Raw genomic sequence first — 72,089 nt, forward strand, 5'->3', positions numbered from 1 at the left:
ACAAGATGTTTAGATCTAAATTATCCAAGAAACCACAAAACGATAAGCAATCAATCCAAGAGAAAGTTTTTGAACCGATTACCTCAATTATCAAGATAAAGAGTAAAAAGAAAAGAAAAAAAACTCATTTATAAACTCATGATTCGAATCGCTTCACAGAATAACTCGGTCAAGACTACTTGCATAACTCTAGCACGTAAATCTAAACACAAGAAATGCAAAAGAACAAGTTCATGGGTAAAGAAGCATACTATTCAACTTTCATTCTAATATCCAAAATCTTTGTACCATACTAATAACATGACTGACTATTTAAACACGTACCCTACAATCTTATTATCCACCAAGAAGTTTTTGTGGCATAATTAAGACACATTATTCGTTCATTCTCCCATTCTTCAAGAGGATTCGTCATCGAATTCAATTGATTTCCTTGTAATGCAAACTTAAAATTATTTTCATTCCGTGGTTTTAATCTTGTCGAGGTCTTCCCTTTTATCTTTAGGTCATGCATGGATGTAAAAGTGAAATGGGAGTGCCACTTCCTTTGCAGCCCATTGGTCTTATTTTTTTCCATGAGTTAGATATTGGCATTAGTTGAAATTAATTATTCAAACTTGCTTTATAATAAGCATTTTAATTTTCTGCAAGAATTCAATCGAAAAGGTAGATACACTTAGTTTGAGTGCTCCCCTTAGAAAGAAAATTCTTTTACTTCCAAGTTTCTGTATATGTACCTTTTGTATACAAAACATTGTTCTCCTAAAAAACTAGAATCATCTTTCTTTTTAGTCTCTCTATCCGCGTCAAATATTTTTTTTTATTTTTCATTTTCTTCACTTTTTTGTCTCTAATGGCCATTGAGCAACATATACTTTGTATACTGTGTTTGCTGGCCTACCTAGAACCTAAAGCTTTGATACGAAATGACCCAATGTTATAAAACTTTTAGAATTCAATCAAACAACATCGTTAAAAAATAAGATATTTAGATCTTAATTATCTAATAACCCAAAAACAATAAGAAAGCTAAGTCAAGAGAACAAATGAATTTATGCTCTTGATGAGAGTTGAACTCAAGACCTCTCGCTTACAAAACAAGTGCTCTAACCAACTAAGCTACTAGAACCACTTCAAAAAACTACGTATCGAAGCCTAAAATAATGTGTAAACAACTAATTGCCCACAATTGTGGGGAGCAAGGTCTATTGGAAACATACTAGAGGGCAATAATACTCTTGTTGAGAGTTGAACTCAAGACCTCCCGCTTACTAAAGCGGTGCTCTAACCAACTGAGCTACAAGAGCTACTTGAAACTAAAAACATATTAATTCTTGAATTGCCAAAACAAATAAACACCCAAGCAACTAGGGAAGAGAACAGAAAAGACTACTACACACTGTACATAGAATTGTATCATAAAATACAAACCAAAGAGACATATTTATAGGAATGAGAAAAATAAGCAAAATACTAATTTGTCTTTATAATGTAAACCCAAATCAAATAAAATTGTATTATAAAATAGATATGTTGTGAAACTCTTGGAATTCAATCTAATATTATCCAAGAAACCCCAAAACGATAAGGATAAAGAGAAAAGAAAAAACTCGTTTATAAACTCATGATCCACCAAGAAGTTTTTGTGGCATAATTAAGACACCTTATTTCGTTCATTCTCCCCTCTATCATCATTTGAAATACATATTATGTATCCTACCTAGAACCTAAAGCTTTGATAAAATTTTAGAATTCAGTCTAACAACATTGAATTTATTTATGCTCTTGTTGAGAGTTGAACTCAAGATCTCTCGCTTACGAAACAAGTGCTCTAGCTAACTGAGTTACGAGTGCCACTTGAAAAAAATACGTATCGAAGACTAAAACGACAACCAAACAAATACTCGAACACTAAATCTTAGGTTTTTTATTCCATGTTAACTTTATGAAAGGAAAAAAGAAAAACGACTAGGATATACATTGTATGTAAAATTGTATTATGAAATACATACCTAAGAGACCTATTTTGTTACACCCCGAATTTTGAGGCATCGAAAGATCGAGAGTGACTCAAATACACTATGCAATGCATGAAAATGAAAGAACAACTAACAGAAAAAACAGTTACAAAAAAATTTGTGCGAGTTTAAAACTTTACAAGCAATGTGATAAACTCGAAGCAAGAATCAAAATGTATATTTACATATGCCTAGTTCATGTAACGAGTGAACAAGATTGGGGGAACATTGAAGAGTTCGTTCCCTTCCATTGGTATAGAGCCTGTTGATTTTTATTTTGAATTAAAAGTAGTATAGTGGGTATTTGATTTCTCATATATAAGATATATGTAATATTGTTTTGTAAAATTTATTGTTTTTGGCATATCAGTGTGGCATTAGATTTACCGATTTGTTAGACAAATGTATACGGTTAGGTTCATTGTAAATTGAAAAGTGACAGCGGCGGCCATGACGACGTTCATCCATTCGCGGTACAATTTAGAGTTTTGAAAGCCTAATTTTACTACATTTGGAATTGTTCCAAAAAATTTTTTTAAAAAAATCTACCTTAAGAATTATTCTAAAAGTAAAATATGTATATTTAGAATTGTTCCAATAGGAAAAGTTCTCTATTTGGAATTGTTCCAACCAGGAAATAATCCTAATTTTTTTTACATATGGAATAGTTCCATACGAGAGAAAGATCTCAAACCCTAATTTTATTACATATGGAATAGTTACATATCGGTGTTGGGTTTTATGTCCTAAAACTCATAGTTTGTAAAAAAAAACATATTATATTTTCAATAAAGCTATTATTGTTGTTTATTCAATAAAGATTGTTATTGAATAAAGTGAACTTTACGATCATTAATCTAAATCCAATAAACAAAGAACACTCTGGCTATAGTATGATTACTTGAACTATATGTAGAGACATAAGAGTGGATCAAGTTCAAGTATATAGTCAAAATAATCTATAGTATAAGGATAAGGTTGAGTACCTTATTCTGGGGACACTATGGATGCGACCCACTTTTGTATATGATATAAATAATGTGATCACTAAATTGTACATATGGAGACATGTGAGTGGGGGCGTCCTATGCAATGAGTATTGCATAAGATCAGACCATGAAGAAAACCACTCTCACTTTATAATGTCGTTTACTGTTGAGACTGATTTTCTTTTCATTCGATAAAATAGGTAACTCGGTTTTAATCCTCAGCTAACCATAAACTCCTGTTTATTCGGAATTATCCTTAGATTTGCATGGGTGAGAGTGGCTCTAGTTCGCCGACTCAATAGGCCTCCCATTTCAGGGGTAAGATTGGGTGAATGGCTAAGGACGTGGGGTGCAAGATGGAATTCACTCCTACCCACTTTCAGGGATAGAAGAGAGGTAGTTCCCTTAAGCACTGACTCCAAGTCTTGAACAAGGGGCCCCACCCTCTCATTGGCCTGAGAGGGATTTGGTTTACTTGTTGGACCACAAACCAATTGTTCATTAGAGGATCAGTGAGACATAAGGAACAAGAAGTAACTTTAGGGGTAAAACGGTAAATTGACCTAGCTCTAGTTATGAACAACCTGTGAAGGATCGACTTACTAATCATGGTTATATCAAATGGACAGAAATATATCTATAGTGAGGGGAGTGCAACTACTAGTCTATAGTGGAGTGTCCTAGTAGTTAACGAGTGTCGGTTAACATGGTTAATGAGTTTAACCGGTTAATCTTGGATCGTTGGAGCCCATGATCTATAGGTCCATTAGGTCCCTCTGCTAGCTCATATCGGACTATACCATAGAACAGTGTGACGAGTGAGTTCGAAGTGTTCGAATTCAAATTAGGGAATATACGCTACATATATACGATATATTTAACCGCATTTTTGTTTTATTTATGAATTAAACAAAAAGAGAGAATCTGAGATATTTAAATAAGATTTAAATATCTTAATCAAATTATGTGTCGGAATTGATTGGGATTGGCATTTGAATTAATATTAAATATTAATTAAATAGTTTAATTAATCATTTAATGTTACTTTAATTTGAAATTAATTATTCAAATTAATTGTTGAATTAAAATGAAGAAATGTAAAATGTTGACTTCATTTAATGGAAAAATCCATGTTAGTGGAATTTTGAGGTGTCAAAATTTTGTTAACTCAAACATGCATGCTTGCCACATAATCCCAAACATTTGAGTGGAATTTTGAGTGTCAAAATTTGGTGATCTCAAATTTTGCATGAACATGCAAACATGACTCTTTAAATAGAGTGATCATGGTACATGGAAGGTCTTCTTCTTCTTGGTGAAAAACCTTAAGAAAAACCTCTCACAAACACTCTCTTCATATATACAAAATCCCTCCCAAGTTTAGTCACTCACCGGATTCCACAATCCCGTTCTAAGGCCGTAGGATAGTGGAGAAGACACTAGTGGTGGTTCAAAACCTGTTCCTGAGGAAAAAGAAATTTGAACTACAAAAGGTTAGTATTCAAACTCATTAAGTTTTAATACTTATGAACATGGTAGTTATTTACTATAATTTATGTTCTAAAAGTGCCTAAGATCCAAATTGCTTCCGCATGTGTTATATTAACACCATCAATCGACAAAATCTCGAACCCTAATTTTATTAGATTTGGAATTGGTTACCATAGGAAAGATCTTAAAATCTAGTTTTATTAAATTTGGAATTGTTCCAAACATAAAAGATCTTGAACATCAAGATATGTCTTCCATCTAAATTATTGTAATTTAATTCATTTTCAATTTCTAGGATATGCCAGATATGCCGGTCAATTTTGATTTTTTTTTTTTTAAATTTAATTATGCATATGTTCTATGTTTTAAATTGATTGAATAAATGCATCTGGTATGTCATTTAGTTTAAAATCCCATTATAGGTTAAGCATAATCATGCATTTTAATTGTTTTTTTAAATATAAATATTATATTTGAAATTTTTTTATTAGGTTGTTTTCTTATAGAAATAAGATGATTTCTTAATTAGGATGTATTTTCTTTATGCATTCGAGTATAATTGTTATGCTTGGAAATTAAATTAGGATATTTATTTCTTAAATTGAATGCATGATATTTACCTAATATGATTATGATTTGTTCTAATATGATTAGAATTTTGAGTAATCTATTAAATTTAATTTTAAAGGGTTTAAAATGCTAGATTTTTAAGATTATTCAAGAAGGGAATTAGTTTTCAAGTTTGTGATCCTCGGGAGGGGTTCAAGTTGTTTTTAATTATTAATGTAATAATTTAGTTAATTGTTTGTTTTAAAATGCCAAAACCAATCCACTCTAGCGTGTTTAATTAATTATGCATTATGAATGTATGGTTTAATTAAATAGAAAATGTATGTGCATAAAGTATGTCATATAGATTTAAAATCCCACCATAGGCTAAGCATGTTTCATGCATTCCAAGTATGTTATAAGTGTTATAATGTATAGTATGCATGTTTAGGGTTCCATGAGTAATAGATATAAATTGTTATATTATTGCATGGAATGGATGATTATATAATTGTTATATAAAGCATGTTAGATGCATGTTATAGGTTATTTTCAACGTCATAAAACGAGATAGACGTTAAATCTATAATAAAGATAAGTGCATGCTCACTTAGGGTTAAGAACCGAGCACGATCAATTTTAAAAGTTAAAATAGGTCGATGTCTTACAAAATTGTGGTTACGAGAAAGCTCACCTGGCACGATCTTGTCTAAGGCTGGAGGTACTTAAGTTGACGGTTTACGGAACACCTACTACCTAGAGATCGGACCAGTACTTGAGCTTAGTTAGCCCAATTTTATGAGCATGCTTGAGTGATGTAAGTTTTGGAAAAATCACCTAGACTTAGGTTATATTTAATTAGCCGGAATATACTTAAGTAATGAGTATACCCAACTGTCTAAAATACTTAGTGGGAGGAAAAAGGTGTATAAGATACATTGTTTTCCTTTTTACGCTCTCTGAAAAATTCACACCGTGAGATTCATGCTCGGCCTCGTGTCGCCCTGGGAGCGTTCTCCATTCGAAAGGTATTTGCATGAGTCAATAACAAGGTGAATAGAGAAAGTATTTATAGTAAGTGGGAGAAGGAAGTATATCAACACGTCCTATGGTCTCCACCACTAGGTTGCACCGTGAGATTCCCATGTTCCGCCTGCATGTTGCCCTAGAGCAACTACCCATTCGGAGGGTCGTAACATGGGAGTCGAAACAACGCAAACTCCAGAAATGGATAGGATTTCTTAGATCCGTTCCCAACTTTGGCTTTTTCATTCGATAGCATTGTTGAGACCGATCTTTGAGGTCTGAAAATGGCGGGTCACACTTACGAAGAATTACTAAGAGTTAGTATATTCTTGACCAAAATAATGATAACTAAAAACACTGTAGGAACAAGAGTTATTCTGGGACTAGTGTTTAAGTCAAGAATGTCTTGGTTTAGTGAATGAGTGATTGACTGCCCCTCGGTAGCAGTTGCTCTAACTCACTAAAGTATCGTTGCAAATTAATAATTTTTGGGTACATTACATTTGCTAAAATTGATTGGATTCAACAGGATTAAGTCAAATCACTAATAGAATTTTCTTTATATCACAGCATCACAAACTCAATAGTACAATTACTCGCTTCTGAGAAATTAAACGGCGACAATTACGCAACTTGGAAATCAAACCTAAACACAATACTGATAATTGATGATTTAAGGTTTGTTTTAACTTAGGAGTGTCCTCCAAACCCCAGCTCAAATGCAAACCGAACAGTTCAGGATGCGTATGACAGATGGATAAAGGCAAATGACAAAGCCCGAGTGTACATTCTAGCCAGCATATCTGATGTTTTGGCTAAGAAACACGATGTTATGGGTACTGCTAAAGAGATTATGGAATCTCTAAAAGGGATGTTTGGACAATCGTCCTTCTCCCTTAGACATGAAGCCATAAAATACATTTACAACTGCCGTATAAAAGTAGGGACCTCAATTAGAGAACATGTCCTGGACATGATGGTCCATTTCAATGTGGTAGAAGAAAATGAAGCTATCTTTGATGAGAAGATTCAAGTCAGTTTTATCATGATGTCTCTTCCGAAGGGCTTCTTCAAGTTCTGCACCAATGTGGTAATGAACAAAATAGAATATAACTTGACTGCTCTTCTCAATGAGCTACAGACTTATCAGTCCCTCTTAACGAACAAGGAACAAATAGGAGAAGCAAATGTTGTTATCTCAAAGAAATTACTACGAGGATCGTCCTCCAAAAATAAGTCTGGACCTTCAACTTCTAAAAGTGTTTTGATGAAGAAGAAGGGTAAAGGGAAAAATAAGATTCCTACTAACCGCAAACACAAGATTCAAAAAGAAGATAAAGGAAAATGTTTCCATTGCAACGAAAATGGGCACTGGAAGAGAAATTGCCCAAAATACCTTGCAGAGAAGAAAGTCGAAAAGACACAACAAGGTAAATATGATTTACTCGTTGTAGAAATATTTTTAGTAGAGTTTGACAACTCAACTTGGATACTAGATTCAGGGGCGACTAATCATATTTGTTCTTTTTACCAGGAAACTAGCTCCTGGAGAATGCTTGCGGACGGCGTGATAACACTTAGGGTTGGAACAGGAGAGGTTGTCTCAGCAAGATCAGTAGAAAATTTAAAGTTGTTTTTTTTGGAGATAGATTCATTATATTAGATAATGTACTTTTTGTTCCTGAAATAAAAAGAAATCTAATATCTATCTCTTGTTTATTAGAGCAATTGTATAAAGTATCTTTTGAAATCAATGAAGTGTTCATTTGCAAAAGAGGTATTCATATTTGTTCTGCAAAACTAGAAAACAAGTTATATATGTTAAAACCGAGCGAAAAAAAAGCTATTTTAAATACCGAGATGTTTAAAACAGCTGAAACTCAAAATAAACGACAAAAGATTTCTCCTAATACCTATCTTTGGCACTTAAGACTAGGCCACATTAATCTCAATAGGATTGAGAGATTGGTTAAAAGAGAACTTCTAAATGAGTTAGAAGACAACTCTTTACCTCCATGTGAGTCTTGTCTTGAGGGTAAAATGACTAAACGATCGTTTTCCGAAAAAGGTTATAGAGCCAAAGAAACCTTAGAACTCGTGCATACAGATTTCTGTGGTCCAATGAATTTCAAAGCACGAGGAGGGTATGAATATTTCATCAATTTTATTGATGATTATTCAAGGTATGGCTATCTTTACCTAATGCGTCACAAGTTCGAAGCTCTTGAAAATTTTAGAGAGTATAAGACTAAGGTTGAGAATCTATTAGGTAAAACTATTAAAACACTTCGATCAGATCGAGAAGGAGAGTACATGGACTTAAGATTTCAGAACTATATGATAGAACATGGAATAAGATCTCAACTCTCAGCCCCTGGTATGCCTCAACAAAATGTTGTATCAGAAAGGAGAAATAGAACTCTGTTAGACATGGTTCGGTCTATGATGAGTTTCGCTCAATTACCCGATCCGTTTTGGGGATATGCAGTGGAGACTTCTACATACATTTTGAACATGGTTCCTACTAAGAGTGTTTCAAAAACACCTTATGAGTTATGGAAAGGGCGTAAAGGTAGTTTACGTCACTTCAGAATTTGGGGATGTCCAGCACATGTGTTGTTGCAAAACCCCAAGAAATTAGAACGTCATTCAAAATTATGTCTATTCGTAGGATACCCCAAAGAGACGAAAGGTGGTTTGTTTTATGACCCTCAAGAAAATAGAGTGTTCGTATCAACAAATGCTACATTCTTAGAGGAAGACTGTAACGACCCGAAAAAAAAAAAAGAAAATAATAATAATAAGTAAATAATAATTATAAAAAAAAAAAAAAAAAAGTTATCGACCCTCTCTCCACCTTCCCCAAATATTTCCCCAACACCTCCAACTGCAAAATGATCTGCAAAAGAAAGAAACAAGACAGAAACAAAAAAATGGTAGATTTTGGGAAGGAGAAAAATGGGAGAAAGAAACAAAAGAAAGATAGAAGATTTTGGGAGAGAAAAATTGGATCGAATGGCTTCACTCCAAGGAGATTTGATAGGAAGGAAAAGAGAGAAAACTTATGGGTAAGTTAGATCTCCTCTTCTCTTATTTTTGCACGAAATAGAAAAGTTATTTTACATCTCTTTTTTCAATTATTTAGATTTTTGGATATCTTGTCGAAAATCAAAATTGATTGAAAAATGGTTTTGTCAATTGCGTGGATCATCATTTTTAGGAAAGAGAAGAAAATCATAATTGATTGATGCATGGAAAGAGAAGAAAATCATAATTGATTGATTGAAAAATGGTTTTGTCAATAAGAATGGATTGTAATTGACTTATTTGATTGGATAGTCATTTGAAAAAGAGAAGAAAACATAATAGATTGAAAATGGCTTCGGTTAATAACAGTAGTTTGTAGGAAAGAGAAGAAAACAGAATAGATTGAAAATATTTTTCTGTTAATTAGAGAGTGGAAAGAGAGGAGAACAGAACTGATTGAAATTTGTTTTATAATTGCATAATCATTTATAGGAAGAAAAAAAAAATACAGAGAGAAGAGAACAAAAGGTACAACATAAGAGAAGGAAAATGGAAGATGTGAAAAATTATTATTGTTTGCATCCAAAGAATATAATATTATAACAAACCATAGTTGGATTGAATGATTCAAAGAAGCATGAAATAATATTGACATATTTTCAATTTGAGTTTTAGAAAATTTAGAAACAATGAAAACTTGGAATTCGATTTTTACTGAGACCGTTTTAGAGCTGTATTTCACATTGTTAGTTGGATTATTAATTAAAATGTGAAATACTAACAAAATGTGACGAACGGTGGGATATGAAGCGAGCTCCAGCAACCTTTGGAGCAGCTCTCGAGGAACGGGTGCTTACGTTAATTAAATTAGGGAATACTTCGGCTGAGGCCAACCAGGTAAGTGGCCTTACTATAGGATAGGCTAAAAATTGTATGAGTTACGATGATGTATGAACTATGTCGTACGATGCGGTAGATGAGTTATGATAATGTATGATGTATGACTTTGATGATGTATGAGTTATGATGATGTGTGGGTTATGATACCTGATGATGTGCTCAGTATATATATATTTTGATGAATGTCGTACTTGATATGTTTGATGCACTTTGTGGCAATATGATGAGTATGATGATTGCGTGACGTTTACCTTAATATGATGACGTTTTCCATATTGAGCATGCTATATGATGATGAGTGCCATATTGCATCATGTCGTTAGATCGACATAGGACACAACCCTAAGAGCGTGAAAATGATATTAATATAAATATCCACGAATATGTGTTACCTAGAGTAACAAAGAGATGAGACTAGAGGGTTGTGTCAGAAGAGACATTATGATGGATTTAGAGGGACCTCATGCATATTGTATGTTCATAAGCATAGGGCTACTTCCCCTAGAGATGATGAGTGCGGACGCGAACCGTATGATGAGCGCGTATGCGCACAGGTGCAAAAGCACACAGATGAGGGCGTTCATGAGGTGCATGACACTATGGGGTTCCGCTGACCTCCGGACGTCGCTACAGATTAGCTTGACCAGAGGGTCCAGGGGGTGTGCGAGCGCCCTAGGGATTCACACTCGTACGTGTGAGTCGTGTGTAGGGAAGTACTACACATCCAATTTGTCCAAGACTGGAGGCCACCCCTAAGATGATTAGAGATAGGTCCCTAAATCATGATTGCATGTGTTTGCATTTGCATGGCCCCTATAGTGGGGCCACTTACTGAGTATTCTTTGAAATACTCAGGCCGTGTGCCACATCATTTTTCAGGTAAAGGCAAGGCGCACTTGTACGGAGGACGGCGGCATCGCGAGCAGAGACTGTGGCACGTGCATAGGGTAGATTCATATTTAAATTTCTAGTCTTAAGTTAGAATAGGTTGTTTTGCATTTCATTGTTTTAAATTATTTTGTATTTATTTTTGTTTTCTCTAAATTTCAGTTTTCCAGAGAAGAAGTTGTTTTAAACGTTTTTTTTTGAAGTTAACGTTATCAACTATGTTCATGTAAGAGTTATATTTCTGCATTATAGATGAGCATGAGACGTTAGTAGCGACTCTGAGTATGTGGAAATTTAGGGTCGTTACAAAGACCACGTAAGAAATCATCAACCTTGCAGCAAACTAGTATTAAGTGAGATTTCTAAAGAAGCTACTGATAAAACAACAAGAGTTGTTGATTAAGCTGGTCCTTCAACAAGAGTTGTTGATGGAGCTGACACTTCTGGTCAATCACATTCTTCAAGAGTTGAGAATGCCTCGACGTAGTGGGAGGGTTATAACTCAACCCGATCGTTACTTGGGTTTGGTAGAAACTCAAGTCATCATACTTGATGTTGGCGTTGAGGATCCATTGACCTATAAACAGGCAATGAATGATGAAGATAGAGATCAGTGGATTAAAGCCATGAATCTTGAAATGGAGTCAATGTACTTCAATTCAGTCTGGGAACTTGTAGATCAACTAGATGGAGTAAAACCTATTGGTTGCAAATGATTCTATAAGAGGAAACGAGACCAAACCAATAAAGATTGTTTTTGAATAAAGTGAACTTTACTATCATTAATCTAAATCCAATAAACTAAGAACACTCTGGCTATAGTATGAATACTTGAACTATATGTAGAGACATAAGAGTGGATCAAGCATATAAAATTACAAGATCTAAAATGATGGGTTACATTTACGAATAGATCATTAAGGTTGTTAATGATGTTCTCGATTGAACTAATGGTAATTAAATATTATAGGAATAAGAGTTATTCTGATATAATGTTTGGTTGAGATTGTATCAGTTTAGTGAAGGAACACTTGACCTACCCTACAGCTGCACTTGTTCTAAATCACTAAAGTACCATAGCATTAGAAATGATTTATAGGGTTCATTTTATAAAATTGTTTGTTCTCATGCTCAAATTGAATGGATAGTTGATGGTTTGTAATTAAATAATATTTTATATTTGAACTTTGTAATTAAATAATATTTTATATATTTCAAATATAATGTTCAAGATCTCTCCATTGTTAATTTTCACTACTGTGTTGAGAAAATTTTAATACTTGAAAAAATAATATTAGCACTATGACGGAAGTGTATTTTTTTTTTTTTTTTTTTTTTTTTGTCTTTATTTTGAAATGTTCTCAAGACCTATTGTGAATCGAATTATTCGAAGAGCACATGATTGATGAATCAAAGGTGATGAGAAAGCTTTGTTCATATCTTCTAGTTAATATGTTGGATGTCATGACTAAAAGATAAGAAAAAGACAAAAAACATATGAGATGATTAAGTCCATAGAAGTTAAATTTTATTTAAATAATCTCCAAATTAAGTATTATAAAAATCAAGAAAAATTTTATGACTGAAGCTATTGATAGGAAATAGTTCCTAGCTTATAGTGAAAGAAATTTTCCAAATTACTCTATGGAAAAAAAACTAAATGAAAGTAAATTTGATTTACTAGATTTTTTGTGGAGACTAGATGACACCCCTTATAGCTGATATAAGATCTACTACCAAGATTTGTTTTTCATTACACTTGATATGTAATTCTTGAAAAATACTTGATGATGTAGATGTTAGAATTTAGTGCAACTTCTTTCTAGTTTGAATTAGTTATGGAATATAGGTAATCATTTAATATTTGAAGAATATATTAGTTAGGGAATATATATTAGATATTTTAAATTTGAAGAGTAGTATATTTTATTTTATTCTCTAGATTTAGTTAGTTTATATTTTCTTTTTCTAGTTTTAATTAGTTATGGAATATATGTAATCATTTAATATTAGGGTTTAGGGTTTAAGGTTTAGTTGATAGTACGAGAAGGACATCTGTCAATAGTCCGAGAATATTGTGTACTAAAATTAGTTGATAGAAGGTGGAATTTATTTCCAACTCTCAACATAATACAATTTTGTAAAATTGTGATGTAAGAGGAGAAAACAATACTATATTAGATATAGTCACGTATTAAAAAAAAATTATACACTATTATTGAACTCTTGTTAGGATTTGCAATCGAGATTGCACAGTGAACATGATTGCCTTCAAAATTGTCTATGAGACAATTTTTGGAATTACGGAAATGTAGTAAACTTAGTTTACAACACTTCAATAATTGTAATCAAGCATATATGCTAAGACAAATATGTTCAAAATTATGTCTAACTGTAGGCTACTCCTAAAGAGAAACAAAATAGTCCTTTATTTAATTCTAAATAGAAAAACATATTGGTAGGACAAATGTAATTTTCTAAAGAAGTTCATAGAAGGACATACACTTATAATAAGGTGAGATAGTGTTAATTAAATAGTTCCAAGTGGAGCCCTTAATAGTTAACCAAAGTTGTTAATAATTTAATTTCGCTTGAGAGTCAAGTGGATCCTAGTCATTAATTCAATAAGTCTCATTGTAGTGGGGAAATTATGAGATGATTCAATCCTACTAAAATTCAAATTGTCATGTTAGATGACCAATTTAAGGACTTATTACCCTCAAAATAGTTATGAGGGATGATGACGAAGGATAAATATTTTAAAGTCATAAAATCCAGAGATTTGTAGATATTCTTGATGAGGTTAAACTCATACGATATGAATTGACCTACAAAAGAAAAATTATGTATAGATAAGAAGATATAGATCTTCAAAACAGGATTCATGACAAAGAGTTGAACTTAATAGGAGAAAGTAGCTAGAAGTAGACTTTCTCTCCTGTTGTAATTCTAGAGTCTATTATTATTCTCTAATTCATTTTTGTATATATGAGATATGTTAAATAAATATTTAGAATTCTTTTTGTCAAAAGAAATCTAAGAGGATACATCTGCACATAAATATTTATTATTATATGGATTTATTATTAAAATTCAAAAGCAAAATATTTGCTCAAGGAGTAAAAATTGATTTTTGAAATGAATTTAATCTATAATAGAAGGTTTGATAACCTATAACTTTAAATAAATTTTAATGAGCTTATGAAAACAAGAAAATTACTAATTGATGAGTGGATTTTTTCAATTTTTTTTAGGCTGGAGACATATTACTCCTTATGAATTGATGTGATCTTTCACTCTAACATAAATAGATTTGGAATAATTTTGTATCTCCTAAAAATAGAGATTTAAAGATAAATGTCAATATTGTCTCATATATATTATGTTGACAAAATTGTCAAATATTTGATGCAAGACTTCAAAGAATGATAATGATCATTGAAATATAAAGTAAGAGGAAGAGTATCGTAAGTAACCTCAAATGTTGAGAGTATAATTAATTATCTTTCCTGAGTGGGAGATAATTAATGCATAGATGAGAATTAACCTTAAATATGTAGTTAAATTAAAGTTTTCTCAAAGTATCCATGGATAATGAGAATTTTTTTATTTTGTGTATGGAGTTAAAGATTTGATCTTTAAGTGATACACTAGTTACATAAATTTAGAAAATTTAGGTTAAGATCAATTTTACCTTAGATTGTGAAGTATGGTATACGGAACATTTTTTACTTTTAAAGCAACAAAATGACTGGTATGACTATAATAATTTCTTAAACATTTGAAAGGTGTTTCACATGTGATTTAGTTTGTCACTTTCATTGTGATGATAGTGATACAAAGACTAAAATGAAGGAAATTTAAAAGATCAATCTATAAAAAATGATATTGAGAGAGAAAGCATCGTGGTTGTGACCAAAATGACTTTTAATGATAATTATTTTGTTTTATATAAAATGACTCTCTAGGCTAAAGTGTTTGAGAGTCATCTAGAATGTCTAGGATTACTAGACATGTCTCATCTTCTCTAGGGCAAGTGAGAGAAGGTGTTGGGTATAGAGCAAGTGGGAGATTGTTGAGATTTATGCCCTAAAGCCTCGTAATTAATTATTTACTTTTTAACTATAATTTTTATTATTTTATTTGTAATTTAATTGTTATCCATGGTATGAAAATCAAGGTTATTAATGTAATCTCGAACAATATGTGGTTGACATACCAGAGAATCGTGTTCAAGTAATAACCTAAAGAGTCTATAGTATATGGATAAAGTTGGGTGCATACAAGAGAATCGTGTTCAAGTAATAACCTAAAGAGTCTATAGTATATGGATAAAGTTGGGTGCTTTATCCTGGTATCACTATTGATACGGCTCACTTTGTACACGTTACAAATGATTTTATCCAAATCGTTCATGTGGAGATATGTAAGTGGGGGTATCATATACAATGAGTTTGTATAAGACAGAACCAAAAAATATTTAAAATTTCTTTATAAATCCGTTAATTGAGAAGATTAATATTTCACATAATGATCATATGCGACTTGATCTTAATCCTGAGTGAGTTATGAACTTCTGCCTGTGAGAGCTTGTCCTTTAATTTACATGGGTGAGAATGACTCTTTTAGCCGATTCAATATACCTACCATTTTAGGGACATACCTGTAAAGATCGGGCTGACTCGATGACTCTAAAAAGACGGGTAAATTTTTCAACAAAATAAAACAACCAAAACTTAAAACATATCAAACAAAAATAAAGTTTATACAAAGTATTTTAAAACACAACATAACAGTTAAAACACAAGTTAAGGGACGACACAAAAGGGTAGAAGGACGATGGGTGAGGTTTGTCTATGGCACCAGCTCCAGAGTCCGCTCCCGACCTTGACCAGCTTCTTATTTCCTGAAAAAATGGAGAATAAAGAATGAGTACAAGACTCAGTAAGCAGCCTACTTGTAGGCTCTTAATCGTGTCCTTGATATGCTAGGGTACCACACTTTTTGTTTTTCTTGTTCTTATTCTTGTTCTTGTTGTAAGTTCTTGTTATGTTTCTTAATTCGTTCTCCAAGACACTCCCCTTATGATTTACGGTACTAGACATAAACTTGTCAACCTGTGTTTGAGGCTTCATACATTCCAAGCGACACAGTCTTAATACCTACGCTCAAGGCTTCTTACGTTCCAAGCAACGTAGTCTAAGTCATACACATGACGTACCATGGGAGGTCTTAGGAGATTCTTAATTCATGGCTAGGGTAACTTACTCTCTTCTTGCTCCATTGTGGCCATAGGTTCTCCCCATGATATACCATAAAGGTCACGTGATCGATACATGCATGAACATGGCATAGACCATAAAGGTCACGTGATCGATGCATGCATGAACATGGCATAGACCATAAAGGTCGCATAATATAACATAGACCATATAGGTCTCGTGATCGGTGCATACATGAACATGGCATCCTGCAAATCATAACATGGCGTAGGGCATCTCATCTAGGTGAGGGGAATGAGGCCAAACGTGACATCCTGCAAAGCAAACATGGTGCAGGGCATCCCACCTAGAGGAGGAAAAAAGCCTCCTTAGAAAGCACCGCATGGTGGGAGTTATGGGCCACAATTAGACATGCTTAGAGTAATACCTAGCATTCTTGAATTTTGAGTATTGTGGACTTTGGTCCCTTATGTTTGAGTGGTACCTAACATTCTTCTTGTCTTGGTGGTTGTATAACTTGTTCTTGGTTCTTAATCTTATAAGTTTCTAAGATTCTTATTTTCTTTAGGCGAAGTCGTTATATACATTCGTGATCATATGAACCCATCGTAATAACTAGCATGAATTATTTTAGAAGGTCATAAGTTCATAATGGGCTCCTTAGAGGATTCTAGAAGGGTCTTGAATCTTGACATGTTTTCTTTAGGCGTTTCTTTAAGTTCCATCTTGGCTTATATTCCAAACTTGCTCCAACCAACTTGAAATCTTGAGCTTATTCTCATGTCATATAAAATAAACCTTATAGGACATGGTTGGTGATTTGGAGCATATTTAGACCTTGAGCTAGGATATGACTTCTTGTTTCGTTTTCAGGAACTAATCGTTAGAGGTTGTCATGTCATATATCGTGTTTTAGTCCTGAAAACACTTTCAAAGTAACCCTTAGTTTTCTCCCCATGAGTGCATAGGTGACATTATCACAAACGTGGCATCCTGCTAGCATATCGTGTTGCAGAGCATCTCATTTAGGTGAGGAAAATAATAAGTCCATCATGACAACCTACTCGTAGTACATATAGCAGGGCATCTCACCTAAAGAGGAATAGGAATCTCGTGGTACACTTCGTGATGGGAGATAATGGTTACTCCGAGCATGGATCCTAGCAACTTGTTAAGCATACCATCTACATTAACCTAGGTGTTTCCTTGTACTCTTGGGGATCCTAGGTTTATGCATAACGTCTTGGGTCAAGGTTGGAACCTAAAGGTTCTTCTTAGGAATAGTCCAACGGAACCTTGTACACTTAGAATCTTATTAGCAACCAAGGATACCTATGGGGGAATCTCTTATTTCATGGGTACCTCGTTAGTCATCCTAGGAGGTAAAGTAATGTGGATCGTGATGTACATTTTTTCCAATATCTTGGTTTCGCTATCTAACGTTTCCCAATGATTCCCAAACTTCATTACCTTATACAACATCATGAGATAAAGATTCATACAACATTTCATAATGTTGGGAGGTCATTTAGGACTTAACCCGTAGGTAGTCTTCCTTATGGGCATTATGGTCATTTTACCCCTAAGTCTTGGTTTTGGTACTTAACGAGTTCCAGTGACTTTCAAACTTCACCACCTCATCAATCATCATACAATAAGATCTACTGTAGAGTTTCATAGTATTTGGAGGTCATCTAGCTCATGAACCGTAGGTAGAGATCCTTAAGGGCATTATGGTCATTTTGCCCCGTTTCTTGGTTTACCTATTTATACTTATCCATTGACCACTAAATTTCACATATAACCTAAACATGCTATAATATGCTCATCATTAAAGTTTCATAGGCATCCGGGCTCATTTAGTGGGTTACTTTAATGTTCCTTAACTTACGGTTCTTTAAGTTTTTTTTTCATAGATCCTTGTGTAATACTTGGTTTATGGTTCATATGAAAATCCAAGCGATTCCTACAAGTATTTCTTAAGAAAAGTCCAAGGTGGCTACGTACCTCATCGTTGATGTTCAGGACCTCCGTTCTTGAGCTTCCGGTATTTGAATTACTTCACTTTTTCTTCTATAGACTCCTTATTGTGTCTAGTTTCTAGAACCATAAGGTTTATTATGAGAACTAGCCTAGAAGGGGGTTAAAATTGAAAAACACCGAGGGAAGACCAAATTTTGGGCTTACTTGGCCGGTTCAACTGAACCGGCCACGTCATCGTCTTCTTCCTCTGGAAAGGAAGAAGACGCGCGTCCTTTGCGCCGCCGTCTGGAAGTGGCCTTCCACAGCCCCCATCTCTTCGTTTATCCCCTCGATTTCTTCATGAAACTTAACGATGATATTACAAGGAAGAGCTTGGGATTGATTTCATACCTTTTCGTGGATTATAGCCTAAGATATTAGCCTATTACAAGGAAGAGCTTGAGATTGATTTCATACATTTTCTTGGATCATAGCCTAAGATATTAGCCTCCAAAGTTCGTCCAAAATCATTTTCCTCGCCAGAGCTAAAATAGGGGATTTCTTATCGGGTAGCCGATTCTAGGGGTTTTCAAGGCCCGATTTCTTCATGGAACCTCTTAAATATCCTTTCATCAAGCTATAGGAATTGATTTGGAGGAATGTCTTTGAGTGTGGAACCTTAATTTTCAGAAATCGTTATCGGTATGCAACTCACTCGAAACGCCGGATTTCCGATATCATGGGTATCTTGTTCTACGACGTTTCAGCTCTCAATTCCTTCATATAACTTGTGGGTAATCTTGTTTGGAAACTATTGGAATAAGTTTAAGGAGGAATGGTGGAGAATTGCTCTCAAATTTGGAAGAAACCCGAGAGTAGGAGACCCACAAACTAAACTCTCATAACTCTCGAATGGGTGCTCGACCTTGCTCGAGTCTTATTCCATATTGTTTCCCATACTCCAGACTTTATAGGCGAGCTTAAACCGACATTGAAAGCTCCAGAATCGTCGTGAATTGGCAGTTAGATTTTCTGGAAAATCCGCCAGAAATATCTACTCCAGTCAGAGCCTCACCGACTTTGGTTTTGCATAATAGCCGTTTGATGTGATGATCTGTCCATCTTCTAGATCATATCCAAATTTGGGGAAGATCCAACGGCTGGGATTTGAGTTTCGTGAGATATTTCTCAGATGGTCACTGTAGATGCTCTGTTTCTGATCAGAGGGCCATTTTCGTAATTATACATTCTTCCAGGGGTATTTGGGTCATTTCCCGCCTTCCGAATATTTTAATATTATATTTCCTGAAAAATCCATAATTTTTCTAAAAATCCTTTATCTCATGTTGGTCATTTTTTCTTGAGCATCTCTAAATTCTTTCTAGATAAGCAACTAAAAATCCGGGAAGGTCCTTAATAATTAGTAAAATGACCTTTTTGCCCTTTTCACTTACTTTTACTTTCCAATCCTTTTTCCATAGGTCTTAAACACCTTAACATTACTTGTTAGGGTATAAAAATGACTTGCTTGAGATCATCATCCTTCCTTAATCCTTTAATTCCTCCCCTTTTGATCATTTGGGTCTTACATGGGCGGCTTATTCTTGTTAGATCTAATTCCTTTCATTTTTGGGTGTTACAATACCATACTTTGAGACAAGTGATTTTGTTGCTTTATTATAGTCATACAAGTCATTTTAAGCGTATGCCTACCATAATATGCCTACGATTTTAAGCGTGTTTAGTTTCGAACAATATTATGTTTGGCGTCCTCTTGAAATTTTCTTAACAAACATGTGGGTAAAGACAAAATATGCTAAAAACAACTCAATTTGATTCCTATTTTCAATTTGTATTAAATACATAAAAAGTTCCAAATCTAAAAGGAAATATCATTGTCTCTCACTAGTTTTCAAACGATATACATAAAAAAAGAAAAGAAAGCAAAGGCTTCATGAGTACGATCAAATCAAGTTTCTTGGCCGCTACAATTTTGATGTTACTATTGTTAGCTCCTACCGTCGATGCTCAATCTAGTGCCGATGTTGTTTTTTCTTTGAAAAGATATGGTAACATAGTGTCTGGTACTGACATCATGAAGGTAAATATATAATATGAACATCAATATTATCACTAGTTGAGCTGATCAATTGTTTGCTATAAGTTTTTGTTAGTTGTGAAATGTCGGCTTTAGCAAATGCATGGAGGGATGCATGCACGTCCAATCGTTCTAGTGCAATTTTTATTCCAGGAGGGATATTTAGAGTAAAGCAAGGGAAGTTTGAAGGACCTTGTAATAGCCCAATTGACTTTCAACTTCGAGGAACATTGCAGGCACTAAAAAGTCTTCCCGGAGATAATTGGATCACTTTTACACGTGTTGATAGATTGACATTATCAGGTGAAGGAGTTTTTGATGGCCAAGGAAAGGCAGCTTGGAAAAGGAACAATTGCCACAAATGCATAAATTGTGCCCAACTCCCGGTTGTAAGTAATATTCCTTTAGCTTTCCTTCTCAATCTCATGCATCTTGTTGTTTTTGAAAGAGCCTCTTACATGTCTTGACATTTACGATTTGGTCAATGTTCTTCATTTTCTAGAGGATAATCTTTAAACAATCCACGAAAAAAGTAAATTTTTTTTGAGTTTTCAATTTTATTGGGTTCTATTCAAATTTTTAGCATCATTACCGACTCTCACAAAATATTATTTGATTATACAAAATGTTTAGAGTTTGAGGTTCAACTTCATCACCAATTCAACCGTTAAGAGAATAACATCACTTGATAGCAAGAACTTCTATATCAATGTCATCGGCTGCAACAACCTCACATTCCATAATATCAATATAATGGCACCAGAAAACAATCCCAACACTGATGGAATACACATCGGTCGATCAAATAAGATCACAATCACAAAGTCCAAAATTGCAATTGGAGATGATTGCATTTCTCTTGGAGATTGAAGCAAACTAATTGAAGTCACCAATGTGACGTGCGGACCAGGACATGGAATAAACATCGGAAGTCTTGGAAGATACACTAACGAAGAACCTGTTGAAGGTGTCATCGTAAAGAACTGCACGTTAAATAACACCACTAATGGTGTTAGGATCAAAACGTGGCCAGCTTCTGCGGCTAGCGGCACCGCCACCAATATGCACTTTTTGGACATTATAATGGTCAATGTTAGCAACCCTATTCTAATAGACCAAGAGTATTGTCCGTGGAATCAGTGCAATCGGTAGGTATGGATCGCATTCTCAAACCTTTGATTCATTTTTTCATTATAAGTTCACAAATAAACCATTTGTTGTCTCATTTTAATTTTCAGATTCCTTACAAAATTAAGATGAGTATAGTGAGCTTCAAGAACATTAGAGGAAGTTCTGCAACTCCGCTGGCAATCAAACTTATTTGCAGCCGTCACTTACTATGTGACGATGTAAAAGTAAGCAACATTGACCTCACTTACAATGGAATAAAAGGTCCTATTTCCTCCCAATGCACGAATGTGAAACCTATCATTTCATTAAGACAGAACCCCAAGATATGCTCCTCTCTTATGTTGTCCCATGAATTGTTCATTGCCATACAACTTCAAAATAATAGACAGCCTTAATTAAAAAAGTAGACTGCCTCTATCCATTTGACTCTCATTCTTTTGAGTTTCTTTTGTTGTACTTTTCGAAATAAATAAGATGGTCGAATGTTTGAAGGAGACTTTGTGTCGTGAACAACCTAATGTTTTTAGTACCTCGACCTTATATAATAAACTGGTTCCAGTCTTATTTTTCGTTCTAGATTTGAATTTGAAATAAGACAATGTAACTGTAACAACCATTATTAAAAAAAACTAATCCATAACTCAAGGAAAGAATCTTTAACCAACAAAAATATCTAACTCCTCTTTCCGTTTACCCTAAACAAATTAATTACCATTAAAAATCTTTTAGACAGAATCGATAAGTTAGATCGAATCTCCTAACTATATCCGTCCCATATGGCACACATCCATCATTATCGTTAAAGAAGAATTGACATTAGAGGTGACTAATCTAGCAAGTCGTGTCCTTAAATCTATCTTTTTCGTCAATCATGTAATTTTCGTTGCAACTTTTGGATATGACTTCAAAAAATTTAGGTTTCAGATTAGAAAATTAAGTGACAAGTATTAATATGTATTTTAGGAATTTACATTTAATATTGAATTATCTACCTATTTATCCCGACCAAGTTTAGTTTTAGGAAAAATGTCGATAGTCCTAGAAAAATTAAATATCAAAAGTAGCTAAATGTTCTAGGAGTTTAATGCACAGGAACTCATCAAAATTGGCCCAAATCCGTGCTAAATAAGGCCAACAAACAACATAAATCACAAAAGAGAGAAAATAAAAACAAAACTTGGTCTCGATCCATGATGCTATGTTTTGTGTTTTCAAGTCTTAAGATATTTGTTGTTCGTGAGTTTAGCTGGGTCGAGTTGAGATATCTTTGAGGCCTAAGTAAGTTAATTGGATCATAAATTTATTCAACTCAAACAACCCTTATTACATAATTAAATCTTTTGATTTTTATGTTTAGAATAATATCTTAAAAAAAAAAAAAAAAAGGGAACTAAGCCATTTGAAAATGGCAAATGGTACCCATGCTAGATTTGGACCACGATTTCGAATTTGGATTCAGCAACTAGCAACTGATACCCTTGACGTTCCCCTGCATCTACCATGACATACCTACATTACCAACTTATCTTGAATTGCTTATAAGAGTGAAAACTATCCACACAAACCAACACAATTTTTTGTAGCATGTTTTTTCCTTACTCACATGCCTCCTAAGATGTAATCTCATGCCTAAAATTTGGACCAGGATTTGGAATCCAAATTTGGCATCTGATGGCCCCCACAATTCCTTGCATCTTTAATGATATGGTCACATTAGTTACTTGTTTTAAATTGTTCCTAGGAGTGAAAACTATCTCTAAAAATCACGTTGCCTACTTTTGGTGGTTCAATCATAAGACTCAAAAGTTAAGCGTGTTTAGTTTCAAACAATATTATGTTTGGCTACCTCTTGAAATTGTCTTAACAAACATGTGGGTAAAGCAAAATATGCTAAAAACAACTCATGTTGATCCGTAAGAATAATTTTCCTTCTTAGAAACACTTCATGAGGAGTAAATAATATGGTCATATTGCAAAAGATGTCGAAAAATGCTGGAGCCATTGGGTGTCAAATTCATACTAAAAAATTTGGTTCAAATCCTGTTCATGGGACATTACACTAATCGGTTTAAGGGGTTCTTGTTTTGTTTTGTTTTTTTTTTTTTTTTTTTTTTTTTTTTGAGATGTAATCCTGTTCATGTCTCCTAAGATGTAATCCGTTTGGAAAAATCTCTCCAGATGTAATTTCATTCTCCAAAGAAAGGGGGAGAGATTGGTCTGTTATGACTCGGAGAATGTTTGCAAATAATATATTTACATATTTAATATTATTATGATATAATACCTCATCTAAACTATATTTAAATATTATAAGATATCCTAATATATATTTAATTAATTTGAACTTGATTCAAATTTCAAATATATTTTTATTTAATGTATAATAATTTAATATTTAATGGTATCATATATAATAAATATATTTGTCTTTTTAAATATATTTAATATATTAAATATTAATTTGAAACCTTCAAATTAAATATATTTTCTCAATTTATTTAATATCTAATATATAAATATTAGTTTGACACTTCAAATTAAATTTATTTTCCCCTTTATATTTAATATATCTAATTATTTTAAATATCAATTTGAACACTTCAAATATTCTTTCAAATAAATTGAACCTTTAACGTTGTTATGAGCTAGCAAGAAAACCTTATGGACCTACCGATTATAAGCTCCAGTGATACAAAATTAATTAATTAAACTCTTTAATTAATCAATTTCCATTCATTAACTATAGGTCACTCCACTATAGACCTAGAGTTGCACTCTTATGTACTGTAGGACAAGTTATTTCCATTGATAAAATCATTACAAGCAAGTCGATCCTTCACGAGTTGTTCATAATTGTAGCTGGGTCAAAAGTCCGTTTTACCCCTGTAATTACATTTTTCAACTTAAGTACCACTAATTCTCTAATAAACAATTTGTTTATGATCCAATCATAAACCAAGTCCCTCTTGGGCCAGAGAGAGGGTGGGGCCCCATTGTTCAAGTCCCGAAATCAGTACTTAAGAGAACAACTCATCTAGTTTCCTCATCTGGAAAAGAGTGAATTTCATCTCATGATATTATGTTTCAAACTCCCTGATTGGTCAAGTCCCTAAAATTGTAGGCACATTGAATCGGCCTAAAGAGCCATTCTCACCCATGTAAATTAAAGAACAAGCCCTCACTGGCAGGAGTTCATAACTCACTCAGGATTAAGATCGACTCGCATATGATCATTGTGTGAAATATTAATCTTCTCAATTAACGGATTTATAAAGAGAGATTAAACATTTATTTGTCCAGTCTTATACAAACTCATTGTATAGGGTAGCCCCACTTACATGTCTCCATATGAACGATTTGAATCAAATCATTTGTAACCATTACAAAGTGGGTCGTATCAATAGTGTTACCAAGATAAGGCATCCAACTTTATCCATATACTATAGACTTTTTAGGTTATTACTTGAACACGATCCTCTTGTATGTCAACCAAATACGGTTCAAGATTACATTAATAACCTTGGATTTTCATACCATGGATAACAATTAAATTACAAATAAACTAATAAAAATTATTGTTAAAAACTAAATAATTAATTACGAGGCTTTAGGGCATAAATTCCAACAAATATGACATGTATTAAGTGACAACTATATGTACGTAGTCTAGAAAAACTGATATGAACCAAGAGACATCAATCATACAATATACTTCAATGAAGATATGAAGAGAAGGTTGTCAAAATTATCAAAAGATTTTTCAATTCATGCTACATTGAAGAAGAATGAAGTTTGATTGTTGTAAATTTTGGGTGGGTTGCAATTTAGAGTAATTTAGAGTTATTGTATGATTGATGTCTCTTGGTTCATATCATTCTATGCAACTCTATGTAGTTTAGGTTGCATGTAGAATCATTCAAGCTCGACATGATCAATCTTGCTTGTGGAGTGATTCGAATCTCAATCAAGTGTTCTTGTCTTGAGATATTTGATCAACAAGAATCATTGAAGCTAGACATGATCAATCTTGCTTGTGGAGTGATTCAAATCTCAAAAAAAGTGTTCTTGACTTGAGATATTCGATCAACAAGGTAATCCGAATCTTACTCCCCTTGTAGTTGATTCCTTATCATATCATTTGGTATCAGAGCTTCAGGCTCAAGATTGGATATATGTTTCCTTTGCGTTTATTTTCAATTTGTTTTTATCTTTATAGTTTTTAATCGACCCAAAATAAAAAAATCCAATCTGGGCTCTACTAAAAAAATTTGAGAGGTGAGAATGAGAGCTTCATTTGTGTAAATGAGTGCAAACAGAGTGGCCTAAAATTTCTTGAGTGTATACACGTGAGAGAGTGTTGCGAGGTCGTCTATATTTCCATATCTTTTTTTTTTTTTTTTTTTTTTTGCAGCAAAGTTGCACAAATAGATTCGAGGACGAATCCTCTTGAAGAAGTGGAGAATGATATGAACCGAGAGACATCAATCATACAATATACTTCAATGAAGATGTGAAGAAAATGTTGTCAAAATTATCAAGCAATTCATGCCACATTGAAGAGGAATGAAGTTTGATTGTTATTTAAGACTTTTAATTTACTTTAGGTTACAATTACATAATGGTTAATTATCGCCATTAAGTATGAATGTTACAACTCTTGGAATGTCTTTAATAGTTTCATTTTGAGGCTATATAAAGCCATGTATGTTGTATTTGTAAGTAGACTTGGGAAATATAGAAAGAAGCATTTGTGCTTTTCTTTAGCCAATGGCTAAGTTTCTTTGCAATTCTATGTAGTTTAGATTGCATGTAGAATCATTCAAGCTCGACATGATCAATCTTGCTTGTGGAGTGATTCGAATCTCAAATAAGTGTTTGAGATATTTGATCAACAAGAGTCATTCAAGCTAGACATGATCGATCTTGCTTGTGGAGTGATTCGAATCTCAATCAAGTGTTCTTGCCTTAGGTTGTCAAAATTATCAAAAGATGTTTCAATTCATGCTACATTGAAGTATATTGTATGATTGATGTCTCTTGGTTCATATCAAAAACACCTCAAGTCGACAATTCCTCTGTGACTTCTAAGCTCCCGAGAACCCTATCGCCACGATCTGTAGCTTCACGGACCTGAAAAAGAAATGTAAATAGGAATGAGTATAAATATATTTAATAAGCAACATACTTATAGGCTCTTATCGCATCCATGTCAGAGTAGGGAACCACCAGCTTACTCTATAGGCTCTAGAGTTTCACAGTCTTGGTACAGACACTTGGGCAGAAGATTTAACCTTCATAGCGGTATCCGACATCTAAGGATGATGCGCTACGACATATAACTTTGTACCAGGTGAGGAACATGGTGAGTGTCAGCCTGCTTGTCGTCAATTGAGGAGTGAACTGGCAAACCCGTCGCACAGGCCATGAGATCATCCAAGGTTGGGGCGTGCTACTTTTCGATACAAGCCAGCTCGAAAAGTTATTGATGATGTTAATATAACACATGAGAAAGCAATTTGAATCTTAGGCACTCTTAGAACATCAATTATAGTAAATAACTAGCATGTTCATAAGTATTAAAACTCAAGGTGTTTTAGTACTAACCTTTTGTAGTTTAAATTCCTTTTTCCTCACGAATCGGTTTCGAACCACCACTAGTGTCTTCTCCACTATTCTCCGACCTTAGAACGGGATTGTGGAATCCGTTGAGTGACTAAACTTGGGAGGGATTTAGTATATATGAACAGAGAGTTTGTGAGAGTTTTTCTCATGGTTTTTGGAAGGGAGAAGTTCATGTACCTTGATCACTCTATTTATAGAGTTATGTTTGCATGTTGATGCAAATTTGAGATCACCAAATTTTGACACTCAATATTCCACTCAAATGTTTGGGATTATGTGGCAAATTTGAGTTCACCAAATTTTGACACTCAAAATAATATTTAAATTTGTCTGTGGGTTTATTTGGCAAGCATGCAAGTTTGGTTAAACCAAATTTTGACATCCCAAAATTCCACTAACTCAAACATGGATTCTTCCATGGAGTGAAGCCAACCTTCTTACTTTCTTCATTTTAATTCAACAATTAATTTGAATAATTAATTTCAAATTAAGTAATATTAAATGATTAATTAAACCATTTAATTAATATTTAATATTAATTCAAATCCCAATCCCAATCAATTTCGACACATATTTGATTAAAATATTTAAATCTTATTTAAATATCTCAGATTCTCTTTTTTATTTAATTCATAAATAAAACAAAAAAAGGGTTAAATACATCGTATATATGTAGCGCATATTCCCTAATTTGAATTCGAACACTTCGAACCCACTCGTCACACAGTTCTATGGTTTAGTTCGATATGAGCTAGTAGAGAGACCTAATGGACCTATAGATCATGAGCTCCAACAATCCAAGATTAACCGGTTAAATTCATTAACCTTGTTAACCAACACTCGTTAACTACTAAGACACTCCACTATAGCCTAGTAGTTGCACTCCCCTCACTATAGATATATTTTTGTCCATTTGATATAACTATGATTAGTAAGTCGATCCTTCACAAGTTGTTCGTAACTAGAGTTGGGTCAATTAACCGTTTTACCCCTGAAGTTACTTCTTGTTTCTTATGTCCCACTGATCCTCTTATGAACAATTGGTTTGTGGTCAAACTAGTAAACCGAATCCCTCTCAGGCCAATGCGAGGGTGGGCCCCTTGTTTAATACCTAGAGTCAGTACCTAAGGGAACTACCTCTCTTCTATCCCTAAAAGTAGGTAGGAGCGAATTCCATCTTGCACCCCACGCCCCAGCCATTCACCTAGTGTTACCCCTGAAATGGGAGACCTATTGAGTCGGCGAACTCGAGTCACTCTCACCCATGCAATTCTAAGGATAATTTCGAATAAACAGAAGTTCATGGTTAGCTCAGGATTAAGATAGAGTTACCTAGGTCATTGAATGAAAAGAAAATCAGTCTCAACAGTAAACGACATTATAAAGTGAGAGTGATTTTCTTCATGGTCCAATCTTATTCAATACTCATTGCGTAGGACGCCACCACTCACATGTCTCCGCATGTACAATTTAGTAATCACATTGTTATGTCATATACAAAAGTGGGCCGCATCCACAGTGTCCCCAAGATAAGGTACTCAGCCTTATCCTTGTACTATAGATTATTTTGACTATATACTTGAACTTGATCCACTCTTATGTTTCTACATATAGTTCAAGTAATCATACTATAGCTAGAGTATTCTTAGTTTATTCGATTTAGATTAACGATAGTAAAATACAATTTATTCAATAACAATCTTTACTGAATAAACATCAATGATAACTTTATTGAAAATAGAATATGTTTTTATTTACAAACTATGAGTTGTAGGACATAAAACCCAACAACCTGCATGATCAACATCCTCCCATAGGAAATCCTCACATAGGAAGAATCTTATGTGCAGGTTAACCTCTAACTACTTGCGTGTTCAATGTTCTACCATAGGATGGACCCACCATGCAGAATAGTCAATCTACCACTGAGTATCACAATCCTAACCAATGTAACACCTCGCTTGATGGTATCGTACAAGAGTGGAAAGGTGAGTGGAAACTAGTTGAACGCCATACCAGCTACTATCGGTTTAGAAATCTTTCTTCTACATCCTGAGGTACTTAGGTGGCCTTCTAGGTCTCAAGGGTGGTTAGGCGGTCTTGGTAGGGACTCAAGTCTCCACTCTCATAATTCCTGACTCCTTGAGTCTTTCATGGTTCAGAGTTGTAGGTTCTCACCATCTAATCATCCCTCATGATTCCACTTTACGACAACCATGTTTATGCACTCTACATATATATCAAATTTTGTGTCATGTGCTGACCATGGAACCCTTCACAATCTTTCACGAACTTTTTCCAAATTCTGGTGCATAACATGTGCTATCCAACTAATCCATAGAGATTATATTCTTCTTGAGACCAGAAATATATCTAAACTTCTTTAATGTCCTGATTTCTTACTCGAGTTTGTTTGCAGACATCTCCATTGATTTCAATCATCAAGGTTTTTCTTGTCGGCAAGATACACCTTAAAAAAAAATTCGGATTTGAAATTTTGAAACAATTTCTTACTTAGAGTAGAATGGAATAATGCGCCTAAATCCAAAATCCAAGATTCAATCGAGCTGTCCACAATAAGAATTATTGCAACACGTTACGTTTAGCATGTTTGGAGATTTTTTTCGGTTCTTTGATTTTCATCGTCCTTGTTTGTTTGGGCTCTTTCATTTACTTTTTCCCCTTTGATCAACACTAAGAGCATTGCCTTACGAATCTCCAATTTTCCGTTTTCAAATACTTTCGCTGAGAACTAAATCTCAAATTTAATTAAACTTCAACTTATTAGATATTTGGGAACGGTTGTTTGCGACAACAACAGTATCCCACAACTGTAAAGAGGACATCAAAATCAGTTCTTTAATTTAATCTTCAAAATTAATTTCCACCGAACTCAGTTGACTTAAAATCATATTGAATTCATTTATATGATCCACAACAGATCTACCTTCAGACATTTGTAGATTGAAAAATCTTCGAATCAAATACACCTTGTTCATACTCAACGGTTTTTCGTACCTATTTAATAGCGCCTTCAATAGAACTTACATTATCTTCTCCTTGATAATGTGAAACGCCACATTTTTTGACAGTGTCAACCAAATCAACCCTAAGGCCTGCCGATCCTTGAGCTTTCGCTGCTCTGTGGTTATGATATTTGGTTTCACCCCAATAGAGATTCATGGAGATCTTTCTGGTACAGAAAATCTTCCATCTACATCTTCTAGAAACCAAAATTGGATCAATTGAACTTCTCTCAATTCCAATCTTTGAGCTTTCCATCTTCACATATGTTATAACCAAGATCAAATTTGAGTCATACATACTTATGCGTCTGTCATGTTTTCATTATGTTTTCAGGCATCTTCGCTACGAGAGAAGCATCAAGGTCTTGCACAACCACAAAAATGATACAATCTTCAAAGCTCTAATACCATTTGTTATGCGCCGAAATGCTACAACCACAAAACTATGATATCAATTGTTGTACCAATAGTGGAAGCAAGATCAAATGTACTCACAACACCAACTAATGAAATTTTAACAAAAAGACAAATATTTATGTGGTTCAGAGACAAGAAATTCCCCTACATCCACGTATAGCCACCAATCACTAATAATCAAAGTGTTTACAAGTATACTAATAATCAAAGTGTTTACAAGTGAATACTTCACTCTCACGCTACAAAGTCTCTTACAAAAAAGTTTATCCAAAATGTCACTCAAAATACAATGTGACACACAAACTCAATCAAATTCCGATATCCTCAATCTCCTAGACAAACCCTTTATATAGGGATAATTGAGGTAGAATATGAATGTTATATATATACTAAATGAGGATTAATAACCAAAATAAATAAGATATTAATTAAAATGGTTAAAGATTAAATAACCAAATTAATATTTTTATTTAACCAAAACGAGTTAATAACTAAATTAAATAAAAAAATTTATGACAATTTACAACAAGTTCATAATTTGCTTAATCGGTGGAGATGATTACCAATTTAACCTTAAGAGTCAACTTTTTTGAGAACAACGGTAACGACCCTAATTTTCTTTAACCTAATTAGTGACGTCACTTATGCATACATAACTTATTAAGCTGCATAACTTATTAAGCGTAAGCTCATCATAAATAACCTTCTATTTCGTAATCGAACCAAAACATCCTTGTCTCTAAAAATAAACTTTCAAATAACTGAATTTAAAAATGAATCCGCTCCCAAACAACCTTATCTCCAAAAATAAACTTTCAGATAACTGAATTTAAGAATGAATCTAGACTTTCAAATAACTGAATTTGAAACAAAACTCTAAAAATAAACTTTCAAATAAATGAATTTAAAAATGAATTCGCTCCAAAAATAAACTTTCAAATAAATGAATTTAAAAATGAATCCGCTCCAAAACAACCTTATCTCCAAAAATAAACTATCAGATAACTGAATTTAAGAATGAATTAGAATTTCAAATAACTGAATTTAAAAATAAATCAATGTAACTTAAAACAATCGAATGGTAAACTCCTAAAAATATCCCATCTCCAAGGTTCTCAGCTGTAAACTCCTAAAAATATCCCATCTCCAAGGTTCTCAGCTTCCGTACATTGGCTTACCTCCTAAAAATATCTCATCTCCACGTTCAAATAACTGAATTTAAAAATGAATCTAAATAAAGCTCTTACCTCCTAAAAATATCCCATCTCCACCTTCAAATAACTGAATTTAAAAATGAATCTAAATAAAGCGAAATGAATTTAAAAATAAATCTAAATAAAGCAATACTGTAACGTAAAACAGTCCAAGGGTAAACTCCTAAAAATATCCCATCTCCAATTTACATGTGTTCTCAGCTTCAAGCTTGGTCAACCGTACATTGTTGCCATGCCTTTACCCGAAAAAAAATGTAGGGTCTTTACCTAAAAATGTAGGTAACACGTGGCTTGAGGCTTGAGTATTTTATGAAATACTCAGTAAGTCACCCACTATTGGGGTTAGGAATGCCACTATTGGGGTTAGGAATGCAAACACATGCATCATATGAGCGGGACCTTGACTTTTCATAAACTTTTCATAGCCTTGGGAGCTTTCCTATTCTGGGTAGGGTTGGGTGTGTGGTACTCCTTCACACAGCTTTCCTATTCTGGGTAGGGTTGGGTGTGTGGTACTCCTTCACACACGACCCATGTACGTGTACATGGACCCACCAGGCGACCTCGTAAACATACCCCCTGGACCTGACTTGGTCGAGCACAACGTGTTACACGTAGCCGAACACCACAGAATAGAAAAGGGCCCGCATGATATCATGACAAACATAAATATCGTATTTCATTCTTTCGTAACATAAAGGGGAAGAATCTCGATGCACGTGACATACATCATGAGGTCCCTTAACATATCTAACATGACATTACATAAGTAGTGCTAACATCGCATATATGTTTCTTACATTACATGGCGTCTCACATGACCCACATTACATGGCATACTACATAACACGATTGTGAGCACGTTTCATGGTTGATGGGGGTCAAAACTTTTAGAATTCCCGAAATACGACAACCACGCTTTGATACCAGTTGTTGTGTGCCGAAATGCTCCACAAAACTATGATACCAATTGTTGTACCAATAGTGGAGGCAAGATCGAAAATGGTTTTAATCTTATATTATAATAAAGTTAATACAACCTTCAAAGCTCTGATACCACTTGTTGTGTGCCGAAATGCTACAACCACAAAACTATGATACCAATTGTTGTACCAATAGTTGAAGCAAGATCGAAAAATGGCTTTAATCTTATATTATAATAAAGTTAATTGTAGCTTTTGTTGGGGTTCAAGTTGTTACAAGAATTCAACATATAAACAGGTACCTACGACATATAACGTTCATGTTGTAAATGGACATTTGGGGAACGATCCTCTTTTGTTGACGGAAAGAAATATTCTCTATTCTATTCAATGTACTAGCTCACAATCATGGAGAATACGTACTAAAGGGCAATAATGCTCTAAACGGGTGCTCTAACCAACTGAGCTACAAGAGCTACTTGAAACAAAAAACATACCAATTCTTAAATCACCAAACGAATAAACACCCAAGCTAGTGTATCATAAAATACAAACCAAAAGACATATTTATATGAATGAGAAAAATAAGCAAAATACTAATTTGTCTTTTTAATGTAAACCCAAATCAAATAAAATTGTATTACGAAATAGATATGTTATGAAACTCTTGAAATTCGATCTAATATTACTGTTGAAGAACAAGATGTTTAGATCTAAATTATCCAAGAAACCACAAAACGATAAGCAATCAATCCAAGAGAAAGTTTTTGAACCGATTACCTCAATGATTAAGATAAAGAGTAAAAAGGAAAAAAAAACAAAAAAACTCATTTATAAACTCATGATTCGAATCGCTTCACAGAATAACTCAGTCAAGCCTACTTGCATAACTCTAGCACGTAAATCTAAACACAAGAAATGCAAAAGAACAAGTTCATGGGTAAAGAAGCATACTATTCAACTTTTATTCTAATATCCAAAATCTTTGTACCATACTAATAACATAAATGACTATTTATAACCTTGAAAATAAACCTTTAAAGTAATATATAGTCTATTGAAATGTTGTAAATGTCTTCTCCATTAATACCATAACGTCCATTAATTAATTTTAACTTAGAATTTTAATATAATATTCTAAAGTGAAAAAAATACTATAAAACATCTCTAAATTTAAACACATACCCTACAATCTTATTATCCACCAAGAAGTTTTTGTGGCATAATTAAGACACCTTATTCGTTCATTCTCCCATTCTTCAAGAGGATTCGTCCTCGAATTCAATTGATTTCCTTGTAATGCAAACTTAAAATTATTTTCATTCCGTGGTTTTAATCTTGTCGAGGTCTTCCCTTTTATCTTTAGGTCATGCATGGATGTAAAAGTGAAATGGGAGTACCGCTTCCTATGCAGCCCATTGGTCTTATTTTTTTCCATGAGTTAGATATTGGCACGAGTTGAAATTAATTATTCAAACTTGCTTTATAATAAGAATTTTAATTTTCGACAAGAATTCAACCGAAAAGGTAGATACACATAGATTGAGTGCTCCCCTTAGAAAGAAAATTCTTTTACTTCCAAGTTTCTGTATTTGTACCTTTGGTATACAAAATATTGTTCCCCTAAAAAACTAGAATCATTTTTCTTTTTAGTCTCTATACCCACGTCAAATATTTCTTTTTATTTTTCATTTTCTTCACTTTTTGTCTCTAATGGCCATTGAGCAACATATAATTTGTATACTGTATTTGCTCGCCTACCTAGAACCTAAAGCTCGGATACGAAATGACCGCTCTAACCAACTAAGCTACAAGAGCCACTTCGAAAAGTATTTGTACCTTTGGTATACAAAATATTGTTCTAAAAAACTAGAATCATTTTTCTTTTTAGTCTCTATACCCACGTCAAATTTAAAGTCCATCAAATATAATATCAATAATATCAATATAATGACACCAGAAAACAGTCCAAACTCTGATGGAATACACATCGGTCCATCAAATAAGATCACAATCACAAAGTCCAAAATTGCAACTGGAGATGATTGCATTTCTCTTGGAGATGGAAGCAAACTAATTGAAGTCACCAACGTGACGTGCAGACCAGGACATGGAATAAGCATCGGAAGTCTTGGAAGATACACTAACGAAGAACTTGTTGAAGGTGTCATCGTAAAGAACTGCACGTTAATTAACACCACTAATGGTGTTAGGATCAAAACGTGGCCAGCTTCTGCTGCTAGCAGCACCGCCACCAATATGCACTTTTTGGACATTATAATGGTCAATGTTAGCAACCTATTCTAATAGACCAAGAGTATTGTCCGTGGAATCAGTGCAATCGGCAGGTATGGATCGCATTCTCGAACCTTTCATTCATTTTTTCATTATAACTTAACAAATAAACCATTTGTTGTCTCATTTTAATTTTCAGATTCCTTCAAAAATTAAGATTAGTACAGTGAGCTTCAAGAACATTAGAGGAAGTTCTGCAACTCTGCAGGCAAACAAACTTATTTGCAGCCGTCACTTACCATGTGACGATGTAAAAGTAAGCAACATTGACCTCACTTACAATGGAATAAAAGGTCCTATTTCCTCCCAATGCACGAATGTGAAACCTATCATTTCAGGAAGACCGAACCCCAAGATATGCTCCTCTCCTTATGTTGTCCAATGGATTGTTCATTGCCATAGAACTTCAAATATAATAGACAACCTTAATTAAAAAAGAAGACCGCCTCTATCCATTTGACTCTCATTCTTTTGAGTTTCTTTTGTTGTACTTTTCGAAATAAATAAGATGGTCTACTGTTTGAAGGAGACTTTGTGTCGTGAACAACCTAATGTTTTTATTACCACCACCTTATATAATAAAATTGTTCCAAGTCTTGTTTTTTTTTTTTTTTTTTTTTTTTCGGTTCTAGTTCTGTGTAACAACCATTATTAAAAAAAAACTAATCCATTACTCAAGAAAAGAATCTTTAACCAACAAAAATATCTAACTCCTCTTTCAATTAGTTACCCTAAACAAATCAATTACCATTAGAAATCTTTTAGACAGAATGGATGAGTTAGATTGAATCTCCTAACTACTTCCCATATTGCACAGATCCATCATTATTGTTAAAGAAGAATTAAAATTTGAGGTGACTAATCCAACAAGTCGTGTCCTTCAATCTATCTTTTTCGTCAATCGTGTAATTTTGGTTGCAACTTTTGGATATGACTTGTTAAAATTTAGCTTTCAGATTAGAAAATTAAGTGACAAGTATTAATATGTATTTTAGGAATTTACATTTAATATCGAATTATCTACCTATTTATCCCGACCAAGTTTAGTTATAGGAAAAATGTCGATAGTCCTAGAAAAATTAAATATCAAAAGTAGCTAAATGTTCTAGGAGTTTAATGTACCAGAACTCATCAAAATTTGCCCAAATCCATGGTAAATAAGGCCAAAAATAACAGAAATCACAAAAGAGAGAAAATAAAAACAGAATTTGGTCTTGATCGATGATGCTATGTTTCCTTTTTTCAAGTCTTAAGATATTTGTTGTTCATGAGTTTAGCTGGGTCGAGTTGAGATATTTTTAGACCTAACGCAATTAATTGGATCATAAATTTATTCAACTGAAACAACCCTTACTACATAATTAAATCTTTTGATTTTATTGTTTAGAATAAAATCTTAAGAAAAAGAAAAAAAAAGGGGAACTAAGCCATTTGGAAATGGCAAATGGTGCCCCTGCTAAGATTTGGACCACAATTTCAAATTTGGATTCAGCAACTAGCAACTGATACCCTTGACGTTCCCGTGCATCTACCATGACATACCTACATTACCAACTTATCTTGAATTGCTTATAAGAGTGAAAACTATCCACACAAACCAACACCATTTTTTGTAGCATGCTTTTTCCTTACTCACATGCCTCCTAAGATGTAATCACATACCTAAAATTTGGACCTTGGGAATCCAAATTTGGCATCTGATGGCCCCCACAATTTCTTGCATCTTCAATGATATGGTCACATTAGTTACTTGTTTTGAATTGCTCTTAGGAGTGAAAACTATCTCTAAAAATCATGTTGCCTACTTTGGTGCTTCAAGCATAAGACTCAAAAGTTAAGCGTGTTTAGTTTCGAACAATATCATGTTTGGCTACCTCTTGAAATTTTCTTAACAAACATGTGGGTAAAGACAAAATATGCTAAAAACAACTCATGTTGATCGGTAAGAATAATCTCCCTGCTTCGAAACACTTCATGAGGAGTAAATAATGTTGTCATATTGCAAAAGATGTCGGAAAATGCAGAGCCATTGGGTGTCAAATTCATACTAAAAAATTTGGTTCAAATCTTGTTCATGGAACATTACATAAATCGGTTTAAGAGGTTCTTGCTTTTTTTTTTTTTTTTTTTTCCTGGAGATGTAATCCGTTTCATGCCTCCTAAGATGTACTCCGTTTCGAGAATTTTCTCGAGATGTAATTTCATTTTTGAGAGAAAGAGAGAGAGATTGGTGTGTTTGGCTCAACCCGAGAGTCTATTTATAGAGACTCTTCAAGAATTTTTGCCAATAATATATTTACATATTTAATATTACTAGGATATAATACCTTATACAAACTATATTTAAATATTATAAGATATCCTAATATATATTTAATTAATTTAAATCTCATTCAAATTTTAAATATATTTTTATTTAATGTATCATACATTAATTGATTTAATATTTAATTGTATCTCATACAATAAATATATTTTTCTTTTTTTATATATTTAATATATTAAATATTAATTTGAAACCTTCAAATTAAATATATTTTCTCAATTTATTTAATATATCTAATATATTCAATATTAGTTTGACATTTCAAATTAAATTTATTTTCTCCTTTATATTTAATATATCTAATATATTAAATACAAATTTGAACCCTTCAAATTTTCTTTTAAATAAATTGAACCTTTAGCGTTACTATGAGCTAGCAAGGAAACCCTATGGACCTACCGATTACAAGCTCCAATGATACAAAATTAATTAATTAAACTTTTTAATTAATCAATTTCCATTCATTAACGGTAGGTCACTCCACTATAAACCTAGAGTTGCACTCTTATGCACTGTAGGACAAGTTATGTCCATTGATATAATCATTACAAGCAAGTCGATCCTTCACGAGTTGTTCATAACTACAGCAGGGTCCAAAGTCCGTTTTACCCCTGTAATTACATTTTTCAACTTAAATACCACTGATTCTCTAATAAACAATTTGTTTATGATCCAATCATAAACCAAGTCCCTCTCGGACTAGTGAGAGGGTGGGGCCCCATTGTTCAAGTCTCGAAATAAGTACTTAAGAGAACAACTCATCTAGTTTCCTCGCATGGGAAGGAGTGAATTTCATCTCATGATATTATGTTCCAAACTCCCTATTTGGTCAAGTCCCTAAAATGGTAGGCATATTGAATCGGCCTAAAGGGCAATTCTCACCCATGTAAATTAAAGGACAAGCCCTCACAGGCAGGAGTTCATAACTCACTCAGGATTAAGATCGACTCGCATATAATCATCGTGTGAAATATTAATCTTCTCAATTAACGGATTTATAAAGAGAGATTAATCATTTCTTGGTTCAGTCTTATACAAACTCATTGTATAGGTTACCCCCACTTACATGTCTCCACATGAACGATTTGAATCAAATCATTTGTAACCATTACAAAGTGGGTCGTATCAATAGTGTTACCAAGATAAGGCATCCAACTTTATCCATATACTATAGATTTTTTAGGTTATTACTTGAACACGATCCTCTTGTATGTCAACCAAATACGGTTCAAGATTACATTAATAACCTTGGATTTTCATACCATGGATAACAATTAAATTATAAATAAAATAATAAAAATTATTGTTAAAAACCTAAATAATTAATTACGAGGCTTTAAGGCATAAATCCCAACAAATATGACATGTATTAAGTGACAACTATATGTACGTAGTTTAGAAAAACGCCTCAAGTCGACAATTCCTCTCTGACTTCTAAGCTCCCGAGAACCCTATCGCCACGATCGGTAGCTTCACAGACCTGAAAAAGAAATGTAAATAAGAATGAGTATAAATATATTTAGTAAGTAACATACTTATAGGCTCTTATCGCATCCATGTCATAGTAGGGAACCACCAACTTACTCTATAGGCTCTAGAGTTTCAACAATCTTGGTACACACACCTGGGCAGAAGATTTAACCTTCCTAGCGGTATCCGACGTCTAAGGATGAGGCGCTACGACATATAACTTTGTACCAGGTGAGGAACATGGTGAGTGCCAGCCTGCTCGTCGTCCATGGAGGAGTGAACTCGCGAACCCGTCGCACAGGCCATGAGATCGCCCAAGGTTGGGGCGTGCTACTTTCCGATACAAGCCAGCTCGACAAGTTATTGATCGTGTTAATATAAAACATGCGGAAGCAAATGTTTGGGAGAGTTTTTCTCAAGGTTTTTCGAAGGGAGAAGTTCCATGTACCTTGATCACTCTGTTTATAGAGTTATGTTTGCATGTTCATGTAAATTTGAGATCGCCAAATTTGACACTCAATATTCCACTCAAATGTTTGGGATTATGTGGCAAGCATGCAAGTTTGAGCTCACCAAATTTTGACACTAAAAATAACACTAAAATTTGTGGGGTTTATTTGGCAAGCATGCAAGTTTGGTTAAACCAAATTTTGACACCTCAAAATTCCATTTACTCAAACATGGATTTTTCCATTAGTGAAGACAACATTTTGACTTTCTTCATTTTAATTCGATAACTAATTTGAAATTACTATATTAAAGGATTAATTAAACTATTTAATTAATATTTATTATTAATTCAAATGCCAATCCCAATCCCAATCAATTCGGACACATATTTCATTAAAATATTTAAATCTTATTTAAATATCTTAGATTCTCGTAAATAAAACAAAAATGCGGTTAAATATATCGTATATATGTAGCGTATATTCCCTAATTTGAATTCGAACACTTCGAACCCACTCGTCACCTGTTCTATGGTTTAGTCCGATATGAGCTAGCAGAGGGACCTAATGGACCTATAAATCATGGACTCCAACGATCCAAGATTAACTGGTTAATTTCATTAACCTTGTTAACCAACACTCGTTAACTACTAGGACACTCCACTATAGCCTAGTAGTTGCACTCCCCTCACTATATATATATTTCTGTCCATTTGATATAACCATGATTAGTAAGTCGATCCTTCACAGGTTGTTGGTAACTAGAGTTGGGTCAATTAACCGTTTTACCCCTGAAGTTACTTCTTGTTCCTTATGTCCCATTGATCCTCTAATGAAAAATTGGTTTATAATCCAACCATCGAATCCCTCTCAGGCCAATGAGAGGGTGGGGCCCCTTGTTTAAGACCTGGAGTTAGTACTTAAGGGAACTACCTCTCTTCTATCCCCAAAAGTGGGTAGGAGCGAATTCCATCTTGCACCCCATGTCCCCAGCCTATTGAGTTGGCAAACTCGAGCCACTCTCACCCATGCCAATCTAAGGATAATTTCGAATAAACAGGAGTTCAAGGTTAGCTCAGAATTAAGATCGAGTTACCTAGGTCATTGAATGAAAAGAAAATCAGTCTCAACAGTAAACGACATTATAAAGTGAGAGTGATTTTCTTCATGGTCCGATCTTATGCAATACTTATTGCATAGGACGCCCCCACTCACATGTCTTCGCATGTACAATTTAGTGATCACATTGTTTATGTCATATACAAAACTGGACCGCATCCATAATGTCCCCAAGATAAGGTACTCAGCCTTATCCCTGTACTATAGATTATTTTGACTATATACTTGAACTTGATCCACTCTTATGTCTCTACATATAGTTCAAGTACTCATACTATAGCCAGAGTATTCTTAGTTTATTGGATTTAGATTAACGATCGTAAAATACACTTTATTCAATAACAATCTTTACTGAATAAACATCAATGATAACTTTATTGAAAATAGAATATGTTTTTATTTACAAAATATGAGTTTTAGGACATAAAACCCAACAACCCGCATGATCAACATAGGATGGACCCACCATGCAGAATAGTCAATCTACCACTGAGTATCACAATCCTAACCAATGTAACACCTCGCTTGATGGTATTGTACAAGAGTGGAAAGGTGAGTGGAAACTACTTGAATGCCATACCAGCTAATATCAGTTTATAAATCTTTCTTCTACATCCCGAGGTACTAAGGTGGCCTTCTAGGTCTCAAGGGTGGTTAGGCGGTCTTGGTAGGGACTCAAGTCTCCACTCTCATAATTCCTGACTCCTTGAGTCTTTCATGGTTCGGGGTTGTAGGTTCTCACCGTCTAATCATCCCTCATGATTCCACTTAACAACAACCATGTTTATGCACTATGCGTATAAATTTAATATTTTGTGTCATGTGCTACTACCATGGAACCCTTCACAATCTTTCACGAACTTTTTCCAAACTTTGGTGCATAACATGTGCTATCCAACTAATCAATAGAGTTTATATTCTTCTTGAGACCAGAAATACATCTAAACTTCTTTAATGTCTTGATTTCTTATTGTAGTTTGTATGCTGTCGCAACCCCGTATTTTACTACGGACCGTGACTTACGACAACGCACAAATGAACAAAGTGATTTAAATATGAAATAAAGAAAATCCTTAAATTCCAATAAAGTTTTTGGACGACAAACAACAAAACACATGACAGTTTGAAAATAAATTTTGAAAGTATCCAAACACAAAATAAAGACTAGATTGACGCCTCGGGACAACCCGTTCCTCTGTGACAATCCCCGTCTCCATCACGCCCGCCCTTGATCGACGCCTCGTGCTCCTGAAAAAGAAAAATATAGCAAGGATGAGTATAAAAATTATACTCAGTAAGACACCTACTTGTAGGCTCTCTTTGAATCTTAATTGAACAGGGTCGGCTGGTCCGGTTCGGCTCGGCTCAGCTCGCGTTTGCGGTTTGGCTCGGCTTTGCAAGTGACATGTGTTGTCGCCTCGCTGGAGCTGCGTTGCTTCAGCCGACGGTCGACGCGTGTCCGGCGCCTGTCACGCCACCATTCGCCACTCGCCGACCGACCTCTTTTTTTTTTTTTCTTTTTCTTCTCTGTCCTCTGAAATCCGTAACACAGTCCCCTTTTCCGATTTTCATATCTTTCAATCTGTAGATCGGATCAATATGATTTCTTAGGCAAAATTCTAGATCATGTTACAGGGTACATCCTAGTATTTTTTTGTAATTTTTTCTTGACTACCGGATGAGTTAAGAGCGTCGAAAGTTCACTCACCGTTCTCAGACGATTCTCGGATCTCCGCCTTCGGGTTGAGGTCTTGGCCAAACTTCTTCACTGATCGTGCATAGAGTTGTTCCTAGGTGAATATTTCAGCATTTTAGGACTCGATTCACATAGGAAAAGCTCAGATCTGAGAAATGTCGTTCATAACCTTACCTCGCGAAATGTTCTTGGGTCTTGACGGAGCGTCGGCCTCACTAACCTCTCAATCCTTGTACAAGTCTCTTCCGAAGGTGGATTCCGACGGTGGTCCGTTAAACTTCACGGCTGACTCCTCTCAAATTTCTCTCTAACTCTTTTTTTCTTTTACAGGGGGTGTGACTGGGTTCTCCTTGGACCCCTATTAGGGCTGGAGGGGAAAAATGACATTTTTGCCCCTCAGTTGACTTAGCCCCCCCCCCCCCCCCCCCCCCTTTTTTTTTCTTTGTGTTACAAACTCTCCCCTCCTTAGAAACTTTCGTCCCCGAAAGTAGCTATCTCTTGGAAGAGTTCGGGATAAGCTTTCCTCACAACCTCTTCTCGTTCCCAAGTTGCCTCTTCCTCACGACAGTTACCCCATGAGACCTTTACCAAGGGAATATCTTTGTTGCGCAACCGCCTAGTGTCTCAAGCAAAAATTCTGCTAGGCTCTCCTCGTAAAACAGATCTTCCTTTAGGGGAAGCATCTCATGCTCGATTACATGAGTATGGTCTGGAGTGTACTTTTGCAGCATGGATACGTGAAACACATTGTGCACGACGGCAAGGTTCGGTGGCAGGGCAATTCTGTAACTAGCTTGCAGCCTTTTTTTCTTTTGTACAAAAGATCATAGTCGATTGTACCTTTGACATATCTCAAGATCCGTCGAGCTGCATCCAAATGAGGCTTCTTTGGACTTTGCATGTACCGACTCATAACCCCAACTGCAGAAGAAATATCAGGCCGAGTTAAAGTTAGATGCACTCTACATAGAACACCATTTTAACTGTTGTTTATCTTATAAATAGAACACCATCACCATTGTTATCCAACAAGACACCCTTTGAAGCACAATACAAAGAACCACATACATTTCACCATCTTAAAGTTTTTGGCTGTAAGTGTTATGCAACTGTAGTACACACCCTAAGCAAAAATTTGAACCTCGGGCAATTCCTTGTGTTTTTGTAGGATATCCTTGTGGTCACAAAGGTTACAAGTTGTGTGACATGCAATCTAAGATTTTTTTTTATCAGTCGTGATGTTCAATTTTGTGACGATGATTTTCCTTTTTCATCAGCTTCACAAACTTTGGCGTTAGCTCCTTCAACTCCCATTTTACCACTTCATGATTCATCCTACTCAAACATCCATTCTAGTCCTCCCACACATTCTATTCCTTCACCTACTACCTCGTTGTCTCCTCCGCCTTCTATTCCTTCTCCAGATACACCCACTAATTCTAATCTTATCCCACCTGATACATCAGTTCCACTCTGACGTTCTACTCGTACAAAACAGCCTCCAGCTTGTTATAATGATAATGAGATGTCTTCTGGAGCCAATCATTTAACCTCTAGCTCAAGTCTGAACACTGGCACCAGGTATCCCTTTCATGATTACTTTTCATTCTCTCGTTTTTCTCCTACTCAACGTGGTTTTCTAGCTCTTATTACAGCCCAGACAGAACCTAAAACCTATGATGAGGCAGTTGGCGAGCCATTATGGCAGCAGGCTATGAATGATGAAATTGAAGCCTTGGAACGTAATCATACTCGGTCTCAAAGAAATTCAACATCTCAAGACTAGTTTACTCGAGAAATTCCTTATCAAAGATTTACGGAATTTGAAATATTTTCTAGGCATTGAATTTTCTAGGTCTAGAAAAGAAATTTTTATCTCCCAAATGAAGTATGCTCTAGACATTTTTCAAGACACAGGTCTAACAGGAGCACGTCCAGAAAGATTTCCTATGGAGCAAAATCTGAAACTTTCTTTAACAAAAGGGGAGAAGTTGAATGATCCAAGTAAATACAAACGGTTGATTGGCAGATTAACATATTTATCAGTTGCTAGGCCTGACATAGTGTATTCAGTTCGTATGCTTAGTCAATTTATGCATGAACCAAGAAAACCACATTGGGAGGTAGCTCTTCGAGTTCTGAGATACGTCAAAGGTACTCCTAGTCAAGAACTTGTACTACCATATGAAAACAACTTAAGATTACAAGCATATTGTGATTCAGACTGGGGCGGTTGTCGAACTTCCAGATGATCAATTTTTTGGTTCTGCATTTTCCTTGGAAATTCAATTATTCATTGGAAGTCTAAAAAACAAATCAATGTGTCCAGATCATCAGCAGAAGCTAAGTATCATCAAACCATGTTATTCATGAAAGTACGAAACACATAGAAATAGATTGTCATATAGTTCGAGAAAAATTACAAGCTGTAATCATCAAACCATGTTATGTTTCGACTAAAATGCAATTAGTAGATATTTTCACTAAAACATTGGGAAGACGTTAGTTCGAATTTTTGAAAGACAAGTTCGGTGTGATTGACAGACACTCTCCAACTTGAGGGGGAGTATTAAGATATAATATTAGGAGAATATATTATAATAATTATTGTTGGAATATATCTTATACATTCTTAATTAATATTTTTTTTACTTTATGATTTGATTAGTAGTATATTTTATTTGACTCTCAAGATTTAGTTAGTTAATATTTTCCCTTAATTTTAGGTATTCGTCGGTAGCTTGTATCCTATTTAAACATTGTGAATATTGATGAAGATTGCACTTTCGATCCCAATTCTATTTCTCATTCTTAACATAACTCCAAGTCAGAAATAGAACGGGCCTAAGTACTTACAAAAGAAACAAGAACAAGAAAAGAAAGAGTGTGGTGTCCTAGCATATCAAGGACACGATAAAGAGCCTACAAGTAGGCTACTTGCTGAGTCTTGTACTCCTTCCTTATTTTGCATTTTTTTTTTCAGGTAATAAGGAGCTAGTCGAGGTTGGGAGCGGACTCCGAAGCAGGTGTCATAGACAAGCCTCACACGTCATCTTCAGCCCATTTGTTTTGAAATATTTTGTGTTCGTTCCTTATTCGGTGTTTTAACTATTATGTTGTGTTTTAATTACTCATGTATGAACACTGTTTTGTTTTACGTAATGTTATGTTTTAAATACTGTTTGTTTTATTTCGTGAAAGTTTACTCACCTTTTTGGAGTATCGAGTCAGACCGGTCCTTACATATGATGACCAGATAAAAGCCTCGTTGGGCTAGGTCATGAAACACTATGAAAATTAGTCTAGGTGAAGGACCCGAACGACCATAACATAAAATTAATTTTCATATTATAGTTTTACTTTTTTAATTAAAAATTTTAGAGAGAAATAATAGTTTGAATCATATATTTTTTTATTTAAAAAATAACAGTTATCAATCACGGTTCTATTTTTATTATAAACTATTTAACGACAGTAAAAAAAAATAAAAAAAATAAAAGAATTAATTAATAATAACTAATCCCTTCCCTCTCCCAATAACTACCACCCTAAAATACTCAACTAACTTCTTCTCACAAAACCATATGTTACAAAAAAGAAAAGAAAGAATTAGAAATACAAACAAATGGGTTAGTTTATTTATTTTTGGGTTATTACCCATCAACTGTTATCTTCCATTACACTCTTTTTCAACTATAAAGAGTGAAACAAATCATGCACAAACAAATGTGTTCATACCCATCTCTTTTTCTCTCCCATTTCAACCACATGAGTTTATTTTCAACACTTGCACTTTCTCTCTTAATTTCATTATTCTTTGCTAACCAAGTGACTACCATCGAAGGATCATTCCTCCAAAACCCAAAGATTATGGTCAAGATAACAAATGCTCTAAAATCTAAAAATCAGCTCGCTGTTCACTGCAAATCAAGCAATGATGACTTGGGAGTCCACATGCTGACTCCTTTGGCCAGCTACGATTTTAGTTTTCGTCCAAATTAATGGGGCACAACATTGTTTTACTGTTCCTTCCAATGGCCTAGCTCGTTTCATTACTTCAATGTCTACATAGATAAGAGAGATAGAGATAATTGTGAAAGTATTCTATGTTCGTGGCATATGACTGAGGAAAATGTCTGTATGTTCAACTATAAAACCGATAATTATGATATTTGCTACAACTGGTCAGGCAAAAAATTCATGTATCCATAAATTTGAAAATTTGATTTTAATATTTAAATAAATAAATATTTTTGATATGGTGTTTATCTGGGATTATTATTATTATTATTATTATTTTTTTAAGCTTGACATGATTAGTACGAGTGAAATATAAACGATGTTAATTACCTATCGACATAAATTATAATATAAACATTTGTTAACTTATTTTGGTCACGATTGATAATCAAAACAAATATATCAGATGGGACATTGCATTAGAAGGATTTTGAGGTAGGGTATAGGTGAGGTAGAGCCTTAGGCTTGGCCTAAAGTAGAGGCAAGTCGGTTAGAGTTGTTACATGTATGATTGAACAAAGTTTAGTTTCTGTATAAGTCATGTTCGGTTAGTGACCAACCTTGTCTAAAGTCTAATGTAGCCATAAAGTCAGGCAAAAAAAAGATTTTTCATGAGTGTGACAAAATCGTACCCATAAAGTCAGGCAAAAAAAAGATTTTCCATGAGTGTGACAAAATCGTGACGTTGTATGGTTGAAAATGTACGACTGGGACAATATTTGAAAATGCTAACACAATGTACAGGGAGGTCCATCGAATCAAGTTCACAACCAATTGTTATTAGAAGACAGTCACGGGGTAGTAGTCGCATTTATTTAAGTTCCCAACTTTGGGAGAAATTAATAGAAAATGTTGGGTTTATATAAGGAAATGATAAAACAAATATATGATACAAAAGGCACTTTACATCATGTCATAAGGTAATAATACATACATTTTCCTTGAGAAATGACATATTAGAGGAGGGAAATACGGACTTACCCTAAGAAGGCATTTCGCAACTCGATCGTAGACGGTAAAATAACAATTTAAAGGGTCATTATTTTTTTAAACAAATTGAGAACGAGGAGTTTCCAAAATTTCTAAACCATTTTGGATTATAAAGAACAATAAACGGGGTTTGTCAAATAGTTATCAAATTGTTGTGTCATTTAATGAAAGAAAGTAAGAACTATTTCAAATGAACCCTATGTAGCTGATCTGGATCTCTTCGTGGTGGTTTGGTTTAAGGTTTTGTTTACAATGCTTATGAATGAAATAATTATGTTTGGTGTAGTATGGAAAATGTTATAAGAAAGAGAGGACCAATTCATCTTAGGATCATGTATTCATGATACGTAGATGTACGTCATAGAGACTAGTAAAGAGTTAACCAATTCATCTTGGGATCATGTATAAAACTGTGATTGATAAATACGATTTGGGGAGCCAAGTGATGAGATATGATGTAACGCCCCAAAAAAATAAAGGAAATTAGCTCCAAAAATAACAAGCGCCCCATGTAAGATCCAAAGGATTCAAGAACTTGAAATTAAGAGGATCAAGCAAGTATGCTCTAGACATTTTTCAAAGAAATTCAACATCTCAAGACTTGTTTACTCTAGAAATTCCTTATCAAAGATTTAGGGAATTTGTAATATATTATAGGCATTGAATTTTCTAGGTCTAGAAAAGAAATTTTTATCTCTCAAAGGAAGTATGCTCTACACATTTTTCAAGACACAGGTCTTACAGGAGCACATCCAGAAAGATTTCCTATGGAGCATAATCTGAAACTTTCTTTAACAGAAGGGGAGAAGTTGAATGATCCAAGTAAATACAGATGGTTGATTGGCAGATTAATATATTTATCCGTTACTAGGCCTGACATAGTGTATTCAGTTCGTGTGCTTAGTCAATTTATGCATGAACCAAGAAAACCACATTGGGAGGCAACTCTTCGAGTTCTGAGATACATCAAAGGTATTCCTGGTCAAGGACTTGTACTACCATCTGAAAACAACTTAAGATTACAAGCATATTGCGATTCAGACTGGGGCGGTTGTTGAACTTCCAGACCATTAATTTCTAGGTTCTGCATTTTCCTTGGAAATTCAATTATTCCTTGGAAGTCTAAAAAGCAAACCAATGTGTCCAGATCATCAGCAGAAGCCGAGTGTCGAGCTGTGGCAAATACTTGTTTAGAGTTAGCTTGGTTAAGATACATTCTTCAAGACTTGAAAGTTCCACTGTCCGAACCAGCATTATTGTATTGTGATAATCAAGCATCATTACAGATAGCAGCCAATCCAGTTTTTCATAAATGTACGAAACACATAGAAATAGATTGTCATATAGTTCGAGAAAAATTACAAGCTAGAATCATCAAACCATGGTCGAGAAAAAACTTCAACTTATAAGAGATTTGAGAACTGCGACAACAATAGTATCCCACAAATCAGGTAAAGAGTACATCAAAATCAGTTCTTTAATTTCATCTTCAAAAATTAATTTTCATTGAATTTAGTTGACTTAAACTCATATTGAATTCATTATATGATCCACAACTGGAACTACCTTTAGACATTTATAGATTGAAAAATCTCCTCATCAAATACACCTTGTTCATACCCAACGGTTTTTCGTACCTATTCAATAGCGCCTTCAATAGAACTTACGTTGTCTTCTCCTTGATAATGTTAAACGCCACATTTTTGGACAGTGTCAACCAAATTAACCCTAAGGCCTGCCGATCCTTGAGCTTTCCCTGCTCTGTGGTTATGATATTTGGTTTCACCCCTATAGGGATTCATGAAGATCTTTTTGGTACAGAAAATCTTCCATCTGCATCTTCTAGAAACCAAATCGGATTGATCAAACTTCTCAATTCTAATCTTTGAGCTTCATCTTCACAGATGTTATAACCAAGATCAAATTTGAGTCATATATAATTATGGGTCTGTCATGTTTTCATTCTGCGTCTGTCATGTTTTCAGGCATCTCCTCTACGAGAGAAGCAGGAAGGTCTTGCATGGCTAGCAAATCAGTAACTTCGCCTTGCCAAACACAAAAATTATTGATTCCATCAAAATTTTCTACTTCAAGATTAGAACTCAAAATTCTCGATTCATGTTCTGATTTAATATCAGAAGACTCTGCCATTTGTAACAAGTAATTTGGATGAAAGTAGAAAAACACAATTCTTGAAAATTGATTTTCAAGAAGATAAGCACGATTGTGAGCAGGTTTCATGGTTGATGGGGGTCAAAACTTTTAGAATTCCCAAAATACGACAACCACGCTTTTATTCCACTTGTTGTGTGCCGAAATGCTCCACAAAAATATGATACCAATTGTTGTACCAATAGTGGAAGCAAGATCGAAAATGGCTTTAATCTTATATTATAATAAAGTTAATTGTGGCTTTTGTTGGGGTTCAAGTTGTTACAAGAATTCAACATATAAACAGGTACCTACGACATATAACGTTCATGTTGTAAATGGACATTTGGGGAACGACCCTCTTTTGTTGACGGAAAGAAATATTCTCTATACTATTTAATGTACTAGCTCACAATCATGGAGAATACGTACTAAATGGCAATAATGCTCTAAACGGGTGCTCTAACCAACTGAGCTACTAGAGCTACTTGAAACAAAAAACATAACAATTCTTAAATCACCAAACGAATAAACACCCAAGCTAGTGTATCATAAAATACAAACCAAAAGACATATTTATATGAATGAGAAAAATAAGCAAAATACTAATTTGTCTTTATAATGTAAACCCAAATCAAATAAAATTGTATTACGAAATAGATATGTTATGAAACTCTTGAAATTCGATCTAATATTACTGTTGAAGAACAAGATGTTTAGATCTAAATTATCCAAGAAACCACAAAACGATAAGCAATCAATCCAAGAGAAAGTTTTTGAACCGATTACCTCAATTATCAAGATAAAGAGTAAAAAGAAAAGAAAAAAAACTCATTTATAAACTCATGATTCGAATCGCTTCACAGAATAACTCGGTCAAGACTACTTGCATAACTCTAGCACGTAAATCTAAACACAAGAAATGCAAAAGAACAAGTTCATGGGTAAAGAAGCATACTATTCAACTCTCATTCTAATATCCAAAATCTTTGTACCATAATAATAACATAAATGACTATTTATAACCTTGAAAATAAACCTTTAAAGTAATATATAGTCTATTGAAATGTTGTAAATGTCTTGTCCATCAATACCATAACGACCATTAATTAATTTTAACTTAAAATTTTAATATAATATTCTAAAGTGAAAAAAATACTATAAAACATCTCTAAATTCAAACACGTAACCTACAATCTTATTATCCACCAAGAAGTTTTTGTGGCATAATTAAGACACATTATTCGTTCATTCTCCCATTCTTCAAGAGGATTCGTCATCGAATTCAATTGATTTCCTTGTAATGCAAACTTAAAATTATTTTCATTCCGTGGTTTTAATCTTGTTGAGGTCTTCCCTTTTATCTTTAGGTCATGCATGGATGTAAAAGTGAAATGGGAGTGCAGCTTCCTGTGCAGCCCATTGGTCTTATTTTTTTCCATGAGTTAGATATTGGCACGAGTTGAAATTAATTATTCAAACTTGCTTTATAATAAGCATTTTAATTTTCTGCAAGAATTCAATCGAAAAGGTAGATACACTTAGTTTGAGTGCTCTCCTTGGAAAGAAAATTCTTTTACTTCCAAGTTTCTGTATATGTACCTTTTGTATACAAAACATTGTTCTCCTAAAAAACTAGAATCATCTTTCTTTTTAATCTCTCTACCCACGTCAAATATTTCTTTTTATTTTTCATTTTCTTCACTTTTTGTCTCTAATGGCCATTGAGCAACATATAATTTGTCTCTAATGGCCATTGAGCAACATATATGTACCTTTTGTATACTGTGTTTGCTGGCCTACCTAGAACCTAAAGCTTTGATACGAAATGACCCAATGTTTTAAAACTTTTAGAATTCAATCAAACAACATGGTTGAAAAATAAGATATTTAGATCTTAATTATCTAAGAACCCAAAATCAATAAGAAAGCTACTAAGAACCCAAAATCAATAAGAAAGCTAAGTCAAGACTAAAATAATGTGTTATCTTCCACTTAAAATAGCATTTTTTTATGTTTTATTGCCTATCGTGGGGTGGGTTTTGCATGTTATGTTTTGTTGCCCGGGTTAAGTTGTGTTGCCTATCGTGGTTTTTTATAGTGGGCTAAGTTGTTACAAGAACTACATTGTATTTTTTTGGTGGGCTCAACAAAGCAACCTCGGGTTGGGCTGGTTGATGCATACAGATGGAACTTCGAGGAAAGAAGATGGATAATCCTTGTTTCTAGACCGAATAAATTCAATGTATCATTCTAGACCAACCAGACCTAAACAACTAATTGCCCACAATTGTGGGGAGCAAGGTCTATTGGAAACATACTAGAGGGCAATAATACTCTTGTTGAGAGTTGAACTCAAGACCTCCCGCTTACTAAACGGGTGCTCTAACCAACTGAGCTACAAAAGCTACTTGAAACTAAAAACATATTAATTCATGAATCGCCAAAACTAATAAACACCCAAGCAACTAGGGAAGAGAACAGAAAAGACTACTACAATACACTGTACATAGAATTGTATCATAAAATACAAACCAAAGAGACATATTTATAGGAATGAGAAAAATAAGCAAAATACTAATTTGTCTTTATAATGTAAACCCAAATCAAATAAAATTGTATTATAAAATAGATATGTTGTGAAACTCTTGGAATTCAATCTAATATTATCCAAGAAACCCCAAAACGATAAGGATAAAGAGAAAAGAAAAAACTCGTTTATAAACTCATGATCCACCAAGAAGTTTTTGTGGCATAATTAAGACACCTTATTTCATTCATTCTCCCCTCTATCATCATTTGAAATACATATTATGTATCTTACCTAGAACCTAAAGCTTTGGTAAAATTTTAGAATTCAGTCTAACAACATTGAATTTATTTATGCTCTTGTTGAGAGTTGAACTCAAGATCTCTCGCTTACGAAACAAGTGCTCTAACTAACTGAGTTACGAGTGCCACTTGAAAAAAATACGTATCGAAGACTAAAACGACAACCAAACAAATACTCGAACACTAAATCTTAGGTTTTTTATTCCATGTTAACTTTATGAAAGGAAAAAAGAAAAACGACTAGGATATACATTGTATGTAAAATTGTATTATGAAATACATACCTAAGAGACCTATTTTGTTACACCCCGAATTTTGAGGCATCGAAAGATCGAGAGTGACTCAAATACACTATGCAATGCATGAAAATGAAAGAACAACTAATAGAAAAAACAGTTACAAAAAAAATTGTGCGAGTTTAAAACTTTACAAGCAATGTGATAAACTCGAAGCGAGAATCAAAATGTATATTTACATATGCCTAGTTCATGTAACGAATGAACAAGATTGGGGGAACATTGAAGAGTTCGTTCCCTTCCATTGGTATAGAGCCTGTTGATTTTTATTTTGAATTAAAAGTAGTATAGTGGGTAATTGATTTCTCATATATAAGATATATGTAATATTGTTTTGTAAAACCACTCTCACTTTATAATGTTGTTTACTGTTGAGACTGATTTTCTTTTCATTCGATAAGCTAGGTAACTCGATTTTAATCCTGAGCTAACCATAAACTCCTGTTTATTCGGAATTATCCTTAGATTTGCATGGGTGAGAGTGGCTCTAGTTCGCCGACTCAATAGGCCTCCCATTTCAGGGGTAAGACTGGGTGAATGGCTAAGGACGAGGGGTGCAAGATGGAATTCACTCCTACCCACTTTCAGGGATAGAAGAGAGGTAGTTCCCTTAAGCACTAACTCCAGGTCTTGAACAAGGGGCCCCACCCTCTCATTGGCCTGAGAGGGATTTGGTTTACTTGTTGGACCACAAACCAATTGTTCATTAGAGGATCAGTGAGACATAAGGAACAAGAAGTAACTTTAGGGGTAAAACGGTAAATTGACCCAGCTCTAGTTATGAACAACCTGTGAAGGATCGACTTACTAATCATGGTTATATCAAATGGACAGAAATATATCTATAGTGAGGGGAGTGCCACTACTAGTCTATAGTGGAGTGTCCTAGTAGTTAACGAGTGTTGGTTAACATGGTTAATGAGTTTAACCGGTTAATCTTGGATCGTTGGAGCCCATGATCTATAGGTCCATTAGGTCCCTCTGCTAGCTCATATCGGACTAAACCATAGAACAATGTGACGAGTGAGTTCGAAGTGTTCGAATTCAAATTAGGGAATATACGCTACATATATACGATATATTTAACCGCATTTTTGTTTTATTTAGGAATTAAACAAAAAGAGAGAATCTGAGATATTTAAATAAGATTTAAATATCTTAATCAAATTATGTGTCGGAATTGATTGGGATTGGCATTTGAATTAATATTAAATATTAATTAAATAGTTTAATTAATCATTTAAGGTTACTTTAATTTGAAATTAATTATTCAAATTAATTGTTGAATTAAAATGAAGAAATGTAAAATGTTGACTTCATTTAATGGAAAAATCCATGTTAGTGGAATTTTGAGGTGTCAAAATTTGGTTTAACCAGACTTGCATGCTTCCCAAATAACCCCACGTTTGAGTGGAATTTTGAGTGTCAAAATTTGGTTAACTCAAACATGCATGCTTGCCACATAATCCCAAACATTTGAGTGGAATTTTGAGTGTCAAAATTTGGTGATCTCAAATTTGGATGAACATGCAAACATGACTCTTTAAATAGAGTGATCATGGTACATGGAAGGTCTTCTTCTTCTTGGTGAAAAACCTTGAGAAAAACCTCTCACAAACACTCTCTTCATATATACAAAATCCCTCCCAAGTTTAGTCACGCACCGGATTCCACAATCCCGTTCTAAGGCCGTAGGATAGTGGAGAAGACACTAGTGGTGGTTCAAAACCTGTTCGTGAGGAAAAAAGAATTTGAACTACAAAAGGTTAGTATTCAAACTCATTAAGTTTTAATACTCATGAACATGGTAGTTATTTACTATAATTTATGTTCTAAAAGTGCCTAAGATCCAAATTGCTTCTGCATGTGTTATATTAACACCATCAATCGACAAAATCTCGAACCCTAATTTTATTAGATTTGGAATTGGTTACCATAGGAAAGATCTTAAAATCTAGTTTTATTAAATTTTGAATTGTTCCAAACATAAAAGATCTTGAACATCAAGATATGTCTTCCATCTAAATTATTGTAATTTAATTCATTTTCAATTTCTAGGATATGCCAGATATACCGGTCAATTTTGATTTTTTTTTTAAATTTAATTATGCATATGTTCTATGTTTTAAATTGATTGAATAAATGCATCTGGTATGTCATTTAGTTTAAAATCTCATTATAGGTTAAGCATAATCATGCATTTTAATTGTTTTTTTAAATATAAATATTATATTTGAAATTTTTTTATTAGGTTGTTTTCTTATAGAAATAAGATGATTTCTTAATTAGGATGTATTTTCTTTATGCATTCTAGTATAATTGTTATGCTTGGAAATTAAATTAGGATATTTATTTCTTAAATTGAATGCATGATATTTACCTAATATGATTATGATTTGTTCTAATATGATTAGAATTTTGAGTAATCTATTAAATTTAATTTTAAAGGGTTTAAAATGCTAGATTTTTAAGATTATTCAAGAAGGGAATTAGTTTTCAAGTTTGTGATCCTCGGGAGCGGTTCAAGTTGTTTTTAATTATTAATGTAATAATTTAGTTAATTGTTTGTTTTAAAATGCCAAAACCAATCCACTTTAGCGTGTTTAATTAATTATGCATTATGAATGTATGGTTTAATTAAATAGAAAATGTATATGCATAAAGTATGTCATATAGATTTAAAATCCCACCATAGGCTAAGCATGTTTCATGCATTCCAAGTATGTTATAAGTGTTATAATGTATAGTATGCATGTTTAGGGTTCCATGAGTAATAGATATAAATTGTTATATTATTGCATGGAATGGATGATTATATAATTGTTATATAAAGCATGTTAGATGCATGTTATAGGTTATTTTCAACGTCATAAAACGAGATAGACGTTAAATCTATAATAAAGATAAGTGCATGCTCACTTAGGGTTAAGAACCGAGCACGATCAATTTTAAAAGTTAAAATAGGTCGATGTCTTACAAAATTGTGGTTACGAGAAAGCTCACCTGGCACGATCTTGTCTAAGGCTGGAGGTACTTAAGTTGACGGTTTACGGAACACCTACTACCTAGAGATCGGACCAGTACTTGAGCTTAGTTAGCCCAGTTTTATGAGCATGCTTGAGTGATGTAAGTTTTGGAAAAATCACCTAGACTTAGGTTATATTTAATTAGCCGGAATATACTTAAGTAATGAGTATACCCAACTGTCTAAAATACTTAGTGGGAGGAAAAAGGTATATAAGATACATTGTTTTCCTTTTCACGCTCTCTGAAAAATTCACACCGTGAGATTCATGCTCGGCCTCGTGTCGCCCTGGGAGCGTCCTCCATTCGAAAGGTATTTGCATGAGTCAATAACAAAGTGAATAGAGAAAGTATTTATAGTAAGTGGGAGAAGGAAGTATATCAACACGTCCTATGGTCTCCACCACTAGGTTGCACCGTGAGATTCCCATGTTCCGCCTGCATCTTGCCCTAGAGCAACTATCCATTCGGAGGGTCGTAACATGGGAGTCGAAACAACGCAAACTCCAGAAATGGATAGGATTTCTTAGATCCATTCCCAACTTTGACTTTTTCATTCGATAGCATTGTTGAGACCGATCTTTGAGGTCTTAAAATGGCGGTCACACTTACGAAGAATTACTAAGAGTTAGTATATTCTTGACCAAAATAACGATAACTAAAAACACTATAGGAACAAGAGTTATTCTGGGACTAGTGTTTAAGTCAAGAATGTCTTGGTTTAGTGAATGAGTGATTGACTGCCTCTCGGTAGCAGTTGCTCTAACTCACTAAAGTATCGTTGCAAATTAATAATTTTTGGGTACATTACATTTGCTAAAATTGATTGGATTAAACAGGATTAATTCAAATCACTAATAGAATTTTCTTTATATCACAGCATCACAAACTCAATAGTACAATTACTCGCTTCTGAGAAATTAAACGGCGACAATTACGCAACTTGGAAATCAAACCTAAACACAATACTGGTAATTGATGATTTAAGGTTTGTTTTAACTAAGGAGTGTCCTCCAAACCCCAGCTCAAATGCAAACCGAACAGTTCGGGATGCGTATGACAGATGGATAAAGGCAAATGACAAAGCCCGAGTGTACATTCTAGCCAGCATATCTGATGTTTTGGCTAAGAAACACGATGTTATGGGTACTGCTAAAGAGATTATGGAATCTCTAAAAGGGATGTTTGGACAACCGTCCTTCTCCCTTAGACATGAAGCCATAAAATACATTTACAACTGCCGTATGAAAGAAGGGACCTCAATTAGAGAACATGTCCTGGACATGATGGTCCATTTCAATGTGGCAGAAGAAAATGAAGCTATCATTGATGAGAAGATTCAAGTCAGTTTTATCATGATGTCTCTTCCGAAGGGCTTCTTCCAGTTCCGCACCAATGTGGTAATGAACAAAATAGAATATAACTTGACTGCTCTTCTCAATGAGCTACAGACTTATCAGTCCCTCTTAACGAACAAGGAACAAATAGGAGAAGCAAATGTTGTTATCTCAAAGAAATTACTACGAGGATCGTCCTCCAAAAATAAGTCTGGACCTTCAACTTCTAAAAAGTGTTTTGATGAAGAAGAAGGGTAAAGGGAAAAATAAGATTCCTACTAACCGAAAACACAAGATTCAAAAAGAAGATAAAGGAAAATGTTTCCATTGCAACGAAAATGGGCACTAGAAGAGAAATTGCCCAAAATACCTTGCAGAGAAGAAAGTCGAAAAGACACAACAAGGTAAATATGATTTACTCGTTGTAGAAATATTTTTAGTAGAATATGACAACTCAACTTGGATACTAGATTCAGGGGCGACTAATCATATTTGTTCTTTTTACCAGGAAACTAGCTCCTAAGGCCGGAGGATAGTGGAGAAGCCACTAGTGGTAGTTCGAAACCGGTTCGTGAGGAAAAAGGAATTTGAACTATAAAAGGTTAGTATTCAAACTCATTAAGTTTTAATACTTATGAACATGCTAGTTATTTACTATAATTGATGTTTTAAAAGTGCCTAAGATACAAATTGCTTCCTCATGTGTTATATTAACACCATCAATCGGAAAAATCTCGAACCCTAATTTTATTAGATTTGGAATTGGTTACAATAGGAAAGATCTTAAAATCTAGTTTTATTAAATTTGGAATTGTTCCAAACATAAAAGATCTTGAAAATCAAGATATGTCTTCCATCTAAATTATTGTAATTTAATTCATTTTCAATTTCTAAGATATGCTACACATGCGGGTCAATTTTGATTTTTTTTTTAATTTAATTATGCATATGATGTATGTTTTAAATTGATTGATTAAATACATCTGGTACGTCATTTAGTTTAAAATCCCATTATAGGTTAAGCATAATCATGCATTTTAATTGTTTTTTTTTAAATATAAATGTTATATTTGAAATTTTTTTTATTAGGTTGTTTTCTTATATAAATAAGATGATTTCTTAATTAGGATGTATTTTCCATATGCATTTGAGTATAATTGTTATGCTTGAAAATTAAATTAGGATATTTATTTCTTAAATTGAATGCATGCTATTTACATAATACGATTATGGTTTGTTCTAATATAATTAGAATTTGAGTAATCTATTAAATTTAATTTTAAAGGGTTTAAAATGCTAGATTTTTAAGATTATTCTGGAAGGGAATTAGTTTTCAATAGGATCATAAAGGCAGTTTAATTCATTCATTAATCTTGTAATTAATAGTTAATTAAAGAGGAATGAATTTTAAATAAAAATTGACTACAAGGAAACTCTGTCTAAGGAAGGTTTTGGCTAGGCTGAGGTATTTAAGCTGACAGAAATGGAACACCTGTACCTCGGAACCGACTTGGGAGTTGAATTAGTCAAATTTTATTTAATTTCATTAAGCAAGCTCACGATGTGATTAGTTTTTTTTTAATAGTTTAAAAACTTTGCAATTCACATTAAAAGCAATCCAACAAACATGAGGGTTATGAAAGGGTAGATTGAAAACTTAGATAAATGAGATTAGTCTAATTTGTCTGAGTAATAGAAAACCCTATTTCAAAATACTTAGGTGGAGAAGGACATCGGTCAATATAAAGATATTAAGGACACATGTCAGGATATCCTACGTTCTCTATTATTGATTCACACCGTGATATTCATGTGGGACCTCGTGGCAGCTTTTAGACCATCCCCCCATGGAAGGTGTTTGCATGAGTAAATATCAACGTGAATCTTGAGAAAGTATTTATAGTAAATGAGAGAGGGAAATGTGTCAACATATCCTATGGTCTCCATTATTGGTTCATAACCTGAGATCCATGGAAGCTAAATTTTATTTAAATAATCTCGAAATTAAGTATTATAAAATTCAAGAAAAATTTTATGACTGAAGCTATTGGTAGGAAATAGTTCCTAGCTTATAGTGAAAGAAATTTTCCAAATTACTCTATGGAAAAAAAAACTAAATGAAAGTAAATTTGATTTACTAGATTTTTTGTGGAGACTAGATGACACCCCTTATAGCTGATATAAGATCTACTACCAAGATTTGTTTTTCATTACACTTGATATGTAATTCTTGAAAAATACTTGATGATGTAGATGTTAGAATTTAGTGCAACTTCTTTCTAGTTTGAATTAGTTATGGAATATAGGTAATCATTTAATATTTGAAAAATATATTAGTTAGGGAATATATATTAGATATTTTAAATTTGAAGAGTAGTATATTTTATTTTATTCTCTAGATTTAGTTAGTTTATATTTTCTTTTTCTAGTTTTAATTAGTTATGGAATATATGTAATCATTTAATATTAAGGTTTAGGGCTTAAGGTTTAGTTGATAGTACGATAAGGACATCTGTCAATAGTCCGAGAATATTGTGTACTAAAATTAGTTGATAGAAGGTGGAATTTATTTCCAACTCTCAACATAATACAATTTTGTAAAATTGTGATGTAAGAGGAGAAAACAATACTATATTAGATATAGTCACGTATTAAAAAAAAAAATTATACACTATTATTGAACTCTTGTTAGGATATGCAATCGAGATTGCACAGTGAACATGATTGCCTTCAAAATTGTCTATGAGACAATTTTTGGAATTACGGAAATGTAGTAAACTTAGTTTACAACACTTCAATAATTGTAATCAAGCATATATGCTAAGACAAATATGTTCAAAATTATGCCTAACTGTAGGCTACTCCTAAAGAGAAACAAAATAGTCCTTTATTTAATTCTAAATAGAAAAACATATTGGTATGACAAATGTAATTTTCTAAAGAAGTTCATAGAAGGACATACACTTATAATAAGGTGAGATAGTGTTAATTAAATAGTTCCAAGTGGAGCCCTTAATAGTTAACCAAAGTTGTTAACAATTTAATTTCGCTTGAGAGTCAAGTGGATCCTAGTCATTAATTCAATAAGTCTCATTGTAGTGGGGAAATTATGAGATGATTCAATCCTACTAAAATTCAAATTGTCATGTTAGATAACCAATTTAAGGACTTATTACCCTCAAAATAGTTATGAGGGATGATGACGAAGGATAAATATTTTAAAGTCATAAAATCCAGAGATTTGTAGATATTCTTGATGAGGTTAAACTCATACGATATGAATTGACCTACAAAAGAAAAATTATGTATAGATAAGAAGATATAGATCTTCAAAACAGGATTCATGACAAAGAGTTGAACTTAATAGGAGAAAGTAGCTAGAAGTAGACTTTCTCTCCTGTTGTAATTCTAGAGTCTATTATTATTCTCTAATTCATTTTTGTATATATGAGATATGTTAAATAAATATTTAGAATTCTTTTTGTCAAAAGAAATCTAAGAGGATACATCTGCACATATTATTATATGGATTTATTATTAAAATTCAAAAGCAAAATATTTGCTAAAGGAGTAAAAGTTGATTTCTGAAATGAATTTAATCTATAATAGAAGGTTTGATAACCTATAACTTTAAATAAATTGTAATGAGCTTGTGAAAACAAGAAAATTACTAATTGATGAGTGAATTTTTTCAAAATTTTTTTTAGGCTGGAGACATATTACTCCTTATGAATTGATGTGATCTTTCACTCTAACATAAATAGATTTGGAATAATTTTGTATCTCCTAAAAATAGAGATTTAAGGATAAATGTCAATATTGTGTCATATATATTATGTTGACAAAATTGTCAAATATTTGATGCAAGACTTCAAAGAATGATAATGATCATTTAAATATAAAGTAAGAGGAAGAGTATCGTAAGTAACCTCAAATGTTGAGAGTATAATTAATTATCTTTCCTGAGTGGGAGATAATTAATGCATAGATGAGAATTAACCTTAAATATATAGTTAATTAAATTATATTAGTTAAACTAATGTATGACCGGAAAAATTAAAGTTTTCTCAAAGTATCCCTGGATAATGAGAATTTTTTTATTTTGTGTATGGAGTTAAAGATTTGATCTTTAAGTGATACACTAGTTACATAAATTTAGAAAATTTAGGTTAAGATCAATTTTACCTTAGATTGTGAAGTATAGTATACCGAACATTTTTTACTTTTAAAGCAACAAAATGACTGGTATGACTATAATAATTTCTTAAACATTTGAAAGGTGTTTCACATGTGATTTAGTTTGTCACTTTCATTGTGATGATAGTGATACAAAGACTAATATGAAGGAAATTTAAAAGATCAATCTATAAAAATTGAGAGAGAAAGCATCGTGGTTGTGACCAAAATGACTTTTAATGATAATTATTTTGTTTTATATAAAATGACTCTCTAGGCTAAAGTGTTTGAGGGTCATCTAGAATGTCTAGGATTACTAGACATGTCTCATCTTCTCTAGGGCAAGTGAGAGAATGTGTTGGGTATAGAGCAAGTGGGAGATTGTTAAGATTTATGCTATAAAGCCTCCTAATTAATTATTTACTTTTTAACTATAATTTTTATTATTTTATTTGTAATTTAATTGTTATCCATGGTATGAAAATCAAGGTTATTAATGTAATCTCGAACAATATGTGGTTGACATAGCAGAGAATCGTGTTCAAGTAATAACCTAAAGAGTCTATAGTATATGGATAAAGTTGGGTGCATACAAGAGAATCGTGTTCAAGTAATAACCTAAAGAGTCTATAGTATATGGATAAAGTTGGGTGCTTTATCCTGGTATCACTATTGATACGGCTCACTTTGTAATCGTTACAAATGATTTTATCCAAATCGTTCATGTGGAGATATGTAAGTGGGGGTATCATATACAATGAGTTTGTATAAGACAGAACCAAAAAATATTTAAAATTTCTTTATAAATCTGTTAATTGAGAAGATTAATATTTCACATGATGATCATATGCGACTTAATCTTAATCCTGAGTGAGTTATGAACTTCTGCTTGTGAGAGCTTGTCCTTTAATTTACATGGGTGAAAATGACTCTTTTAGCCGATTCAATATACCTACCATTTTAGGGACATACCTGTAAAGATCGGGCTGACTCGATGACTCTAAAAAGACGGGTAAATTTTTCATCAAAATAAAACAACCAAAACTTAAAACATATCAAACAAAAATAAAGTTTATACAAAGTATTTTAAAACACAACATAACAGTTAAAACACAAGTTAAGGGACGACACAAAAGGGTAGAAGGACGATGGGTGAGGTTTGTCTATGGCACCAGCTCCAGAGTCTGCTCCCGACCTTGACCAGCTTCTTATTTCCTGAAAAAATGGAGAATAAAGAATGAGTACAAGACTCAGTAAGCAGCCTACTTGTAGGCTCTTAATCGTGTCCTTGATATGCTAGGGTACCACACTTTTTGTTTTTCTTGTTCTTGTTCTTGTTCTTGTTGTAAGTTCTTGTTATGTTTCTTAATTCATTCTCCAAGACACTCCCCTTATGATTTACGGTACTAGACATAAACTTGTCAACCTGTGTCTGAGGCTTCATACATTCCAAGCGACACAGTCTTAATACCTACGCTCAAGGCTTCTTACGTTCCAAGCAACGTAGTCTAAGTCATACACATGACGTACCATGGGAGGTCTTAGGAGATTCTTAATTCATGGCTAGGGTAACTTACTCTCTTCTTGCTCCATCGTGGCCATAGGTTCTCCCCATGATATACCATAAAGGTCACGTGATCGATACATGCATGAACATGGCATAGACCATAAAGGTCACGTGATCGATGCATGCATGAACATGGCATAGACCATAAAGGTCGCATAATATAACATCGACCATATAGGTCGCGTGATCGGTGCATACATGAACATGGCATCCTGCAAATCATAACATGGCGTAGGGCATCTCATCTAGGTGAGGGGAATGAGGCCAAACGTGACATCCTGCAAAGCAAACATGGTGCAGGGCATCCCACCTAGAGGAGGAAAAAATTATCCTTAGAAAGCACCGCATGGTGGGAGTTATGAGCCACAATTAGACATGCTTAGAGTAATACCTAGCATTCTTGAATTTTGAGTCTTGTGGACTTTGGTCCCTTATGTTTGAGTGGTACCTAACATTCTTCTTGTCTTGGTGGTTGTATAACTTGTTCTTGGTTCTTAATCTTATAAGTTGCTAAGATTCTTATTTTCTTTAGGCGTAAGTCGTTATATACATTCGTGATCATATGAACCCATCGTAATAACTAGCATGAATTATTCTAGAAGGTCATAAGTTCATAATGGGCTCCTTAGAGGATTCTAGAAGGGTCTTGAATCTTGACATGTTTTCTTTAGGCGTTTCTTTAAGTTCCATCTTGGCTTATATTCCAAACTTGCTCCAACCAACTTGAAATCTTGAGCTTATTCTCATGTCATATAAAATAAACCTTATAGGACATGGTTGGTGATTTGGAGCATATTTAGACCTTGAGCTAGGATATGACTTCTTGTTTCGTTTTCAGGAACTAATCGTTAGAGGTTGTCATGTCATATATCATGTTTTAGTCCTGAAAACACTTTCAAAGTAACCCTTAGTTTTCTCCCCATGAGTGCATAGGTGACATTATCACAAACGTGGCATCCTGCTAGCATATCGTGTTGCAGAGCATCTCATTTAGGTGAGGAAAATAATAAGTCCATCATGACAACCTACTCGTGGTACATATAGCAGGGCATCTCACCTAAAGAGGAATAGGAATCTCGTGGTACACTTCGTGATGGGAGATAATGGTTACTCCGAGCATGGATCCTAGCAACTTGTTAAGCATACCATCTACATTAACCTAGGTGTTTCCTTGTACTCTTGGGGATCCTAGGTTTATGCATAACGTCTTGGGTCAAGGTTGGAACCTAAAGGTTCTTCTTAGGAATAGTCCAACGGAACCTTGTACACTTAGAATCTTATTAGCAACCAAGGATACCTATGGGGGAATCTCTTATTTTATGGGTACCTTGTTAGTCATCCTAGGAGGTAAAGTCATGTGGATCGTGATGTACATTTTTTCCAATATCTTGGTTTCGCTATCTAACGTTTCCCAATGATTCCCAAACTTCATTACCTTATACAACATCATGAGATAAAGATTCATACAACATTTTATAATGTTGGGAGGTCATTTAGGACTTAACCCGTAGGTAGTCTTCCTTATGGGCATTATGGTCATTTTACCCCTAAGTCTTGGTTTTGGTACTTAACGAGTTCCAGTGACTTTCAAACTTCACCACCTCATCAATCATCATACAATAAGATCTACTGTAGAGTTTCATAGTATTTGGAGGTCATCTAGCTCATGAACCGTAGGTAGAGATCCTTAAGGGCATTATGGTCATTTTGCCCCGTTTCTTGGTTTACCTATTTATACTTATCCATTGACCACTAAATTTCACATATAACCTAAACATGCTATAATATGCTCATCATTAAAGTTTTATAGGCATCAGGGCTCATTTAGTGGGTTACTTTAATGTTCCTTAAATCCCAAGCAATTTGGTCGGTTCAGCGCCTTAACTTACGGTTCTTTGAGTTTTTTTTTCATAGATCCTTGTGTAATACTTGGTTTATGGTTCATATGAAAATCCAAGCGATTCCTACAAGTATTTCTTAAGAAAAGTCCAAGGTGGCTACTTACCTCATTGTTGATGTTTAGGACCTCCGTTCTTGAGCTTCCGGTATTTGAATTACTTCACTTTTCCTTCTATAGACTCCTTATTGTGTCTAGTTTTTAGAACCATAAGGTATATCATGAGAACTAGCCTGGAAGGGGGTTAAAATTAAAAAACACCGAGGGAAGACCAAATTTTGGGCTTACTTGGCCGGTTCAACTGAACCGGCCACGTCATCGTCTTCTTCCTCTAGACTGGAAGAAGACACGCGCATCCTTTGCGCCGCCTTCTGGAAGTGGCCTTCCACAGCCCCGATCTCTTTGTTTATCCCCTCGATTTCTTCATGAAACTTAACGATGATATTACAAGGAAGAGCTTGGGATTGATTTCATACCTTTTCGTGGATCATAGCCTAAGGTATTAGCCTATTACAAGGAAGAGCTTGAGATTGATTTCATACATTTTCTTGGATCATAGCCTAAGATATTAGCCTCTAAAGTTCGTCCAAAATTATTTTCCTCGCCAGAGCTAAAACAGGGGATTTCTTATCGGGTAGCCGATTCTAGGGGTTTTCAAGGCCCGATTTCTTCATGGAACCTCTTAAATATCCTTTCATCAAGCTATAGGAATTGATTTGGAGGAATGTCTTTGAGTGTGGAACCTTAATTTTCAGAAATCGTTCTCGGTATGCAACTCACTCGAAACGCCGGATTTCCGATATCATGGGTATCTTGTTCTACGACGTTTCAACTCTCAATTCCTTCATATAACTTGTGGGTAATCTTGTTTGGAAACTATTGGAATAAGTTTAAGGAGGAATGGTGGAGAATTGCTCTCAAATTTGGAAGAAACCCGAGAGTAGGAGACCCACAAACTAAACTCTCATAACTTTCGAATGGGTGCTCGACCTTGCTCGAGGCTTATTCCATATTGTTTCCCATACTCCAGACTTTATAGGCGAGCTTAAACCGACATTGAAAGCTCCAGAATCGTCGTGAATTGGCAGTTAGATTTTTTGGAAAATCCGCCCGAAATATCTACTCCAGTCAGAGCCTCACCGACTTTGGTTTTGCATAATGGCCGTTTGATGTGATGATCTGTCCATCTTCTAGATCATATCCAAATTTGGGGAAGATCCAACGGCTGGGATTTGAGTTTCGTGAGATATTTCTCAGATGGTCACTGTAGATGCTCTGTTTCTGATCAGAGGGCCATTTTCGTAATTATACATTCTTCCAGGGGTATTTGGGTCATTTCCCGCTTTCTGAATATTTTAATATTATATTTCCTGAAAAATCCATAATTTTTCTAAAAATCCTTTATCTCATGTTGGTCATTTTTGCTTGAGCATCTCTAAATTCTTTCTAGATAAGCAATTAAAAATCCGGGAAGGTCCTTAATAATTAGTAAAATGACCTTTTTGCCCTTTTCACTTACTTTTACTTTCCAATCCTTTTTCCATAGGTCTTAAACACCTTAACATTACTTGTTAGGGTATAAAAATGACTTGCTTGAGATCATCATCCTTCCTTAATCCTTTAATTCCACCCCTTTTGATCATTTGGGTCTTACATGGGCGGCTTATTCTTGTTAGATCTAATTCCTTTCATTTTTGAGTGTTACAATACCATACTTTGAGACAAGTGATTTTGTTGCTTTATTATAGTCATACAAGTCATTTTAAGCGTATGCCTACCATAATATGCCTACGATTTTAAGCGTGTTTAGTTTGGAACAATATTATGTTTGGCGTCCTCTTGAAATTTTCTTAACAAACATGTGGGTAAAGACAAAATATGCTAAAAACAACTCAATTTGATTCCTATTTTTCAATTTGTATTAAATACATAAAAAGTTCCAAATCTAAAACGAAATATCATTGTCTCTCACTAGTTTTCAAATGATATACATAAAAAAAGAAAAGAAAGCAAAGGCTTCATGAGTATGATCAAATCGAGTTTCTTGGCCGCTACAATTTTGATGTTACTATTGTTAGCTCCTACCGTCGATGCTCAATCTAGTGCCGATGTTGTTTTTTCTTTGAAAAGATATGGTAACATAGTGTCTGGTACTGACATCATGAAGGTAAATATATAATATGAACATCAATATTATCACTAGTTGAGCTGATCAATTGTTTGCTATAAGTTTTTGTTAGTTGTGAAATGTAGGCTTTAGCAAATGCATGGAGGGATGCATGCACGTCCAATCGTTCTAGTGCAATTTTTATTCCAAGAGGGATATTTAGAGTAAAGCAAGGGAAGTTTGAAGGACCTTGTAATAGCCCAATTGACTTTCAACTTGGAGGAACATTGCAGGCACTAAAAAGTCTTCCGGGAGATAATTGGATCACTTTTGCACGTGTTGATAGATTGACATTATCAGGTGAAGGAGTTTTTGATGGCCAAGGAAAGGCAGCTTGGAAAAGGAACGATTGCCACAAATGCATAAATTGTGCCCAACTCCTGGTTGTAAGTAATATTCCTTTAGCTTTCCTTCTCAATCTCATGCATCTTGTTGTTTTTGAAAGAGCCTCTTACATGTCTTCTCTAATGTTCTGACATTTACGATTTGGTCAACGTTCTTCATTTTCTAGAGGATAATCTTTAAACAATCCAGGGAAAAAGTAAATTTTTTTTGAGTTTTCAATTTTATTGGGTTCTATTCAAATTTTTAGCATCATTACCGACTCTCACAAAATATTATTTGATTATACAAAATGTTTAGAGTTTGAGGTTCAACTTCATCACCAATTCAACCGTTAAGAGAATAACATCACTTGATAGCAAGAACTTCTATATCAACGTCATCGGCTGCAACAACCTCACATTCCATAATATCAATATAATGGCACCCAAAAACAATCCCAACACTGATGGAATACACATCGGTCGATCAAATAAGATCACAATCACAAAGTCCAAAATTGCAATTGGAGATGATTGCATTTCTCTTGGAGATTGAAGCAAACTAATTGAAGTCACCAATGTGACGTGCGGACCAGGACATGGAATAAGCATCGGAAGTCTTGGAAGATACACTAACGAAGAACCTATTGAAGGTGTCATCGTAAAGAACTGCACGTTAAATAACACCACTAATGGTATCAGGATCAAAACGTGGCCAGCTTCTGCGGCTAGCGGCACCGCCACCAATATGCACTTTTTGGACATTATAATTGTGAGTGTTTGATTAATCCACCACACCTAAATGGTGTGAAAGTTATCTTATTTATAATCAAATAAATTACAAGGATATGGAAATAGTAATAAATGGAAATAACAATAAATGGAAAGATACCTATGACAATAAGGCAAATATTAGATATTTGCCTTATAATAAAATATCAAATATAATATATATGGTAAACTATAATTTATTACTAAATATCCTTAACACCCCACCGCAAGCTGAGCGTCGGATTTGAACAAACGTGAAGCTTGGATCTGAAAAATTCAAAGTGGTTGAGAAACACTTTTCGTGAAGATGTCAACAACCTGGTTCAGAGGAGGCGTAAAGAAACACTTTCTTGGCCATCGAAAATTGCAGAGGGATCGCCGCTCAGCGGCGATGCTGCCTTAGCTTCGACGAGAATATGTCTACCCATAAACAGGGATTGTCGCTTAGCGACGATGCTACCTTGGCTCTGGTGAGAATATGTCTAACCCCAAGAAGTAGAAGGGGAAACCTAGAGCAAGGGACAAAGACAATGTTGAAGCCGGAAGAGTCGCCACATTGGGCGAAGGAGCCAATTTTGGCAAAAAGGGCAGCCGGAAGAGTCGCCACATTGGGGCGAAGGAGCCAATTTTGGCGAGAAGGGCGGTAGCAACTTGGTTGGCGAAGATGCCAGTGCGGCGCCTAGATTCCAAAGGTGAATCTCTGCAAAAGGTCGATAGGCTTATCGAGATTCTGTATATTTCCGAAAGAAATGCTGATGAAGATCCTAAGATTAGGGTTTCTGTGAAGGATGAAGGATAAAGGAAAAATTGAGAAGAGAATGAAAGAGACTATGTTTGGAAAAGGTAAGGTTGTATGTACAGAGTATGGTGAAGGATGATTTGGAGGTCAATAGGGTGGAGCCGAAGAGTAATTAATCGGCTCCGCCTGCGGTAGCCATGAAGACTGCTCCTGCGGCGTCAAAGCCAGCAGGGGTGGTGGAGAAGAACAGTAGAAGATTTCAAAAGCCATTGAAAAGAAAAGATTTGGGGTTGTTAAACCGAAGTGGCTCTGATACCATGTGAATGTTTGATTAATCCACCACACCTAAATGGTGTGAAAGTTATCTTATTTATAATCAAATAAATTACAAGGATATGGAAATAGTAATAAATGGAAATAACAATAAATGGAAAGATATCTATGACAATAAGGCAAATATTAGATATTTTCCTTATAATAAAATATCAAATATAATATATATGGTAAACTATAATTTATTACTAAATATCCTTAACAATAATGGTCAATGTTAGCAACCCTATTCTAATAGACCAAGAGTATTGTCCGTGGAATCAGTGCAATCGGTAGGTATGGATCGCATTCTCGAACCTTTGATTCATTTTTTCATTATAACTTCACAAATAAACCATTTGTTGTCTCATTTTAATTTTCAGATTCCTTAAAAAATTAAGATGAGTATAGTGAGCTTCAAGAACATTAGAGGAAGTTCTGCAACTCTGCTCGCAATCAAACTTATTTGCAGCCGTCACTTACCATGTGACGATGTAAAAGTAAGCAACATTGACCTCACTTACAATGGAATAAAAGGTCCTATTTCCTCCCAATGCACGAATGTGAAACCTATCATTTCATTAAGACAGAACCCCAAGATATGCTCCTCTCCTTATGTTGTCCCATGAATTGTTCATTGCCATAGAACTTCAAAATAATAGACAGCCTTAATTAAAAAAGTAGACGGCCTCTATCCATTTGACTCTCATTCTTTTGAGTTTCTTTTGTTGTACTTTTCGAAATAAATAAGATGGTCGAATGTTTGAAGGAGACTTTGTGTCGTGAACAACCTAATGTTTTTAGTACCTCGACCTTATATAATAAACTGGTTCCAGTCTTATTTTTCGTTCTAGATTTGAATTTGAAATAAGACAATGTAACTGTAACAACCATTATTAAAAAAAACTAATCCATAACTCAAGGAAAGAATCTTTAACCAACAAAAACATCTAACTCCTCTTTCCGTTTACCCTAAACAAATCAATTACCATTAGAAATCTTTTAGACAGAATCGATAAGTTAGATCGAATCTCCTAACTATATCCGTCCCATATGGCACACATCCATCATTATCGTTAAAGAAGAATTGACATTAGAGGTGACTAATCTAGCAAGTCGTGTCCTTAAATCTATCTTTTTCGTCAATCATGTAATTTTCGTTGCAACTTTTGGATATGACTTGAAAAAATTTAGGTTTCAGATTAGAAAATTAAGTGACAAGTATTAATATGTATTTTAGGAATTTACATTTAATATTGAATTATCTACCTATTTATCCCGACCAAGTTTAGTTTTAGGAAAAATGTCGATAGTCCTAGAAAAATTAAATATCAAAAGTAGCTAAATGTTCTAGGAGTTTAATGTACAGGAACTCATCAAAATTGGCCCAAATCCGTGCTAAATAAGGCCAAAAAAACAACATAAATCACAAAAGAGAGAAAATAAAAACAAAACTTGGACTCGATCCATGATGCTATGTTTTGTGTTTTCAAGTCTTAAGATATTTGTTGTTCGTGAGTTTAGCTGGGTCGAGTTGAGATATCTTTGAGGCCTAAGTAAGTTAATTGGATCATAAATTTATTCAACTCAAACAACCCTTATTACATAATTAAATCTTTTTGATTTTTATGGTTAGAATAATATCTTAAAAAAAAAAAAAAGAACTAAGCCATTTGGAAATGGCAAATGGTACCCATGCTAAGATTTGGACCACGATTTCGAATTTGGATTCAGCAACTAGCAACTGATTCCCTTGACGTTCCCCTGCATCTACCATGACATACCTACATTACCAACTTATCTTGAATTGCTTATAAGAGTGAAAACTATCCACACAAACCAACACCATTTTTTGTAGCATGCTTTTTCCTTACTCACATGCCTCCTAAGATGTAATCTCATGCCTAAAATTTGGACCAGGATTTGGAATCCAAATTTGGCATCTGATGGCCCCCACAATTCCTTGCATCTTCAATGATATGGTCACATTAGTTACTTGTTTTAAATTGTTCCTAGGAGTGAAAACTATCTCTAAAAATCACGTTGCCTACTTTTGGTAGTTCAATCATAAGACTCAAAAGTTAAGCGTGTTTAGTTTCGAACAATATTATGTTTGGCTACCTCTGGAAATTGTCTTAACAAACATGTGGGTAAAGCAAAATATGCTAAAAACAACTCATGTTGATCTGTAAGAATAATTTTCCTTCTTAGAAACACTTCATGAGGAGTAAATAATATGGTCATATTGCAAAAGATGTCTGAAAAATGCTGGAGCCATTGGGTGTCAAATTCATACTAAAAAATTTGGTTCAAATCCTGTTCATGGGACATTACACTAATCAGTTTAAGGGGTTCTTTTTTTTTTTTTTTTTTTTTTTTTTTTTTTTTTTTTTTTTTTTCTCGAGATGTAATCCTGTTCATGTCTCCTAAGATGTAATCAGTTTGGAAAAATCTCTCCAGATGTAATTTCATTCTCCAAAGAAAGGGGGAGAGATTGGTCTGTTATGACTGTGAGAATGTTTGCAAATAATATATTTACATATTTAATATTATTAGGATATAATACCTCATCTAAACTATAATATTTAATTAATTTGAACTTGATTCAAATTTCAAATATATTTTTATTTAATGTATCATAATTTAATATTTAATGGTATCATATATAATAAATATATTTTCTTTTTAAATATATTTAATATATTAAATATTAATTTTAAACCTTCAAATTAAATATATTTTCTCAATTTATTTAATATCTAATATATAAATATTAGTTTGACACTTCAAATTAAATTTATTTTCCCCTTTATATTTAATATATCTAATTATTTTAAATATCAATTTGAACACTTCAAATATTCTTTCAAATAAATTGAACCTTTAATGTTGCTATGAGCTAGCAAGAAAACCTTATGGACCTACCGATTATAAGCTCCAGTGATACAAAATTAATTAATTAAACTCTTTAATTAATCAATTTCCATTCATTAACTATAGGTGACTCCACTATAGACCTAGAGTTGCACTCTTATGTACTGTAGGACAAGTTATTTCCATTGATATAATCATTACAAGCAAGTCATCCTTCACGAGTTGTTCATAATTGTAGCTGGGTCAAAAGTCCGTTTTACCCCTGTAATTACATTTTTCAACTTAAGTACCACTGATTCTCTAATAAACAATTTGTTTATGATCCAATCATAAACCAAGTCCCTCTTGGGCCAGAGAGAGGGTGGGGCCCCATTGTTCAAGTCCCGAAATCAATACTTAAGAGAACAACTCATCTAGTTTCCTCATCTGGAAAAGAGTGAATTTCATCTCATGATATTATGTTTCAAACTCCCTGATTGGTCAAGTCCTTAAAATTGTAGGCACATTGAATCGGCCTAAAGAGCCATTCTCACCCATGTAAATTAAAGAACAAGCCCTCACTGGCAGGAGTTCATAACTCACTCAGGATTAAGATCGACTCGCATATGATCATTGTGTGAAATATTAATCTTCTCAATTAACGGATTTATAAAGAGAGATTAAACATTTATTGGTCCAGTCTTATACAAACTCATTGTATAGGGTAGCCCCACTTACATGTCTCCATATGAACGATTTGAATCAAATCATTTGTA

General features: G+C 34.0%; 2 non-coding genes and 3 pseudogenes across 2 annotated transcripts; 3 read left to right on the top strand and 2 right to left on the bottom strand.

Annotated features, from left to right (window-relative positions):
- Nucleotides 1–1,233: 1,233 nt before the first annotated feature.
- On the bottom strand, nt 1,234–1,307 carry TRNAT-AGU (transfer RNA threonine (anticodon AGU)). Its single transcript has one exon. It is a non-coding gene; the product is annotated as a tRNA-Thr (tRNA).
- Nucleotides 1,308–20,253: 18,946 nt separating this feature from the next.
- LOC147789900 (exopolygalacturonase pseudogene) lies at nt 20,254–21,696 on the top strand (annotated as a pseudogene).
- Nucleotides 21,697–34,453: 12,757 nt separating this feature from the next.
- On the top strand, nt 34,454–34,810 carry LOC147789901 (polygalacturonase pseudogene; annotated as a pseudogene).
- Nucleotides 34,811–51,353: 16,543 nt separating this feature from the next.
- On the bottom strand, nt 51,354–51,427 carry TRNAT-AGU (transfer RNA threonine (anticodon AGU)). The gene has a single exon. It is a non-coding gene; the product is annotated as a tRNA-Thr (tRNA).
- A 14,741-nt stretch (nt 51,428–66,168) lies between these two features.
- On the top strand, nt 66,169–69,089 carry LOC147789903 (exopolygalacturonase-like; annotated as a pseudogene).
- The last annotated feature ends 3,000 nt before the right edge of the window (nt 69,090–72,089 follow it).

The sequence above is a fragment of the Cucurbita pepo genome, chromosome 12 (genome assembly GCF_057944985.1).
Source record: "Cucurbita pepo subsp. pepo isolate OVF chromosome 12, ASM5794498v1, whole genome shotgun sequence".
Lineage (NCBI taxonomy): Eukaryota > Viridiplantae > Streptophyta > Magnoliopsida > Cucurbitales > Cucurbitaceae > Cucurbita > Cucurbita pepo.